Source organism: Anomalospiza imberbis, chromosome 4 (assembly GCF_031753505.1).
Source record: "Anomalospiza imberbis isolate Cuckoo-Finch-1a 21T00152 chromosome 4, ASM3175350v1, whole genome shotgun sequence".
Taxonomy (NCBI): Eukaryota; Metazoa; Chordata; class Aves; order Passeriformes; family Viduidae; genus Anomalospiza; species Anomalospiza imberbis.
Genome location: NC_089684.1, coordinates 9,677,873 through 9,749,961, shown reverse-complemented (window position 1 = coordinate 9,749,961; position 72,089 = coordinate 9,677,873). Strand labels below are relative to the sequence as shown.

Genomic DNA, 72,089 nt, shown 5'->3' with positions numbered 1-72,089 from the left:
AATTAAATTAGATTGAAACCCACAAACCTGAATAAAGTCCAGAAGCTTTTCATTGTACCTAGTCTCATGTGGATAGTACAGTACTGTAATGTAGATTATAATACATAACACCTGTATGTAAGAGCTCCTTGTATCAGAGTTTCACTTCTCCATGAAACAGTTTTTCAAAATATACTTCCTCTTGTATTAAAAAACTTCCTCCATAAAAATCTGCAATTTTAAAAAATTTCAGTATAGACTAAAAAAATGTGATTTTACTTCTTGAAAGTTCTATTTTAATGACAAATAAAAATTGTAGGGATTAATTTTTGCCTTCACTGCTTCAACAGAAATAGTGTGTTCTGAGTGATAACCACTCCTCCTTTTAAAATAAACCACACACTTTAGCCTTGGCAGACACTCAGCCCTAGAAGACTTATCTGCTTGTAAAGTTTTCCTTTGCATACGTGGTCACTCTGTTTAAACACATTTTAAAAGTATGGAGCAAACTACAGAATGGAAAAAAGTGTGAAGGCTTTGATATATATTCTATTTTTACTCCATGAATATGCAGCTAACTCTCTCTTTTCAGATGAATGATTCATTTTGCTGGACTTGGTATGTCTTACAGTCACAAGAATTGCCCATCTCAAACTTTGACTTCCTGCAAATGGAGGCTTTTCTGAATATTTTTAATGCACAAATTGGCTGGGAACAGGACTGCTAGGATCCTGACATGGAACTTGGAGACAAGCATTAACTTTTACACTCAGGCACAGCCTTCCTCTGTAACCTTGACCAGTTCACTTAGGCTCAGATTTTCAACATCTTTAAAGCACTTTAAGAGATACTTTTACAATTCTCTTCTGCCTCAGTTGCCCACATATAAAATAGCCTGCTCCACAGTGGCACCTCTATTCCCTGTCTTGTCCTTGGTTGTGGAGGGTATTTAGGAAGAGCGAAGCACTTACCTGGCTTTTGTCTCTGCAAATCCCTCTGAAAGACTGAAACTTCTTGGAGGTTCAGCCTGTCCTCCCACAAGAGGATCTACCTCAGCTAAGTCGAGGAGGCCCCGTACTGGGTTTAGACTTTGAGTCACTGCCACGTTTCAAGCAGTAAAATAGAACAGGAAACCAATGTGAGTGGTCATTCTTCAAACTGAGTGTGGCTTATTCACACTGAAACTTCTAATTGCAGAGTGAGCAATTGCAACGATTCTACCCTAAAAAATGAACACAGCTGATGGAAGAGACAGTACACTTCAGGGAGTATTCCAGGGCTATCTGCCAATCCTGCACCCATGCTTGCTTGGCAGCTGCAGGACAGGAGCTAAGCTGATGTCCCTAGGAACAGTAGCATCTCCAGCAATTCCTGAGAGAAAGCAGAGCCAGTAAGAGCCATCAGTGGATTGCAGTTCCAGGTTTCTTGCTTAAATACAATTGATCTATCTACCTAGATATATGTGTATTTACATAAACATTTGAATCAGGAATTCAGTTGTCAAAATTCCCGGTTCACAGGGAAAATTTTCAGCATTCTCTTGCATTGTTTCTTCAAGTGCTTCAAAGTTCATCACTCCAATATTATTTAGTAAGAAAATACATTTAATATGAGATTTTTCCATATTGCTCCTTTTTTTTTTTATTCAGTCTAGTGACATTTCTTTTCTCCTGAATGTCCTGCTTATGCTAATGCAATAACCATCTTTGAAGCACACTCCAAGTGATTTGTTTGTATCATATTTCAGTTATTTTTCTGAGTAAACTCTGGGGTTCTTTGTTTGGTTGCTTGACTGTTTTTTGGGGAGAGTTTCTGATTTTTTTTTTTAATGGGAAATGTAGGTTCCAAATGATAGGGTATTTTTTCTCAATTAACACAAGAAAAAGCCTTTTTTCAAGCCTTTAAACTCATCTGTTGTGCTTCAATATAGTGAAAGTAAAAATACCTTAGTTTTAGGAGTGGTGGCAGCCAACTGAAAAATTTCCCTGGTTAAAGACAGGAATCAATGGAAATGTGAAGTTATTGTTACAGCTCAGTCATGTGTTATGTTTCCCAAGTGCTCTGTGCTGCCAGATGATACTGTGCTTTACAGGGTTAGGCACTTGTGCCAGGTAACTGGTATCCTGCTCCCGCAGAGCAGTCGCACTCCAGACAAATGTAAACTTTCCAGGTGGAGCATTGGAATGGCTCTGTTTAAGCCACAGAAGCCTAAGAAAAATTTCTGTAAGGACATAACCTAGAAAAGCTCGACAGCTCAATGATGGGGTGAGAAGGTCACAGGGAAACGCTGGTCACTTGGACGCCTGAGATTGTAAATATCTCTCTGAAACATTATGATGTTTTGTGCATCTGCAGCGAGTGAGCAAAAAGGAGAATGAGGCATGTGGGAAAAGACTGAAAAGTCTGAGATACTGAGAAGTAAGTGCTTCTAGTTGCTCTCCAACAGGCTCAGTGATTGATGATGGGTTTTTGTGACTCTCTGGGTTGCAATGGGTACAGATACTGAGCACCACAGCCCTCTGGGGAGAGCTCAGACAAGTTTAGGAGTTGTGCCTCTCTGCACAGCAACATAACTGGGTCCTCTGCAGGTCCTCACCAGACACTCCTTCTATAGTAATCATACCATGTTGTGTGCTGCAAATATTTTCTTAATAGCTTAGGATATTCTAGCAAATGGGAAAGACTATTTTACTTAACAAAAATAGTCATGATGATGGAATTTTGATTCTCTTCTCCATTTTGGAAGTTTAAATTAATACTACAGCAACTCCTAAGATGCTTGTGCTACCAAATGGCAGTGTGCAGTTTATCTCCTAGGTAGCTCTGGGGAGCACAGTCTCTCTGCAGTTCATTTGAGTTCTGCCTGGGGTAGCCCCTGCTCAAAAGATATATCAAGAGGAAGATGAAGATCTGCTGCCTCACCATCTTGAGATCTGCTCATTGTCCTCACTAGGAGCCAGGAAATGGACAAAAAATGTTATTAGACTTCAGGCCTCCACCATCACACCTTCTCTCAGTATTGATGTAAAGGGACATGAAGTCTCCATCCAGCAAAGTGCATAATCTAAGTGAGTAGGCAGTGAGTAGCCCCTTTCCTCCTTAGTGAGGCAAAGCATGTGTTTAAATCCTATTAAAGCCCGTTGGACTTAAACACATACTTAAAGTTTGGTGAAGTTGAAAGGCAGAAGTGGAAAATGAAACTGAAGAAATGCAGCTCTGCCTGCTGGTCTAACAAAAGGCTGACTGTACGCTCGCTGCGTGCGGATTCATTCTAGCTGCAGTATTTTACTTACACAAATGTCCTGACACAGCCAGCTAATATCTGTAAGAGGATTGCCATGTTTTTCAAGTAGATTAGGATTTAGTTAGATCCTAATTGCCTTCATTATCCAGATTATTTGCCAAAGTTAGATGCTAGGCATAAGAATGTGGTTTTGCTTCTACAAATTTTGGGCCCCCTACAAGTATTTGACAGAGAGAGAGAAATGTCGGTCTATTCTGAAGGTAGTTTGCATTTGGAATATATATTTTCTGGAAACTCATCTCCAGGTAAATAAACTTTGCTAAAAAAAGCTCTCAAGCACTAAGTTTTAGAAGGAAAGTGAAGCGAAATCCCATACTCAGTGAAGTAATCTGTTATGGATTTTTTAAAATTATATTTTCTGAGGTAAAATAATACCTCTCACCAAAAGCATCCAAAACCAACATCACCACTGAATTTTCACTAGCTGATGATTCTGAAAGCAGCTCTGGGAACAGCAAGTCAAGCTGCTGAGGTGGGGGGAAAAAAGCACCATTGCTATCAGGCCCCCTGGGTTCTGCACTGCTTTGCTCTCTGATGACACACAGTTCATTTCCTGACCTCTGGAGAGATGACAGGAATAAAAAAAGAAAGGAAGAAAGCAACTCTTAATGCTAAGGAACGAACATGGAGTTCAACTTGAAATATAGGGAAGAGAGTCTTTCAAAAGTTGTAGCTGTATTTAGCATCAGAGTTCATGAGATCCACATGTCCCATCTTCTTTTTCTACAAATCCCAGAGGGGGAAAAAACCCATTTATTCTGATAGCCTGGAAGGAAAAAAAAATGTCTGTTCATCAATTTCCCCTTTTTTTAAGAGATAACCACTGACTCTACCCGTATGTTATCTTTATCCTGAGGCAGCAAATTTATCATAATTTATTCTGGTATATTCTAAATTTACCATGTTGATTACCACTGTATAAACAATGTCTGGCATTTGCCTCAGCCAAAGAATTGAGGCTGGCGCTGATTTGGAGTCGAGATCTGTGGAAGAGCTTCAATTTACTGAAGTGGCTGTAATATCAGTACAAACACCAGAGATAGATAGCTAAGGATATGGTTTTAAAAGGAAAAGAAGTAAGGATTCTTCTCCTGTGTGATGCTAATGAGCCACTTACTGAAATGAATCTGTTTGGAGAGGGAAGTCTGAATGACACAAGGTTAAAAAACATTAGAAAGTGGTCTGCAGGAACAGCTGACTGGACTCCTTCATGGAAAAGCTGCACTTAATTCTTCTTAGGTATCAGTGGGTAAGGGTTAAGAAAATCTTTATGTAATTACTGCATACAAATATGAGTAACATGAAAGGATTCTCAGAAGGTTGGACTGAAACCAGTCCTAATCTTTGGGGACTAAAAAAAGAATTTAAAGGAGGACCAAAAATAAAGGGAGAGACTGTCTTAACTAGAGATAAGTTTCTATTTGCAGTAAAAAAAGAATTATTTGATCAACAGGCCAAGCTGCATATTTACTGAAAAATACCTGTGACCCCCCCATGCAAGCAAGAAGATGAAGCAAATATTATGTCTCTTTCCTCATAGAATTACAATGTATTTCCTTCAAAACTCTTAAATCATAATTCCAATTCCCATGGTAAATTCTGATACTAAAATCAATTTATGAACAAAACTTTTAAATAACATGATGAGCTCTTTCATAAAATAGCATATTCAGGATTTAATTTCTATTCACATCCTTGAAATCATGTTTGTCTGTTGTCCCATGCATCATGGTTATTCTAGAAGACCACTTTGGCATTAAGATCTTGGATGAACTGCACCTGACTTTAATGAGGCTGAAAAAGCCTTATTTACCTCCCTGGCCAAGTCTTTCTTATGGTCTTCTTTTCTTCATGTGAGAAATACTTGGTTAAATGATATCTCTTCTTGTCTTACAAAAAAACTCCAAACCACCCCCCCCCCCCAAAAAAAAAAAAGCCCAAAAACAAAACACCCAAAACTCAACAACAATAAACAACCAAAAATACCCACCCAAAACCAAACAAACAAACAAACAAACAAAAACTGAAAACCTCACATGAACTTGTGATTTTGGAGTTCTGTCTTGTGTGTTGGCTGATTAAAATGAAAAATTAGTTCCTGTTTTGTGTGGAGTGTGCACTGTCATGACCTGTGTAAACATGAGAGCTTTTAGGCAAGAAGTGTGTGTATGAGCTTAGCAAATGCTTCTTTGGAGGCATCTTAGAAAGTCTGTCTCTAATATTCTGTGGTTTTGTTTGGAATTCTTTATCTTTGCTTAATAGTGTTAAGAAAATTCAGATTTAAACTATGTTTCTGATTTTCTGAGTTAAGCTAGAAAGATAATTTTGAATTGTTTTCCTCCAACTTGGCCCTTTCTACTTTTTCTGCTGTAGTCTGCTCTTTTTCACTTAAAGAGTTTGCTTAAATTTAGTATCAAAATAGGATTCATTGCTAAGGAACAGCAAAGAGAATGGCTGAGGTTATTTACAGCAACAATAATAAATTTACTTTCCTCTGTTTTCAAAGACAGTGCATCTCAAGGGGTAAGCAGATGATAAATGTGGCTTCTACACAAGGGATGTGGTGTCAGAAAATTCCGTTTCCCCTTAGACCACAATTGCCCTGAGCTCACGTGTAACTTCAATTACTTCCTAAACTCATGACATTGGTCGCTTTGTGGATGAAACTGGATGGAACAAAATCTTACAGGACTAAATATTAGAATGCATTTTTCATGTCTCAGCACTCAGTTGTGTCATTTCAGCCTCCATTTGGCATCTTAGATCTATGCTATGCACACAGAAGCAACAGAGGTGTATCTTCTCAATAAGAGCAACCGGAAAATATGGGGATCATATATAAATAAAAATAAAATTCATCACAATTTTGAAGTCTCTTTTGTGCCAGTTACCATATGCATGGCAAACTCAAAGGCTGACACAAGTAAGTGCACAAGCATGCACAGACCTTTGAGCATGCCACCAGACCTGTAACATTACATGCTCATAGGTAGGCACTCTGTTTCAACATTTTGCTTTTTTGGGATCTATAAAGTGTGGTGGCTTTCCACACTGAATCCAAAGAAAGTTGCTATTTTTGATCTTTGCTCTTTGCAGGATTGTATTCTGATATGGACCATTCTTCAAGACACAGCAGTAGTATAGAATCTGATTTTTGGGGATTTTTTCCTTACCTGTCAACCAGGAAATGAGATTATTATAAGAGCAGCTGAAATTGTACTTTTTTTTTTTTTTTTTTTTTTTTTTTACTCTGAATTATCTGATGGTGTGCTAAAAGAAAGCCCCAAAACCCTATGTTGCAGGTCAATTCAGCCTCTGACCTCTATGCTTATGCAAGGTAGGAAAGAAAACAAGGACTCCACATCAGCACTGGGTGACTCCTTGGCCCCCTATAGCACAGATTTAAACATCTTCATTTGCAGCAGGACAGAAGCCATTTGGGACAGCCAAAGGCAGCTGTGGGATTTGTTTGTTAATCAGTCTGTGTGACCTTCTAGGGCAGTTTTACCAAACTCTGTGCACAAGCAATGTGACTGTGATCTTTAATCTGTGTGTTTGAAGCATGAATAAAAAACGAGGATACATCTCTGCAAAGATAGTTGCTTTATCCAGTCAAATCAAAATGAAATAATTTTTGCTTTAAAGTGACAACACCCAGCACCCAGCAAGTATTGCAATGTTTGATATTCCACCATATACTGTGATTCTTTTGCCCTTTTTTATTCTTGAATCTTCAGCTTGGTTTTCTGTAAAGTCAGCAGATGCTGTGAAGACTCCTTCTGTCATTCCTTTTCTTTGTTCTGTTCGGAATGGTTTCTCCATACTTATAATCCTAAGTGCATTTTTATAGGAATTGATTTTAATGGAACAGTTTGAAATGTTAAATTTCTCTTAATGCCATCACAATCTCCTGGGACTTGAAGACAGAGACATTTGTTCCTGCTTGATACCTTTTGGCTACTACTCTCCCTAAATACTGTATTAACCAAGAGAAAATACAATACTACCTTCTAAATGGCTTGAAGGGCTTTTTGGCTGGAAGACAGAGATTGTGTCTTTGCTAATGTAGTCTTAAGAGTGTGGTATTGTGAAATAGAGTATTCTGTTGATAGTACAGAACAAACACACTTTGCCAGGAAAAGAAAGCTGTGCTAGTCCATTCTGTGGTACAGGAGTTTCTTCTGTGGTTTTAGCAGTTAAGCCATGTTTTTCATAGATCAGTTTGGAAAGCAATTTGAGATCATTCAGAATATTATGGTTTAAAAAAATGGGTAAAATAATTGCATGTATTTACATTCCATTCATGTACTGCCATGTGTCTAGTAATGCTGTTAAGAAAAAGCTCAACTTCTTTCACAAAATATAATATAGCCTAAAAATAAACATAACATTGTCTTATAGTTTAGCAATTATTATTAAAAAGTGCTAGCCCTCCACAAAAGAATGCAGTTTCTTTCTCCTCTCAGACTGCATCCCAGGACACAGGTTAACAAACAGAGAAGAGGAGTGCAGTATCCAATTTAAGCCATAGAATAGAAACAGTCTCACTGCTCAGGATAAGGCTGTATAATAGCACGTTAAGGGACACAGAGACCGGGTAGGAGCCTTTGCTTGCCTCAGGCCCTCGTGGTGCTGGGTGAGATGCAAGTGGTGACCATGCTGTGGGGCAGAGCATGGCTGTTGGCAGCACTGCTCGTGCTCCTCTTTGTGCAGTGCTCTGGGAGTCTGGGTGAGCTCCTCTGGCCCAGCTTTCAATGCAGACTCACCTCCGAGGGATGGCACTGCCCCTTCCCAGGAGTGCACTGGCCAACCTCTCAGCTGTGTGACAATGGCTTAGGAAAGAGAGCGATCATCCTTGCAGAGTGATTGTGGGTTTATTTCGGTATTGTGTTGGGATTTTTTTTCTAGGGTGGATGGGAAGATTTAGAGGCTGAATAGAGAAGCTCTTTGAGAATAACTGAAGCCATAGCTCAATGAAAAGTATTTAGGAATGTCTGCCAGACTATATGTTGAAAGAACTACACTGCAGAACATGATATTACACGGAGAACTCCTGAACACGTTTTTTAACTTTGGAGCAACATGGATGTTCAAAGAATGCCTTGCTTTCTTCACACAGTGTACAAGCCACCATGCTCTGATGCATTGTAGTGAAAATGGTGGAGGTGCTACTACCAGCATTTTGGGGAAGAAATTGTTACCAGAGTCAAGGAACATTGTCTTAGTCTCTGTTTGTAACTAGAATTATGAGATCAAGAGCTGAGGGAAATGTCACGGCTGTCTCCTAGGAGACTGCTTTACAACATTCCAAAAAGGCATGGAGTTGATTTGGGCAACCAAACACCAATCTTGGTACTCTAGTATGAATGGAACAGGGAGAAACCTGAAGATGCCATAAATAGAATTGGCAGTCAAACAGCCTACATTTCCTGTGAAAATTGCTCTTTATGTGAATGTTGGTTTCCCCACACCTGTTTTGCATTGCTAACATTTTTTTGGAAGTTTTTCTTTAAATTTGGTTGCTGAAGTCTAATCAGCTGAACTTCTCAACTGACTCAGCAGGGTGGGCACAGGATCTTGAAGGTAAGAGTTTGTTTTCCCAGAATAATATCTCTGTGTCTGTTTAGTTTTATCCATATATTGGAAACTGTTTCCACTATGATGAGTCTAAACATAAAAGAAAAGAGAAAACATTATCTGAGACTGTTTATATTTTCAGCATTTAATTTAAACAAGGTATTATGATGTCCTTGAAACTAAAGGAAATTTTTGCTGCTTTGACACTGCAAAATGTGATGCTGTAAACTAACTGGATCTTTTCCAGCTCTACCTTATGTGCCTGGGTTGGCCTAGAACCAGATTTTAACGTTACTATTGGGAGTACATTTTCAAAGTAATAAACAATTAAACAGTAGCAATGTGGTGGTGAGTAAATTTCTTTACTGTTAAACTTCAGTTGGCTCAGGTTTCTGTTTCCAGTGATTTTACAAGCAAACACTAAATTCCTTCTTTATTCTTTCCTTGGATGACTTACAACAAAAACAGAGCAGGAAAAGTGTAGTATCAGAATTTTATAAAATAAAGTAAATTTTATTAATTATTTAATTCTGTGATTCTCTGACAATTACCCAAAACCAGACTTTTTCAATCAATGGTCTCTCTACTACTAATTTTATCATACTTTCTGTTGATGGAATTATAGGACCAAGGCTACGTACTATACAAGGTCTCACTGAACTGTAATTTATATTAGTTTGATTGCTATGGAATGCAAGAGTCATGGAGCAAATAACATAATAGTGAATGAGAAGAAAGCTTTGAGGGATTTTTTTAAAGGGCTATTCAGCACTGACTTTCACACTCTTGTAGATGTGGAATTGGAAAAAGTATGTGAAAACCTGTCCCCATCCTATAATTTCTTGGAGACTTACTTTCAAGTGTGTTACATACATTCAAGGCAGATTTTCTCTGTCCTGGAACACAAATGGAATGCTCTGTGCTTTCCAACACATTAAAAGGTCTATAGGAGTGTTCTGTGTGGGTGCTCCATGGTGTCAGTGCTCAAAAAATAATATCTGAACACCAGTCGTGTAGTGTGCTAAATTTAATTATAACTTAATTCCCAGTCAGAATAATGGATGGACTGGTTAGTGGAGAGAACTCATCCTTTAAGAAAAATTCTCAAAGGACAAACATACGGGCAATGAGACAGAAAAGCAAAAGAGCCGGAAAACCAAATTTCATTCATTTCCTTTCATTCAAACTCAAAAGTCTCATCCTGTATTTGGATGCACTGTTTAGTGTCAGTGGAAATGTTAGATAGTAACGGAGGGGATGCTGGAAATCCTGAGAAGCAGTGCCTTTTCTTTGCTTGCTAATTTCTCTGATCTCCACCGGTTTCAGCAGCATGGGCCTCCTGACACGTGCAGTGTGCCAGTGGTGCTCCCAAACCTGTGGTGCATGGATTCTGCCCCGAGGTGCAGAATACTGTGCTTCTACCTCACTAGAGGTCACAGACATAGCTGCTTGGAGGTGTGCTGCCCTAGTTGCAGTGCTCATGTGACTATTACCCAAGGTATGTTATTTCCTGCTCTAGCCCTTTCTTACACTTGATCCAGTGCCATGAAGTTTTAGCATGCTTCATTCTTGCACAGATGGAATAAAGCAATGCATGTCCTTGTAAGCTGAGATCAAGACTGTCCCACAGGTAAAAATGGTGTAAAATAATCCATGAATCCCTTTCCCTCCCCAGTTCTAAGTGGGCTTTTTTTTTTTTTTTTTTTTTTTTTTTTTTTTTTTTGGTGCTGCTTTCCCAGACATTTTCTCAAAGCATTCAACTGTAGTGTCACATTTTAAATCCTCGTGCGGTTGATGTTCTTTCCACTGACTTTAAAGAGCTTTGGATCAGGCCCTAAGTAAATAATGAGAATTTCTTCCACCTTAATTTATGTTTAATTTCCAAACTAAGCAGTTATGTCTTTCATCTTTATTCTTTATATTTTCTCATGACTCTGCTTGTTATTTTAAGGAAGCAGTAATATATACAGCATCTATATACACAGACTGCAATATATGTATACTGCCTGAAGTACAGTGGATTGTCTTGATGAAGGGAGGAATATATAACTGTAAGAAACCCTTTAGAGTTCATCCAGAATACATAGTTACTTATTACATTGTAGCCTGGATTCAGTCAAAGGTGTATTCAATAGTAATTTAAGATTTTTCTTTTTCACCAGAGCAAACTATGATAACTGTTTTGGAGAAGATGCATATTCCAGGAGGATAAGAAGCACTCTTAGTATCGAGCTTGCTGCTTAAGACTGCAAAAATCAGGAAATGTTATTAGATGTTCAATAACAAAGAATAAAGCTAATTCCATTCCAACCAATGGAAAGTGGTTCCCAGTTGTACATTTTCTAGTGTTCAGTCCCCAAACTAAGTGCTTTCAATTCCATTCCTGTGCACGTGTGCATTTATGTGAGGGCTTTTCAGTACAAAATCATATCACACTAGAGATATTGGCTTCTCCCTTCCACTTTCCAAATTAACTGTTGTCTATGAATGATATCATCACTGGCATGCTGGCTTTAAGCTGGTTTTGCTATGACATGAAATGCTTTGCATCATACTGTACACTTTGTCACACATCAGCTTTCATTTTCATTTCTGAGTAGAAGGATAAATATTGCCTTTGCAAAGAGTGGCAGCAGAGGAAAGAGAGACATGGGAGATCGCTGTGGTTGTCATGCTTCAGCAAAGCATCCTGTGAGCTGGTCTGCATGTACCCCACCACCCCATAAGGACGGAAATTAACTCTTTCATTGGAAGTAACCATAGCTGAGACAATGTTACTTTCACCTTACCTCAGTTATGTTATCTTTGAACTCCACAACTGATAGAAAGGCATCTTCAGAGGGGAATTTGTATTCCAGGTGCCTCTCCTCACTGCTAGTGGAGAGGGTAACAGATATCTCAGTGCCTGTGGTTAATTGGTGTTTTGGCAAGGTGGGATTTGTTGAAATTTTATGATGCTGTGAGGAGCAACAAACATTCAGGAAAAAAATTGTGTCTAGACATTTTCTATGTAAATGTGCCCAAGACACATTTACAGGACACACAAGAATTTTTGGGTGTTTTCACTTCTGTAGATGAGGGAAACAGCAAAGCATACAAACGCTAGTATTCTCATTCAGATATTTATTTTATTTTCATAGTTCCTTATTTTAACTAATGTTAAAGACCTGTGGCCAGTTTTCCAGGGGTATTGAACCTTTAATACTACTGCTGAAACTGTTCATATCTGACATTGAGAACATATGCACATAGTCAAACTTTTCACACTACTGTGTATGTGAAGATTGTCTTACAAGTTTATGACTTCTCCTGATGAATTTTTTGTTTCTCTGTGAGGATAAAAATACCGAGTCATTTCTTGGTTCTTAATAATAAGGTAGCATGAAAATAAATCTGCAAAGTACTCTGTTAAGCCAGGTGTGAGGGAGGAAGGTGGAAGTGGGTGGAATTTGTATTTAAAGCAAGGCTGGATAACATGCCTCTGTGTAATGGTTAAAGATACAATAAATGCAGAAGACATAAAAATTGCAGTATCATGATTTCACCAAATAACACAGGAATCCTCTTGAAAATCTAATGCAGGATCACAGAATTAAAGCTGGATAAAAGTGCACTTGCATGAAGAGGCAACTGATATGGGTAGATCACATGAATTTAGGCAATGTTATTGTGGCATTTCTAAACATGAGACACCAGCCTTTATATTTTCTAAGTATCCTCTGGAGCACAAAAGTTATAAAATGTTTCCTCAATTTGCTCAAAATGTTGTGAAGAGTTAGCTTTGCTCTTACCCATAATAGTTTGAAAGTTTAGACTCAGGAAAATAAGGGTGATTTCAAGTAGAAGCTGATACACATGGTAAGAACCCCACCATTCCTTGGCATCCTTTGGTTATAATTAAACATTTTCCAGTTCTGTCACAGATTCTCTTCATCTAAATACATACAATATTTATTGATGTTGAAATGCATTATATTATTATTAACACTCACAGAACATATGTATAGACCCTTGAAATATTTAACTATCCCTGTATTGTACTATGCCAAGAATTCAGAATATGCTGTTTGGCTGTTTTAAATTCCCTTTTTGCACAGACAAGGTGCTGAATCTGAGATTTGATACTAACTCAACTCCAACCACACCCTAGTTCCTTTTGAAAGAGGGATTCTCCCAGTCCTTCCTCCTTCTGTGACCTAGGGAGAGAAAACCTATTACAGAAATTTATTAAGTTCTTTATTTTTATTCTTGTAGTGCCTTTAAGTCCCAGTATTGGCCTCGAGGTAAAGATGTTTCTTTGTCTAGAGACACTGATAGAAAGAGTATATTGTGTGAAACTACAGCACTTAGGCCAATAGATATAGTATGAACTTGGAAATTATGCAGTTTCTTTAAGGTTGCATGTTTGAGTGTGATGCCTAAGTTGTTCACAGTTGGAAATGTAGCAATTTATTTTGTTGCTTTAGAAATACCATATCTGCATAGAGAAAATATTGAATTACTCTGAAATGTGCATAGAGTGCTTTCCTGAGTGTGGTTTTGGCACGTGATATAGGAAGCAAGTATAACACTACTGTTCTCCTGATCCTGTGTCCTGATGAAGTAAATATAAAACTTTTCTAGGTACAAAGTGCCTCAGGAGTTTACAAAATCAAGCTTCAGAAAATCAAACATATGCACTTACAAATAGAGTTTAAAGAATTGTGGATAGTAGTATCTGTGTAAATACAGACTTTTTCACATCTTTCAGTTTCATTTCCATGCACAGTGTACACAATCAAGCATAGTTGATAACTTGATAGTTGCACACATAGTGGCCTGTTAAATTTGCAGGTATCATTTAACTTTCTCATAAACATGAAGTTTTTTGTGAAAGTAACTAATGAAAGGGAGATTACATTTCAGAATCTTAGCTGGTGAAGAGATAAGAAAAAAGCTGCAAGATAAATATGTCAATATCATTCCTGAAGCAGAGTAAAAAATCTCAACTCTAGCAATGTCAACAAAAACATGTTTCTCTTCAGATTTAATTTCCATGAGAAACTATGTTAAATTAAAACCTTCCAGCGCAGTGTCCTTCCATTTTTTGCATTTTTACTACCTAGAGATCAAACAGTTTGACACAGCAAAAATTCAAGTGAGTTAAGAAGAAATGCTGATTGGTTTGTTGGCTGGTGGCCGGGGGAATGTTATGACCAAGTAATTATGTGTTCTGGACAGATGTATTAACCAGGCTTCGGGCTGGAGCCACTGCATATTATTTTAGTCATAAGACTAGGGGAACTGAATCATTTTCAAAGAGCTGGCTGGCTGACACTGCCTTAGTGATGCCTGTTCCAATGATTCTTTGGCAACAACTTCCAACACTGCACTTATGACACAGTAAACAAAAACTACATTAAAGGTTTGTTTTTTAATCATAGAGAAGTTGAACGTTTCCACTGAGCTATTTTGCTATTTATCAAGAAGCACTGGAAGTTATTGTACAGCTTCCATCATTGTTTCCCTTACTAAAGAAGGGGAGCTGTTTAGCAAAACTGTTTTAGATCTGGTGATAATAAAGATACTACAGAATTCAAGGTTTTTATCAATTCATTGAGTTCTTATCTCTACACTTGCTGTGTCATGTTTGTTTATTCACTCACTTTTTGAGGTAAGAATATTTTTTTTAATTGGACTGAAAAGTAAAATGTAGGGGGCTTTCAATGTCAGCCTCAAGTTAAGAGATGGTGAGATTTCTTCTGTTCTGGTAAGTAACAACATTGTTTTGTAAGATTCTGAAATATTATATTGGGAGGTGAAGAAAGAATTTGGAAGGGAAAATAAATCTGTATTAAATGCAGTCTTTGTTAAAAAAATGTAATTTTTACATACAAAATAGCATAATGTGTGCATACATTAATATTTAGAATCTACTAAAACTGATACTTGAGGTATTTCAGTAAGATTTGTCACCTGATAAGTATTAAGAGGCCTTTAAGTTTTGAAGAAAAGTTGCTTTATTAATTTTACAGCTACTTGATTTTTGCAACTACTTTGTAAATGCATGTTGCCAAGGTGTAGTTAATTTGCAAATGCACATTGTACAAGGGTTATTTTTTGGGGGTGGAGGTGTTCTGTGTTTTTCGTAGTTCCAATCTAACTTCATCACTGGTTCTTTCCCAAGGACACAACATAGAACAAGAGCAGCCCTTCATAATGAAGCAGGAAAGAGTCTGTTGTTTTGATTTCCCTCTGCAGTGATGGATTATGAATGTAAACTGTTATGTAAGGTCATTTTGAACATTGCCCTGGAGGCAGTATGTCAAGGGAAGCATAGCAAACAAGTCAAAGATTCTCTTTCTTGGAATCGCAATGGATTTAAATGAGAAAAGCTCTTTGCTGGCCTCTGATTCTAAGGGCACACTCTGTGACTGGAAAAATATAGATCTGCACCTAGAGCCCTGGCAGCTGGCTATAGGAGCTTTGAGAGGAAGCTTTATTTTTAGGTCTCTTACTTGCTCGTTTGACTGTGGTAAATGGCAGACTCTGTGCTCCAGGTTCACCTTCTGTAAAGCACAGGTGATAAAGTGTTGGGGCCGATGACAGCTACTGTAGTGCTGAATGTCTGAGGCTTGTGGGTTTTTTGGTTTGGAGGATGCTATGAATAAATGAATAGTAAAAAACTCAAGGAAAAGAGTGTGTTATGGTAAAATGTAAAAGTCAGTCAAAACTCTCCTTTCGGAATTGTGCAGGGGTAAATTATCCTTGTCCCTGGTGATTCATGGTGTCTTTTGATGTGCATGTTGGAGTCCTTTATAATTTGTACACCCCAGTCAATTATGAAGGACCAATTTGGCCTGCAAATTTGTCTTCCACCCAACTCCTGTTGGCAAAAGAGGGGTTTGTCTGTAAACTTCCTTTCCATATACCTCAGCTGCCAAAACTCCAGGGTCAGTTTGCTAAGACAGTGAACAAGGGAAAAGTGAGATCCTGTTAAGGCATTTGCTCTCTTTTTTCACCAGGGTAGCACAGTGTTTCAGAAAAGCATAATTTTTTTTTTCTTAAAGAGGAAAAGAAAGGGAAAGATACAGTAATTTGGCACCTGTACAAACATATTTTATTGTTTCATCATTTTTAAATATTTTTAATAAACTGTAAATTGCTGCTAGTGAAACACTGAGTATTGTCAATTTCTATATATATTTATAGCTTGATAGAAACTTAGTGAACAGAAGACAAAGAGATGCTTCTCTAACACAGACCCACTCAAGGGAAATTCAAGGGATGCTTTCTGTTTCATTGTCAGATCAGTAATGAACGTGGTCCCTGCTCTGATTTGGATCTTTCAAGAATCTTTTTTGTCCCAGGCAGCTTTGAAAGTAAGTAGATCTTTTTTTCCTTTTCAGAACCATGATATGGAATCAGAAAAGCAAATACTTAATTTTCTACATAAGTCTTCACACTCTACATGTTTGTGTGTATCCATGTATGTGCATCTGCCTGGGTGTGTGCATAAATGATTCAGATGATAACCTGAAAGCCATTCAGTGGAAGACTAACAGACAAAAATTAAAGCCTAAAGTGGTGTCTATAAATTTGTTCCAAACTCCCAAGGTATCTGAGCCTGTCCAAGGGAAAGTCTAAAAATGTCTTCAAGGCCTGCTTTCTTCTACAGGCCAAACCCAAAGCACCCTAATCTGATAGGAGACCCTCCTTTTGCATTTGAGTGGTTTGGAATGGGCCCAATGGATCCAACAAGATGATGTAATGAGAAGCTAAGGGATTGCATATGCATAAATAAAACCCTGCCGTCAAAATTATGTTAATTTAAATCCCCAGAATGTATATGAGTGCTCAACAGTTATTTATTAATTCCTTTTCCACCAGGATGAGCTTAAATTGTGAGCTAAGTCCCTGGCAGATTTATGCAAGTTTCTTCTTTTCCTTAGTTGGAAAAATTTGTTGTGGGAATTTTTTGTTGGTGGTGGTGTTTTTGTGGATTCTTTTTGTGTGTTTGACTTTTTTGTTTGGTTAATTTTGGTTTTGTTTTTTTAAGAGTGAAAATAAACCAAATCCTTCTGGTTTAACAATGATTTATTTTCTTGTAGTTACATTGGAGATGTTAACACTAAAATGTACAGCCCAGACCCTGGAGTCTCATGAGGCAAATATGTTAATGGCTTATAGATTAAAATAGCTATTATCTCATTTACTCTGGGAACTAGCTATGAAAGCTAAAAAATTAACAGTATAATGAATAAATATACTCTAAACAAGACAAAAAGTTGTTTTCTAAAGATGAAAAGTGGAAGATCACGAGACTTCAGGCTGGCACTTTTTAATAAATTGTGCTGACAATTGTGTCAGGCTGCTATAATCCTTAGACTACACTATACATACTTCTACAAATTTCTGTAAATGGAAATAAACAGTGGTCCTCAGGGGGACTGGCTTAGCTTACAAAAAGCAAGGAATTCACTGACAGTACAAGTGAAGATCATCTTTTTTTCCTTCAGTTAATTTCTTCAAAGTGTGTGTATACTACTAAATCTATGAAAAAAAAAAGAAATGTTGTCTCCATTGGATATATGGGTATGTACAGAGAAATGGGGTGGATAAATGCCTTCAAGCATTAGGAGCAGAAATCAATTACTTTTGTGATTTTGAATGGCAAATGATCAACTGGTATAATCCTAGGAGATGAGAACCAATAGTGATCATTGACCAAGTGGCATGTCACTGCTTCTTTGGCATTTGAAAGCCAATAGAAGACAGGAACTGCTACCTTCAAAAAAGCTAAATCCTGCTCATCTGCAGGTTGGTGACGTCTTTCCTTCTTCAGTCACAACAGCTCTTGCATCCTGGTTAGCACATCATTTTAGTTTAAAAAATTTAGTAGTGCAACATTCACTGGTGCCCTTAAAAGCCAAAGCATTTTCATTTTGTGCACAGCATGGAGCTGATGCCAAGTGCCACCTCTGCTTTCCCCACTGTGTTCCCCAGCTGTAAACCCAGCTTAGCCTGATGCTGGGCTGCTACTTTGCTTTTCAGTGATTAGATTAAGTGTGGGGTTTAGAGGCTGATTTGCTTGGCCCTGTTATTCTGCAAGTTAGATTTTTTTTTTTTTTTTTTTTTGTGTACTGGCTAGGCTCCTGTTACAGCTATGTTATGATACAAAGGAAAGCAGAGTATGAATGAAGATACTTTGTTTTTGTTTTGAAACAAAGAAAAAAATACAAATTCTGGTGATTACTGGGTTAGCAATGAGGATGTTTACAGGATAATTTGAGTGGGGACTAAAACAAAAGGAACATTTTCATCCTTTCTGATTAATAGGTGTTTGTACAACACCATGAAGATGAGAGGCATGTAAAGTGTTATTAATTAATATTCTTTCAAGATATTTATAAAATATTTATAATATTTATATATTTATGACAACAAAAATGTTTCAATATCAAAGTGAATTATCCCAGAAAAAATGCCAAGCTTTTGATCTGCTTATACATCACATCACTGCAAACCTTTTCCTTTCAACCCAGAGTCACATTCAAAAGCAGAAAGATATACAGCTGACGTTTCGAACTGAACGACACTACGATAAACTAGGGTTTCTCCAGAAGATAAAATACATCATAAATCGGTGCAACACTTACCTCATTTTAAATATTACTGTCTCCTTTTATCAGGTAACACTATATAACCTCCCTTTACCTCCTTTCTTCCCATATTTTATTTGGTATATTAATTCTGAACAATGATCACAAGCAGAATTTTTTTTAATTAAAATCAAATATATGGCCTTAGAGGCTTAGGTTATCTGATAAAAATATTTTAATTAAAAAGATACCAATTCTTTTGGCTCCCTGATGAATTGATAATAATTGAAATGTACAGTGTTAATTTTAATCTGCAGCCAATTGTTTAAAAAATAATACTTACCCTTTTTCAAAGTCAAAAATAAATAAGTAAAAAGAAATTCCTTAAGGGGAAGAGGAACCTCGCCCGATGGGCTTTTTATTGCAGATTGTCAAAAAATCACCAAATATTGGACAGAGATTATTACTTTTACTTTTAAAATTATTTTATTTTTCTATGGATAAAGAAATGCTTGTCTGACTAAAGTAACTGAGTTGTTTCTACTTTCATGGCACTCTACCTCTAGAGGAACTTTATTATCTCTTACAAATGTACTTTCTGTACAAAATGCTGACTCTGTGATCTCTCTCAATGATCACTGGGAAATGTATTTCACTAAAGCAAGGTTTCACACCTGGGCCTTGCCCCAAGGAGTGTGCACGAAACAAGGAGAGATTTCAAATGGAGAAAATTGTTTTTAATGTTGGGAACATGGCTGTTGTGCAGCAGCCCTGCAATGTCCCGTTAGAGAAATGTGGTTTAAGGAGAGGATAGCAAATAGCATTCTCACGCTACAAGAATCAAGATCATACAAAAAGCAAGAAAGGAAATGTCCACTTCTTACACTTTTATTTATTTATGCTGTAAACCACTATCAGAACAACTTATCTTCCCAGGTATTTTTAAGAAATTCTGGATTAAACTTCTACAGGAAAATCAATGTTAGTACAAGCTTCTTAAGATGCATCAGAAGTTTAGGAATGGCTAGTTATTATTTTAAAGGGATGCCAAGTGTAACATGAATTTGAAAGCTGATACCAAAGCAAAAGTATAGATCTTGAGTGACAGCTACCATATAAGAGCTTCTATAGAAGAAAAGTTGAAAATGCCAGGTACAGTGCATAAGTCACTAAGAAGTTTTATTTTTTCCTTTAGAGATTGTAGGACTTAATTAGATATTAATTCCAGGTGGGATGTTGCCTGGAATTCTTTCATTTATAATGATTGATTTTTAAGATCTAATCCGTTTTTATAAATCATTGGATGAACAGGGTTTCATTCAGAAGAGTGATTTAATTCTATTGTGACTGTTCTGACCTTAAGTATTATGCAAACTTGGGATAGTAAGTAAAATACTTTTCTAAATAAATAAATAACATAATTTATATTTTCACAGAAATTTGAAGTTTATTTTCTGAGTTTGACAGTGGTTATTCAAAATCAACTGACTACAATCAAAATTCACTACATTCAAATAAATGATCATGTTTTGGTTTGTGGTCTTTAATGTATCAACTTAGGTTGATCAACACGTTAAAATAAAACAAAAATAATAAAATGTTTGGAAGCAGAGCCAATCTCTGTGTGCCATTGAATAACATATAAGAATAAAAACTGTTACTGTGCTACCCACAGAAAAAAATAGCATAAAGTATGCACGGCAGCAGACCAACTACACTGAAATCATGTATGCAAATGTGAGGATATGGAGGGCTACCCCCTGCCTTCAATGTGCCCTCTGCCTAACCAAACACTTTAGCTAGGCAGTTCAATAAGTATTGTAGTTTTCAAATGTGCAGGGCACTTTCTACTGACATTACTGAGAGCTGTTGGCCAGACTTCAATAAGGGGCTAAATAAGATCCTGAGAGTTCAACTACAGGCATAAAGCTCTAATGATTTTGTTCAGCAGCCTTAACTTTTAAAATTTCTTAATCTATTCACGGTTATTCTTTCCAAATATTCCTGTTTCCAAAGATTATTCTTGTGAATTCTGTAAATAATGCCTAAAAATTTTCTTGTGTATCAGTTTTCACTTTGCACGTTTTGCTGTGATCCTGGAGTAGAGAAAGGAGGAAGATTTATTTGTGCATACTATTTCTTATTTTATATGGTATTTCAGTGAAATTTTCATGAGTTTTAATAGTATTTGTAATTTTTTAATATTTCCTGAACGTGTAAATGTGTTTAAGGTATGAGAGAGGAAGGAACTTCAGCTGGTAAATCAATGAAATCAGAAAACAGAATTGTAGAAACAGGTAGGTAACTGATTTTAATTCCTTGACATTAAACTAAAAATACTGGCGTCTGAAATGGTGTCGCTGTTTTATCATCATTTAATGTTATAACTTGACACTTTTGCTTTTCTTATATCTATCTAATTACAATTATGTAACCATAATAACAGAATTAAGGAGGCATTCAGTATAGATATCTTAAATCGAGGCTAATCCTTGGTGAGCTGTAAACTTTCTTTAAGATGAAATGCATTTGTTATGGACTCCACAAAAAAGTATATTCATTTGGTATTTTTTAGTCCCTTTCAGCTCTGTAGCAGGAAAAAATAAATTAGGATCAGCATAGAAATCTTACGTTCACCAGGTCAGTGGCATGGTTTAGAAACAGGTTAGTGGCAACCAGATATACAGTGGCTTTTACTTGCCTTTCATGTCATGTCTGTAGTGTTTACTCCATAAGACAACTTCAACAGACAATATCAAGAAGTTTGGGCTGTTTAAATGTAATGTCAAGTCAGTCTGTGCTTTTCTTGAGTATAGCTTAAAACAACGTATTCCTGCTCTGTCTGGATTTTTTTTTCCGTTTTGAAGAATCAATCTTTTATTATCTCCCTTCACAGAAGGGCAACATTTGTTTCTTTATTTTTGTATATGAATTTACTACAACAGATAACAGGATATTGCAGTCTTTGTGATGATTTAGAAGCAAGAGGGGTCCTTTCTTTTTCCTTTTTTTTACGTGCTGTTTCTTTACCTCCTTTGCTTTTGGTTTTGCTCATGTTGGATTGACCTGCACATGTGCTGTAGACAGTCTTCTGGCTTGCATGCATACACACACATATGGTGCCTATGCCAAGAGGATCCACCACAAGATCTGCATGCACTCCTGCAATTAAAACTGCTCTCATTTAAAAATAGGGCTTATTGACATGTGTCACTACAGACAAACAAAAGAAAAGAAAAAAACAACCTCAAATTCAGCATTTCCTGAGAGAGGAATGCTCAAAAGCGACGCTAGGGTCTGGGGGAGAGGTCTGGTTTTGTGACTGCTTTTCACTTCCCGTTTCTCTACAGGAGGAATCTTGGTACTGTGTGGGGTAGTCTTTCAGCTTTGAAAAACACACACACCCTGCAGAGACCACACCCTGAATACGTGCTCATTGCATATTTTGGTGATAATCAATACGTGTGGCTAAGATAATTTTTGGTTTTCTGATAAAGAAATAGAAGTAATCATATAGATCGCAGAAAACCAGAATTTTTAAAAAAATACATATTCACCAGTTAAAATGGCAGTTGAATAGTCTGCTAAAGGAGAACATTGAACAGTTTAATCTTTAAAAAATTCAGAGGAAAATTGTATAAATTATTTTGAGATGACATTTATAATTTTGATTATATGTAGAGAAAAATTTTGTTCAGAAATTAGTTGTACTAATAAAATAGATTTTGTCTTAAGAAGGAATAAAGAAAAACCCTTTAATTACCACAAAATTTGACACCAAGTTTTGCATTTTATAAACTGCTATAAAATTATGTAAAATTTTTTACATAATTTTACTTTGTCATCAGAAAAAAAAAATAATCCCCTTCTAGCTGTGCTTCACTGCTAAAGGTATGAAAATCTGTTCAAAAGTTAAATTTACTGTTAAAGGTATTACAGAAGTAAAATGTTAAAACCCTGCATTGGTATGTTGGAAGCATTTAATTTTGATAGGCATGATGTATAGCTAGGGAAGTAAATGTACTCAAATTATGCTGTCTTTGAAAGACTAGGTAATTTAAAAGTAGATTATCCAATGAGACCGAAGTAGTAGTTGTCAAATTTTCAGGAAGTAATTAAACAAGCAGAAGGTCTCTCTTTTTTACTGGCTGTTTCTGGGTTGCATAGAGATTATGAAGAGAGACAAGAAAAATGACAGAGCAGGCTAAACAGCACATCAAACTCCCCTTGAAGAAAGCTTTTTTTCCCCCCTTAGTGGCCTTCTGAATAAGCTAGGTAATGTTTTATGGTATTTTTGTTGCAGGTATCTGGTAAAATGTGCCCTTTGGAAAAGCAAGAGACACCACTGGCAACTTCTTTTTTTTAATACCTCTTAATGAAATTTAGGTTACTCCAAAAGGCTTCTTGCCTATACATGGTTTTATTTTGTTTGGTTTTGTTGTTTTGTTTAAGATTTTTGTTTAGATCTCAGTTCTTCTGGTCGACTGCCGTCTGGTACTCTGCCTTCTCTTTCCAAAAGTAAGGCCACAATTACTTGTCCAGCGGCTGTTGGTGCTGCCCAAGCTTTCACACAGCTCCACACTCACAGAGTACCTCAGTCCTTCTCTGGCATACACAGCCTCACTTTTGCTCTGCTTTTTCCAGTTTGTATGCTGCAACATGAAGTAGCTGCCCCTGGGTTTGTCAGCAACATAACATCAGGCAATGAGCTGGGATCTGAGTTTGGCTAAGGAAAGTCGGTGCCTGCCCCTCAGAGTAGAAAGCAAGTGTCCAGAGTGGGGATGAAGTTAGATGATAAAACACAACCCTCTGGCCAGTGTGAACATGGAGGGCAGGGCTGTGTCTTTTTATTTTGCAAATTCCTATGTGACCATTTTACGAATCAGCTCTCCGGTATCTAGGTAGTATGTACTGTATCAAATCAAGAGGTTTTCTGACTTCAGGAAGATGAGAAAAATGAGTGTCTAGCCATTAAAATGGCTTTCATGATAATTCTCACATCCCTTTTCCCCTGTATATTCAGTAGTGCAGATGCAAGAAGAGAAATCAAATGGTATCAACTTAGAAGGTGAAGCACCAGATCAGATTACTTTGAGAAATCAGCAGTAAAACCCACTCCTGACTTTTCAGGAAGCCTCCTGCGGTGTCCTGTGCCAGATTTGTCATTGCGCCACACAGAGCAGTAAGGGACCACCCAGGGCCATTGATGGGGACCCAAGGACAACCTGATTAGCCTCCCAGAAAAATAGGAGGGAAATGTAAGGATTTTGGATAGCCAGACTGACACTACAATTACCTACAAGTAGCCACTTCTCCCTCTATTTCTTCTTAGGCATAAAGTTTCTGCCGTGAGTGTTCTGTTGACCTTGCCCTTTTCAGTTACCCAAAGAGCTAATTCTCACCCAGAGCAGCCAGTGCTTCAGCCACTCTCTCACGTAGTGCCTGGACTAGTGTGGAAACTTTCCATATTGATAATAGAGCTGCAAAAGGCCTTCTTCACTTCTTCACCTTTTTTTTTTCCTTGCCCTTTCATATGACAGACTAATGCAAGATTTCTCTGTAAGACATGAGGATTTATATGTGTTTACCTTACCTATTCACTGCTTTAAACTGTGGGATGTAGACTACTGATTAATGTTGCTAACTACTGAAAAACTGCTGCTGTGCTCTCTGAGTAGGAATGGAAGTCACCAATGGGGTCTCTTGTAGGCTATAGCTGTCTGTGCATCAAATTGTCTGAAAACATTTCCGTAACGAAACCTTATAAATGAACTAAAAATTAAATCTACGCTTTAATTTTAAAAGTGGGAATATTAGAAATTGAGTAAGAAGAATATTTTCAACAGTGACCTTAAATATTTTTGGTTCCACATCTCATGAGAGTGGGGACATCTTTTTTAAAACTAAATTACCTTTTTAAATTATTATCTCATCAGTTTTGTATTTCTACATGAAAGCTGCATTTTCAAAAGACAATTTCTGGTAGCTGGAAAATTAAGATGATAGGAAATTATGACAGTAGATGAAAGTGACAGTTATTTTTCTGAAGACTTTCTACAGTCACAGTTGTAATGGCCTAGAGTAAGCTGAGAACCCTTTCCTTTTCTGCAGTTGTACCATCTGATCAGCAGTGTATGCGTGGCTCTAGATAGCACTGATGACATTAAACAGGCCCTTTTCAACCCAGATATGCACCTGCACATCAAGAATATTCCACACGAGTTCTGAAAGACACTTCTGACTGCATGCACAATGTGCAAGGGAGGTATCAGAAAAATAACTGATATTTGTTAGAAATATGCATGTGTACATTTAATCTCAGGATCTGTTAACAGACTGGGTTTTTTTCTGTAGTGAAACAGATGAATGGAACAGGTTATACTATCTTTGGAGTTACCAGCCTGATATTTTTATGGAAGTCATGCTGGAAGCAGTATCCATGCAAAGGCTGACTTGTGAAGAGGCTGAATTTTCGCAAACAAGTTTGGGACTTGTGGGGAAAGGCTTCCCTTGATACCAGGGAGAGGGGTACCTGAAAGGTCATGTTTGGGAAAGGAAATGTTTGAGAGTTGCTCTGCATGTTGTAGTAACACTGGAAGCTGCAAGCTGCAGGTTACCAGTATATTTTCATGTGGAGAACACGAAGAGATATAAAATTGGAGCTGTTAATCACAGTTGTTATTACTGTGGGTGAACGGAGGATTAGCAAAAGGAATAAGTTTGATTTGCATGTGTTTACACGAAAGCATGTGCCCAGAGCATCCTTTGGTATTATGAAGTTAAAGAGCTAAATTCTTCAAACAAGTGCACTGTGAATAAATTCACAGATCCAAGGAAAGGGTTTGATCACATTCATTATCCTCTAAATTTGGGGAATTATCGGGCATTGATTTTCCATGCAGGGAGAAAACTTGTGGTTGTACATAAGACACTAAAAAGACTTGAGGTTTTTTTTCAGTCAATTATCATATTAGATTGGAATGACAAAGGCCCCGTTTCATCCTTTGGCTTCTATGCAGAGAAACGTGTGCAAATATACTTGCCAAGGCAACTCATTTACAAAGAAAAACTCCATAAAGTGCTATTTCTTTTCGCCAGGTTTGTTTGTACTTTTCCAGTTTCGTTGCCCGTTCGCCCTGGTGCTGCAGGAGCGTCCCGCTCCCGCTCCTCCCCAGCGGCACAGCGAAGCCTGGCTCCCTTCCCGCAGCGGGACAGCTCTCCGCGCCGCTCAGCCCTTCGCCCCAGTTACTGCGCTTCTCCTAACACTTTGTTCCTCTGTCTGTCTGTCTGTCTTTCTTTGGATGGGGCAGACGGCCGGGCGAAGGGAAATCTCCCGCGGGCAGGACCAAGGGGAGCCCCTGAGCTCCCCCCGCTTTCCCCGTGCTCTGGCTTTCCTCTCCCTGAAGCCCTGTGTACACAAAGGGCTCGCTGCTGCCTTTCAATTAGGTAACCGAGATTTATTTACTTTTACTCTTTCTCCCATTCCTACATGTATTTGGTGTCTGTAGCTCCTGTCAGCTTTGGGATTGGGTGTTCTTTTGATTTCCCCCCCTCCTCCCTATTAAGTTGTTTTTTTTTTTTTTTTTTTTTTTTTTTTTTTTTTTTTTTTTTCCCCGAGGCAGATTTAAATCAAATGTCCGTGTAAGGGAGGATTCCATCGAGCCTGACTCCTACACCCAGCAGACAGACGCGACTCGGCCACCCTGCCGCTCCGGCCAAGCGCCTGGCCCTCGCCTCGGCAGCGCAGGGGCTCCCGCGGCTCTGGGGGTGCCCCAGAGCCCCAGCTGCCTGGGAGGGGCTGGCGGAGCTCAGCCTCAGTACATACCCTTAGGAGGAAAAGCCACCAACAAAAAAACCCCAACAACAGCAAACACACCAAACCCACCAGGGCTGGAGAAGGAGGGTTTCCCCGTGTTTAAGGAGCTGAGGCGGGGTTGGGTGACCCGAAGTGTCGGGGACAGCACTTGGCACCGGCGGGTCCTGCGGGGCTTTCCCGGAGCGCCTTATATGGCGGGGGCGGGGGGCCCGGCCGAGCCCCAGCCCGGGAGCGTGTGCGGGGCCGCCGCGGGGTACGCGCGCTTTGTGTCGTTCTAGGGGACGCACGGAGCGGACGAGACGGGCATCTCCGAGCCGACCCCATTCCGCCAGAAGGGAGGACCATAGAAACCTTCACGGCCACGACAGGTAAATGAGAATTGGTTTCTGCTGGGGCTGTGTTGTTGTTGTTTGGAATTTTTTGTTTGGACTGGTAGTTTGTTGTGGGAGTTTTTCTGCGTGCGTTTGTGATTAAAAAAAATATGTATATTAAAATTCTCTCTCTTTTTCCCTCCTCGTCGTTTTCTGAACGGCACGGACCTGCCATGGGGAGGCAGCCATTGGCATCCCGGGGAGCGCCGCCGCCCTGTCCCCGCGGGGCCGGGCCGCGCCGGCGGGGGAACAGCGCGGGGACGCGGACTGCGCGGCGCTGCTCGCCTCCGCCTCCTGTCCTCCTTGTGCCCCGCTCTGCCTGGCCACGCCGTCCCTCTGCTGCCGGCCACCGCGGGCACTCCGCGTCCCCTCCGAAGCTCCGTGCGTGACTTCATGAAGAAATGAAGGGGAGGAAAGTCGAGGTATTGAGGTGGAGAAAAAGAAAAACCGCGAGTTCGGTCACCTGCTCTGCGTCCTGACCGGAGGAGAGCCCGGGGCCTGCGGGAGCTTTTATTGCCCATAAAAAGTACCGGGGGAGAGGCCGGTAATGCGATCAGGAAGGGAGGCATTAGGCAGAACAGCGCTCAGGCACCGGGCGCCTGCAAGCGCGCTCTCTAAAGACGCTTCGAGGCGAGTCGCAGTAAAGGTTTTATTGGTAACTGAGAAGAGCCAGCAGGTTTGGCATTAATGACCGCTTCGGCGGGTAGGAATTACACTGCCGGGCTGGCGGCGAGACCTAGCGGGCAAAGGGCGCTACGCGGTAGGAACAAGTATTTAGTAAAGGAGTTAGTGCCAAATGAATGCCGGGTTTCAGCCTTCGATCTCCCGGATAAATTTTTTAGTAACTATGAAAGCAGGCCAATAACATTTATAGAGGAAAGAAAAATATTTGAAGTTACAAACTTCTCTAATAGCTGAAAATTAACTTCTGACAACAAGCGGGATTTCTCCTCCTCGTTGATTCAAAGAAACGTCTATACTTAAATTTCACCTTAAAAGATCGACTATTTTAAAAATAACAGCACCCCTCAGGGCAATTTTCCAGACGTAGAAGAACCTTTAAAAGCAAACCGCAGCGTTGCCTGTGGGCAGACGTGTTTAAAGCCGGTGAGAGCAGAGCGTCTTATGAGCATATTTAAGTTAGGATTTTCGGGTATGCAGGGAGCACAGGAATGTTATTCTCTCCTGCATATCCTGAAGTCCTTCCTACAAGATTTTTTTTTTTTAATATATGCTTGTTGTCAAGTAATTAGTAAAAGGGATTACCCACTCCTGTGCTGTGCCTTCAGGTACCAGAGGCATTAGGGCTGTAAACTTCGCATTTTCTGCATATCTCCGGCTCGCCTTCCTCCTCCATTAGCAGCGGTCCTTTCAGGAGGCTTAAATTTTAGTTTAGTTCCTTGTAAGCTGTAAAGGGATGTGTTATGTCACCCTCTCTGCCCATCTGAAGTTAATAGACTGGTTGCAGTGACTTTACCTCTCCGGGCAAAGGCAGAGGGGAGTTTCGTGGCGAGGCAGCGCTGCCGGCAGCCCTGTCCTGCCTCCCGGCCACCCACCCCCGCGGCAGGGCTGGCAAGCACCGAGGCACAGCTGGCAAAATCACATGGCGTGACCATCAGAGCAACTTGCACTGTCCTTGGGAAGATCTCCTTTTGTCTTTGAAAATATCTCACGCGAATTTCCCCAGGTGGACAACTGCATTTTAATATGCTCTGGAATTTTAAGGTTACTTTGGGGGAGGAGAGGGGGGAAGAGGAAGAGAAGAAAGCAAAGGCACTTGTAACTAATTAACCTTTGCATTTTTGCCTTTTCTCGGACACGGATTTAATATCTAAATTTTATCCGTGCAAACGAAAACAGTAAATACTGAGGTACGGATTTATAAAGATACCTAAATGAACACAAAGCATGACTATGTACATATGGATATAAGCAGTTTTGTTAGAGCACTTTCACTGAAAAAGAAGAGAAGCTGACAGAACTATTATCCCTTTATCAGATTAAGAGCTGTCTATTGTTTTTAAATGTTTAAATACTTACATCAGGAATATGGCTGTGTTCCAAATGATGAAATAGAGGAATTTTGCTTGTAACAGGAAAAAAAAAACAAACAAAAGCCAACAACAACAACAAAACAAAGAAATAAACTGCTTCATCCCCAAGAGATTTTTTCACCTTCCCACCTCCAAAATAACAAAACCCCAAAGCGTCCGAGAATTTTTTGGTTTTATTTTGATTTCATTATTCAGTGCTAGAGCGTAACAATTACAGGTTGGGAAACCTATTTGAAAACAGTAGGGCCACGTTACGACAAAGGTCTGGCCAGCATTAATCTGGTGTTTGGAAAACACTTGTGAGTTGCAAGGGCTCCCCCCTTTCTTTCCGTTCCTTTAAAAGTCATCCCTTTCAAAAGGGAATCACAGCCCCTATCGCTGTTTCTCCAGGTACATTCCCTTCTCTCTCTCTCTCTCTTTCCCTTGCATGAAGGAGTAAATTGAAAAATCATTTAATTATTTTCATTCTAATCGCCTTAATCCCCTTTATACTAGGAGCAAATGATGATAATGGGATCCACATGGAAAAGACCCCCGGATGGGGGGGTAGGGCCGGGATCCTCCCGGCCCTGGGCCTGGCAGGTGGAGACGGGCGGGGCTCTAACACAAATAAAGCATTGCACGAAAGCTTCTCAATCCGCGGGCGATTTACTTTTCATCATTTTATTTTTGCTCCAGGTGACGCGGCTGTGGAGTGACCCGGTTGTCACTCTGGGGGAACAGGGGACCCTCCTAAAACAGGAGAAGAAAAAACAAAACCCGTCTCACTCCCCCCCTTCGTCATCCCCCCGCCTTCTCGGAGCCTAAGCAAGGACAAGCTGATTAATTTTCCCGGGTCGCCCTGGCAATCCCCCAGGGCCGCTCCGCTTTGCCGCCATCCGCGGCCGGCGACCGGGCAAATCCCTCCGGCTGCGGGGGCTCGGCTGCAGCCCGAGGGCGGGAGAAGGGAGAAGGGAGAAGGGAGAAGGGCAGCTCGCCGGCAGCACTAGTTGTAGGCACCACCGTAACAGTACTATCTGCGGCTGCAGGAATAGAGCCCACAGTGAGATTGCCGGGCTCTGGGTTTTCTTCGGGCGTTTGCACATCTCTACGAATACGGGGCCTGCCGGTTTTCATAAACAACTTTCAGGACACAGTCAATCAATCATGCTGGCAAGCGAGCAGACCAGGAGCCTAGGATATATACAAGGCATAAATATATACATATAAACCCTGTCAATTTTGGAGTAGTTACAATTTTTTTTTCTATAAGCCTAAGGGAAACCGTATCTAGAAAGATTCTGACAAGTCAGGAAATCACAGTGGAAAAGTAGAAGGTATTGTTAGCAAGTTATGTTACATTGTGTGTTTTAATACCAGCAAGAGAAATTTTGGAAAAGAGAAAGAAAAAAGTGTCCAAGCAAGTGAAGATTTATAAAAACCATAAAATATTATGCTTAAAGTCAGAGAGACAATTTCAAGAATACGTGGCTGAAAACATGAAACCTGGCCACTTTAAAATATAATGCAATAGATATATCTGTAAAAGACATGAGTTTACCAGATTTTCTAGTAAGCAAAGTATTCTTTATCTTGCAGTCATTTCTAATCTTAATTGGAAACATATTTTGTATCTAGGGATAGGTCCTTGCAAATGCACTGTGTTGTTTTGTTCTGTTTTTTTTTTTTTTTTTTTTTTTTTAACTGATCTTTTGATAATAAGAGCTCTGCACAGCATGGAGTTTGTGCTCTCTTTCTGACACTGACTCTTTTTCTTGCAAAAGGGCATGCGTGAACAAGGAAACCACAAAATGAAGGGTGCAACAGATTTGAACATCCCAGTATTGCAGGAAGAATAGCTGCATATCAAGGTAGGAGAAAGATAATCAAGGTTCCAGACTTACAAGAAAAGGACATATTCCGTGCTGGTGTAAATTAGGAGTTCCACTGAAACAGATTACTGGTTGGTACTGCAGAAACTGAATGTTGTTCTCATGCTGCTGTGATCGAAAACAGTGGCTCCTTCTTCTGCATAGTGAGCATTGAGGAAAGCCTGGGCAATGACGCTCAGAGAGCAAAAGCTGTGCTCTAGGAGAAAGCATCAAGAGGAGCTTTTCCCAGCTGGTAAAACCTGCCAAACAAGCTTGTAAAATTGAGGACCAGTGTATTGGTTTTGCTCAGGAAAGACCTTGTGACTACACTGCCTCCATGCAGCTATTGTCAGGAATAATTTTATTTTTTTGAAATTACTGCATTTGTTGTGTAAGTTTTCATATCAAGAATAAACTTGATATTTGGTCATTTCACTCTGTGGTTATCTGTCAAAACAAATCCGACAAGGAGCCTAAGACAAAAACTACTCATGTCAGGAGAGTGGATTTTGGTGATGACCTTCCAAACTGACTGTGTTTTAGAGACATAAACAGTAAGAAAATTGTGTCAGTGCCTTCTCAGAAAGTTAATGTGTTCAAAGATGTGTAGGTCAGCAGAATAGGGATTGGGTTTACATCTAAGACCTTCCCCTTTTAAGGACTTGTGTTTAAAATGGATTGGATCATTTACTTGTTTAAAGGCAGCTTCATTTTTATATAACAATTTATGCTTATCACCGTATAAGTGAATGCTTCATCAGTCACAGCTTTATTCTTGAGGATCCAATGTATTATTTTTCATAGCAATATATTATGGAGTCCTTTCACTGAAACTTGCTTGATTTGTGCTATGTAAGACTGACGCGAGTGATAAATGTATTAACTGACAATTTCCAGTTAAAATAGCACATGAAATAAATAACAATTAAAATAGTATCTGAAGACTCTGTAAATCAATAATTTTGATGTTATTTTAATATTATGGAAAACTGTGAGAGCTCACATACATTTTTTTTACCCTCAAAGATTCAGTTTGTTTTGTTGGGGCTTTTTTTGTATCCTGGGCTAAATGATTTTTAAGACTAATATAAATAATCTTTTCTGGAAATGAAGAAAGTGAAAAGGGAAGAAAGGGGGATAGAAATATACCATACATATCGAAAGTATCAACAATCCCACCCTGTCCACCCTATAATCTGGCTTCCTTCTGCCTTTGAGTATTCCTTCTAAACTCTGTAATATGGCAAGCGACAAGTGTCTTTGCAGAAGGCTTTACAATGCTGCTGATTCACCAAAGGCTGTTTGTGAGAAGTGCCTGCCACAGCAGACAGGTTACCTCATCAGCCTACTAACACACAAATTCTCCTGTGCTCCATTATGTGGTACACCTGTATACTGAGGCCTGGCTACAAAGGGGTGAAGCCAAATGGGTGGTTTAATCACTGCTAGAGAAAATTATAATCTTATATATATAGTTACATACTAAAACTGAGACATCTTTTCCTTTACACCAATATACTGCTGCACCTGTACTGGTGGCACTCTGCTATTCATTTTACAGATCTCCTTTGCATCATGGTCATTGAATTTTACTATTTCTCTTTGCTCTGAGGTTAAATGCTTTTTGGCACTACTTGTATGATGTAACAGCATTGCTAGCACTACTTGCAGTAAGCATAAAGCCTCCAAAGTCTCCGTTTGGTTCCTCTTCTTTACTGAGAATACATTATCGAAGAAGATGTGAGAATAGTGCTTTGTTTCAGTTGATAACACAGGGACATCTATTACCTTAAACAGTGTGTTGACCATGGCTCTGTTAGGAGGTGAGTCATTAAAGATACTTCTAAACCTTTACTTCTTCCAATGCAATGACATCCTGAATCTCCTCCCTTGAGTTACCAATTTGCTTTTGACAGAGGTAGGGCAACAGCTTTACTAGGGTGTAACTTGTTGAGTGTGTGGCAAGGAAAATAGAGATAAGCTTCTCCAAGTATTATCTCATATTCTGGGTAAAATTCTTAGTTCAAATTTGTGGTGAACAACTTCTAAAACAGACTAAAGATCATTAATTAGCATTAAATTAATCTGCAGATGATTTTGGAATGGATTGAAGTTATTGACATAACACAACACTTTGCAACATGGGCTTCCTTTTCTGTTGCTTTTGTATAATAGAACTGTCTGTACTTAGAAAATATTGATACTCACTGAGAGTACTTCTTAAACTGCTAATTCTCTTGTTTCTGTTATTTAACCACTGTGAAGTATTGGTGGTACCAATGTCGAGAATGGGATGTGCCTTGGCTTGTCTGGCCCCTGCTGCTGGACCAAATAGCGGCAACTGTGGTGTTACACCCCAGGGTCACTTTTGGCGAGCTGGATGTCACAGCTGGGCACATGGGGACAAGTTCAGGCATGCTGGAGCTCAGGTGACGGCGGAATGGGGCTTCCTTTCGCAGAGGTCCCGCTCCCCAGGTTTCCCGCTGCCAGAGAAGCCTTTAAGGCGACGGTGAAGGAAAGGAGTCGGTTCTGATGGAGGGTTTAATCCAGAGCTTTTATTCTGGCCCGCAGGCCTCTGAATGTAGCAACAGCTCCAAGCAGAACTCCCTGCAGGCCTCTGAATCCAGTCACAGCTCCATCAGCACTCCGGACCGCGTGGTTCCCCTCTCTTTTACCTGGGGGAGGGGAGAGGGAGCCCACCGACCAGATACTGTAGAGGAGGTCTCAGGGGACAGAGGACACCTGGATGGCCCAGTGTCGCCCCGGGGGTGGAGGGCATCTTTTGAATCTGCCCAACCACTCGATGCCTTTTCTGGAAACCCAGAAGTGACAGACAGTGCTCTGCAGGGATCAGGGTGGGGAAAGGAGGAGTCATTGACCCACCTGGAAGGACAACTTCAGGGGAGAAACCTGGGTTTCGGGGGTAAACCATGAAGGCACACCACAACAGTGAAGAAATTTTATATTTTAAAAGTAACAAGATTACATGCTATTTACTAATTTGGGGGAAGAGGTGTAGTTTGCAAAGAAAGACTGCACTGTTTCCCTGTGGACAGCTGCGGAAGGGTGCAGATGTGTTGGGCAGGGCAGAAAAACTGTTACGTTACTGCAGGAAAGAGGGAAGATGAGGTATGAATACGTCTGGGACCTGGTATCTCCTTACAGAGACCACCAATTTCATATCTTCAAAACTTCTGTCTTGATCTACATTAAAATCAACAAAATTTTAGCTTTAATAAAGTCTTATCACAGAAAATTTCCTTTGCTTTTTTGTTTTACTAATTTGAGTCTTTAGACTCAGGCTATATATCTTGATTTATGACTGACAATTTAACTTAATATTATTAAATATCACCAATTTAAAAGAATTTTCAATACATTTCAGAGTCTTTATGATTTTAAATAAAACCTATCTTACACAGGAAGCCAGAATAATGTCTATATTCCATTTAGCTCTTCAAATTAGCCCTTTAAGTGCTGTGATTTTTAGTATATGTTATGCAGCACTACTCACATTGTGAAGACTTAATACCAAGAAAGGGAGATAATATTTTACTTTTAAAAAGTTGAATCAGAATTTAACAAAAGCTGATTACTAATCAGCTTCTCTACTACTTCTGTATTTTATTCCATATCTAAACCTTATTTATATGGAAAAAAAGATTTAAGCATTTCTTACTATATTTTTGCAGTGACAGATGAATGTTGAGAATTTTTTTCTGCTATTCCATGGGAAAAAAAAAACCCAAAAAGTCAACTTCTGCTAATACAAATCAGAAATGGTGCTGTCAGACTTCAGACAGTGTGGAAGAGTAATAAATACTTTTATTGATATAAATTCCTAAGTGGAATATAGAAACAAGAAGTTACATTTAATGTGAAAAAATACAGGATCTTGATTGTTACTAAAAGCATGCCGAGAGATGCACTTCTTTAGAACTTGTAAAGAAGTTCTGTGATTTCCTTGTTTGTTTTGTCATGCAGGTGATTAATGCTGCAGAAGGCAAGTAAACTCAAGAAGTTCTCTAGTTATAAAAATATATTTCAGTTCTGTTCTGTTACATGAAATTATGACAATTAGCCTGAATTCTGGATCTGAAGACAGGGAAACTGCAGTTGTGAAAATATTTTTTTTTACATATGAAAAGCAGCTAAGATAAAATTAATGCAAAGAATATATGTGCCATTATGCCCCTCAAAGGAGTATGTCCTGCCTGGTGCAGCAAGAGCAGTACAAACTCTTTTTCACCACCTACATCTCTGTGAAGCCTGCAGGATTTTTTGCCTGCTGAGTTAATGGATAGAACTGGTGTCTAAAGGGGTTCAAAGGAGTGAAGGAAAGGAGTGAAGGACTGAATAAGGTCAGTTTTTTGATACAGCATTATGTGACTGTAGGACTTGCACAGCACAGGCAGGCATGTTTTCTCAGAACGGGAAGGCTGTTTTTGAAATGGAAATAATCTGAGTATCTTGTGCGTAAAAAACCACAATGCTCAAACTGTAGACCAGCAGAACAAACTTCCACAAGCAAAGCAAAGAAGACAAATTGTAAATAACTTTCAATATCAATCTTACATTTCAAAATAATTACTCATTTGCTTATATTATGGTCATATATGAGAAGTATTGCAAACTTGTCAGATTTTGGCTCTTGGCATACACACTGATGCATCTGTCTCAAGTCCAACAGAACATTCCTTGCCACTCAGCAAGCTACTGGCATGCACAGTGCTCAAAGGATGAGTTCCTCCTAACAGAATACAGTATAGAGATTGAATAGATGGTCATTCTCCAGAACAACTTAGCTAAATAAGCTTTGATACATATTTTTACCTTTTAAAGTCTTTCTCTTCTGCATGGATTACAGGATTTTTCACAAGGTTAAAAAATGGCTATGCTTGCCCTAAAAATTTAAGTTTACACTGGTACCCACTGTCAAAAACAGACTATTGAAATAACAAATGAGGTTCACTTCTTTAGAATGTGTAAATGTCCCAGCTTAGAGTTAAAACTTTCAACAGCTGAAAGACAATACCATCGACACGTACCTGGCACTAGTTACTCGGGTTTATTTTTTCCTGGAAAGCAGTTTTGGGCGACAGAGTGGCGTCCGGGTTTCCCAGGTTGTTGTGCTGACAAACTGCAGCGGTGGTAAAGGCAGGGAGTCTGACAAAATCTCATTAATCATTTTAAATTAAATCCAACATTCCACTCCAACACTGCCAAGAAGAAAGCTAACTTTTACAAATGAATACTCTCCCTGAAACTGGTATCCTGACCATATTGCTCTCACAAAAACATGCTTGATTTCTGTTAGGTACACATACACTATTCTTAAGCTTAAAAAATGCATTTTTTTGATTGCTGGGAATCTGAAAAGTGCTTTTTGCTTGTTTTCTCTATTAGGGTCTGTGAGTGAACCCCACAACTGAAAATTAAGAGCCTTTTTTTTCTTTCAATGAATTTAACTTTTTTTCTTTTCTAATATTTTAAGTACAGAAAGTTTGTGTTTAATGCAAGTAAATTTCACATGGGAAATAGAAGTATTCCATTTAAATATCTTCTCTAAGCATATTTATATGAATAAGAAAGGAAAACTGCAAATTTACTAACATTAATATTAGTGAAAACACTGAGGTGATGAAGGAGCAATGTGATCTCCTTTAGGTTTTTTACAGACACACTTCTGTAACTACTCCTAGCTATCTATGATTTAATTACACATGGCAAGTCTGAACTTTAAACATCTCATAAATAATATTAGATTATCACATAAAATTTTATCTTACTAAAATCACTATTACATGCAGATTATAAAAGTTTGTATTGCTCTTTCAAGGCAAAATGAAACCATAATATGCTGATGTGAGACACAGGAATGTGTTCTTTGCCCAATTTAATGGGCACAGTACTTTTGAGCTTAGAGTGGGAGATTTTAAAATGGCAGAGAATGAGTCATCGACCTTAATGTTTATTAGTTTTAATACATCCAAGAAATATTTTAAAAGAAAAAAAAAATCCTAATTCAATAGAGGGCAAGTAAATCTGACTTTCCCAAATACTTATTCTAATTTTGACATTTTAACATGATCAAGGAGGTATATCTCAATTTTGTTTAAGTGCTTAAAATAATACTTGTTTTTTTTAAAAACAGAGCTATAAATAGTATCAGATTGCACAATGACATCCTTACACAAAGAACAAAAGTATTACCACTTCCAAAAAGAGCAATTCCCGTTGATAAACTTGCTTATGTTAAGAACATTAATAAACTGCAGAATACTGAAGAAGAAATAGTAACATTTATTTGTCTACCTAGTCCGTTTATTTTCTTAAAGCTGTATTTTGAAACTGTTTACATTTGTTCTTTTTCCAATGCTGCGGGGGGGAGGGTGGAAGGGAAAGGTTAAAGAGAACAAATTGAATTTTTTTTCCTGAATGCAAATTTCTCACTTGCTTCAAAATCGACAAACATGTCTCATACTTGTATTTGTTCAGGCTTCTGTATGTTGCAGCATTGATTTATTTTAAAAAGTCAAAGCTGTATAAATGTGTTGTTTAAAGTTTGAATGGAAAGTATTCTAGACAGAAACAGAGTTTGAGAAAACAGATAACATCAGGTGCTAAGCCATTTCAATATCTAATATATGCCATATTCCTTCAATAAATGCAATCAGACCCTCAGACTTTATAAAAGCAAACAGGAGCTGCATTTGTGTGACACTTTACATGGACACACAGGTACACTCATTTTTCCACCATAAACAGAAAAGTTTTCCTTCTGTCACATCTGTGTATACTGAAGTTACCAAACTTTCAGGAATGGCCATTGAGAACAATTCCAGTGTCTTTTAGGACACAACAGTGAGTGTTTGCAGAGGGATGGGCTGCAGGGTCACTTCTTCCCTCAGTGCTGTGTACAGTGCATACAGTTAAGAGTTAAGGCAACACCACACAGCCAAAGTTCAAAGGACATGCAGTGGTGGAATCACAATAGCTTGGGAATCACTTCACAGTTATAAGCATCATGCTCATGTAATTTGGCTTGAGATCCTCTGCCTAAATCTTCTGAAGTGCTTGATCAAGTAGCTATTTCCACATCACATCATGTAGTGATACATGGATCAATGAAGTATCATTATTTTAAAATGTGCGTGGAGACACCAAGTGCATTGAAAAAAATACTGCATAAAACTTTGTTTTTTAAAGAGTTTTGGGAGACAACCAAGACAATTTCTGTCACTTTTTAAGAGTACTATTACACTTGATTGACTTTTTTTCTCATTTTAAGACAGAAAATTGTTTAACTTCATGTAAAGTCTAGATTGCTAAAATGCAAAAAAATTACTTCTCAGCCACTTTAGAGCTAGACTCAAACTGGAAAAAGGATAGAAGAAAAGTCTGTATTAATTAGTTGCTTCGTGATTGCCTCTGAGAGAATTCACACTTGGCATGTTGTGTTTTCTGTTCCACTCTGAGTTAGTAACATAATGTAGAGCATGAGTTGGGTGCTAATCCTCTAACACTGTTCCAAATCCTGTTGTGAAGATCAGATGCTGTTATCTGCATGTCATTAGGGTTTTGCTTTCTTTTACCCTGGCCTTGTCTTACGGAAACTTGAATTGTATCATCCTGTTTCTAATTTATCTTCTTGGCTGCTACACTGGCCTAGGAGTTTTCTAGACCTTACTAATAGATGTACTCATCTATTCCAGAAAAAACATGTTCTGTCTGCCTGAAGGTTTTGTACTGTATCAAGGTAACTGGGAATTAGGAGAAATGCAGACTAACAATTCATACTCTCTTATTAGTGGCAAAATCAAAACCAGTAACACTAATGTCAACCTAAGCACATGTCAGAAGAGAATTAAACTTTGGTCTGCATTTATGGTTTGAGAAGAAAATATTTTCTACCAAGAAAAGTTGTAGTTTCAAAATTCACTGAATTCTTCTTTTAAAATGTGTAACCTTTGAGGAGTGTTTCTTAGAAAACTATATTCTGCTGTCTCCACTTCAGATCACTTAAAAGAGCCCAGAGACACTTGTCTTTTATAACTGGTTTTACAAATTACTTTAAAAGCTTTCAATTTTTTTTCTGTAATACAGGAGCAGACACCTGTGCCTTAAACAAAGCTCCCCACTGTACCATACACTCTTAATTTGTGTTTGAGATTAACTGACCACTGCAGAACGCATCCTTGGACTTTCTGCAACACATGAAACAACACTGGGTGAGGAGTAGTTATCCTGAGTAAGGCAGGTGATACTGTAAACCTGGCTGCAACACGGCCGCAATACTGCTGGCTCCTGGCTTTGGCTGTGTATGCTACATAAATGCAATGACATTTACACTTGATCAAAGGTAATGTAATAAAAAAGTACTTTTTTTGCAAGCATTTCCTGTTGTGGAGCAGAGCTATAAACACTTGAAATAGCAGTAATAGCTACAACTTTTTCTTCCTGTCATTTACATAGCCCTTGTATGGACTGTCTTTCTCACATCTAAAACAAAAGTAACACTCCCCAGGTGCTAGACAGAAAGCAGCAGCATAGGCAAAGGGCATGGCTGTGAGGGGTCATTCCTGAATTAAATTCTTGGCTCTGCAATAGGCTTTCTACGTAAAAACTCAGATTAGTTCTGTTTTACAGATTAAGAATACCTTCCCACATCACCTCATGGTATGGTAGGGAAAAAGAATATACTTGTTACCATGATGTATCCAGATGCTACTGATAGCTGAATATTATGTAAACAAACATAATCAGGAACAGCTCTTACTTCAACTACATGTTATGTCAACTGCTCAGTGAGTTGTCTGAACAAAAACTAGGCAAATCCTGAGTCAATTCCTGCACATGCACAGCAGTTCCACTGTTAATATTCTCTACACTTCAGAAAAAGTCAAGACACAACCTGACCAAGTAATTTTTGAAGTATTTCCATACATTTAGAGCTGTTTAAAATCTAGCTACATGACTGACTTAGTAATTCAGCATCTGACACTGAAACGGCTCTCCAATCCTGCACAGTCACTGCTCTAATCTTGCACTGTCAGTTTTTAACAGCTTTAGCAACAAGTCATCTGGTATACATTTGCCAAGGCATTTCCATCATTGACACTTCTAGACTGAGGGAATCAGTTGAAAGCAGCAACACGTTACTCACTCCTACCACTTTCCCTCTTCAGATTTTTTCTTGATTACTGCGCTGAACAAGTGATTGTAGTTGCCCTGTTTCCCAAAAACCAGTATCTGCAAAATAGGTTACGTATGTAAATAACATAAACCTCTCTGTACACTGCACAATTTCCCCTGGCTAACCCTGTATGGCATCAGGGTTCACCTAAAATAGAGCCTGTAATCTTTAAAATTGATTGAATAGCAGATTGGCAACATGCTAATTCAAGTTAATAAATACAGTATAAAACACCAGCTTAGATATTTTACAAGTGTTCTATCATCTCCTAGAATAAACTTTATTGTAGTATTCAGATCAATGTTCCTCTAACTTAAGTATCTGAGGTAGTCAGCATTGTAAAAAAATGCAAACGCAAGTCAAACACTAATTTAAGAGATAAAAGGAGAAATTTTAGTTAAAATACTTTACAATAAAATAATTATGATTATAAATCTCTTTAGTTAAATATATACACATTACATAGTATTCTAAAAAGAATGAACTTATTAAAGTTTCAAGCAGATCTAATGCACAAATTCACCACTTTTTCAGCTTAGACTGTAATGTCAGTTTAACATTCATAAATGGCTGTGTCAGACTAATGGCATTGTTCTGTGCAAAAATAAAAAAAATTATGAAAAAAAAATCCTTCTGTTCCCACAGTAAATAGATAGAAAAGGTAGTTTACACATACACACACTTACACACACAAACTTTGATTGCATACAGAGGTTAGAATGACCAGCACTAAAATAACCCCCATCTCTACAAAATAATTAATATCTTGAATTGATGTAGTTTTTGAAAATTACAAATTTTAAGTGCTAGCAAATTGTGCTTTTAGGCAGCCACGTGGCCAATAAGGTAGATGTTGTCATAAAGGTGCCCTACAAAATCTTCACTAATATTCTGTGCAGCTCGTCGCGTATTTCGGATGAATTCCCTCTTTGACATTTTGTTCTTCACATGAGGGCTTGTTAGATCAATCGAAAGTAGAATCAAAGAGTAACACAGTACATAAACTGCATCTAGACAAGAGAAAAAAAAAAACATTTAAAAAAGAAACTGTGATCATTGAAAGTATTTTCCCTGTCTAAGAACCTTATGGTCTTTATCATCTAGGCTCATAATTTTATAAATATACACATACACATATACATAGAACTACTCAGAAGAGTATCCATAGAAATAAAATTTAATATAGCAACTTTCAAAGTAATAATGTCAGCACACTGCCAAATGAGAATTTACAAATCTCTTAATATTTCTACATAATCCAAAAGCCACTAAGGGCTTTATATATTTTCATTTAAACAGATTCTTGAAGTTTGTGTAAACTAAAGCCAACATCCTGCAAAAGATTATCTTTTAACTATGTAAGCAGTTCCACTGCTGAAAACTGCCTCCTCCAACCAATTAGAAATGCTTGCTAACTTGAATGTGGCCCGATATACCCTTTCATTTCTGTGAAACTATCCACAAGGTAAAATGTTAAGTGAGTAAGACTCTGCAAGAGGAACTCCAGAAAAGAAAAAAGCTCAAAGTACATATAAAAATGAAGAAAGATAACATGGAAATAAACCCAACTAATCAGCTAAAAAAATAATCTGTATTTTTTTTTTTTTCCAACCCAAGTGGGATGACGACTCTATATTGAACCATTTTGTACTTTCAGATATACATGTTCAGGCACTGATTTTAAAGGTATCAGAAACAGCACAATCATCCAGAAGTATAAAGACCAATCCATTGCTCATTTTTGCTTACCAGGGCTAAGGCCAAGCTCTCTCATCAAATCAGGATTGCAAGCACAGAATCTGTGAGAGAACTTTGTTATGAGAGTTTCAAGGTACTCCCCTCGCTCCTCAGGAGCGTGAATGTGTCTGAAGAACTCTCTCAGTGCATTTGGCAAGAACTGATTTCTGAAGTTGTGCAGCGTCACAAGATCATCCAAAACATCTCTCCTGCCAGAACAAAAAGTCATTAGAAAAGTTTCTTTTAACTGTTTAAATATTAAAATGTGTAGATGTTAAAAACAAAAATTAAAGCTTTAGAATAGTATGAGCTTTTGTTTTTGCTAAAAGGCAAAATTATCACTAACAGCACAAAGATAATATAAACACATGTTCTTTGCCTATTTGTAGCCAAATACTATAAAAACATACATGAATCAGAACTCAAAGTTTGCATGCATATTCAATCAAGGTCTACACAGAGATTGATTCCTTTAATCTGTGACAAAACCACTAAAAAGGCAGTAAAGGGAATAGATTGATGCATGCCACACATTTTGATGTCTAAGTAGAAGCCGTTACAGGATTGTCTTAAAACCTGGCTTCAGCTAGGCAAAATTTGCTCATGGGAGCCCATCAGAATGTGATGTTCTCAAGTGTTTTGCACTGAACATAGACACACATAAAAGATTCACACCACACCTATAATACCAGATGTGCAAAAATCAGTAGCAGAAAATTTGGAAGCAAATTTGAAGTGAACGTAAGAATATTTTCCTATGTTTATCCTGATTTTTACCTTGCTTGTGAGTTTCAACATTTAAAAAAGTAGTTTTTATTTTTAGTGTCTAATCATACTCTGTTTATGAAGGGAAGATAAATGGCAGTAGGAGTCGCTAACATTACCTTGCAATCTCATCCATTAAATGGTTTTGTATTTTTATTATTGTCTAAATGATTTATAAATCTGAAGTTTTACTGCACAGGACTGCCAGTGGTGATAACATTACAGACTTCTTTTATTCCTTTAGTAGTACAGGCTGAAGAGGATGAGAAGCAGGAGAGGATTCCTGTAGAAGTCCTGTTTGCCCTCTGTTCTTCCTATTCAGGTGCAGTTACTCTTCTCCATGATATTGCCCTACCCCAACCTGATGGCATGAGAAAGTACTGTGGAGACAGAACAGCATGCCACACCAGGGAGAGTTCCCTTCTGCAGCTCCTGATGTCTCCAAGAGGATGCTCCCTTCCATTTCAGGAGGTGTGTGCAATTTCCAGTCAAGAAATATCAGACAACCAAGTAATGGTTAGATGATTCAACATTAGTTACAAAGCTATCATCTCTTAGTAAAGTGATTATTGCTTTTTTTGAATAAGACTCACAAGAAAGGGAAAAAAACCCGTCAAGTCAAAAAAAGCAGCAAAATATCTATGTAAGATTTTATGAGGATGTGAGATTTATCACTTATAGGTGATATTTTTGAGGATTCTTATGAAGTGTTACAGTCACATAAATACTTGAACTGAGTAACTGCTCAGATTTAGAAGAACCATTACATAGCTGCATTTTCTTATGTTTTTACATCCTTGGAGTGGCATCTCTACATTCAAAATATTGTTAAATGGGGATGAACATTGAAAATTAATAGAAAATATCTTAAGATAAATTGAAATTACCTTTCATCAAGGTAGATTCTCAGCTTCTTCCAATTCAGTGTTCTTGTGCAAAAGATAAACTTAGCTATTTCTTTCGGTGAATCATCTAGTATGCCTTTGGACATAAAATAGTTGACTCCCTAAGATAAAATACATGTACATATAAGTATGTTTAATCTTCACAATGTATTTAGGAACAAGTATTGTACTTCACAATGTATGAATGTAATCCTACGAATTAACTGGTTTGTTTTTCAGAATGATACCTCCTCCTCTAAATCACATTTCAACATGCAGAATACACTCTAACATTTTAAATCAAATGCAAAGAAACAGTTTAGTGTTATGGTTCAGATTTTACATACAATCATAGTAGAAAATTTTAAATTATGAACCTCATAATGAGCATGATGGTTCTTTAATAATTTTTTTACAGTGTGTATCAGTATTTTGGTTTTCATACTTTTGCAATAGTATTTAAAATGTTGCAGGGACCATATCTGGTAATTTAATAACGCTTGCAAATAAGAAAATCTTAGCCATAATGTGTTTAGTCTTCAAAATCTTTCATTAATACAGTAATGTTCTCACATGTATACAATGTATCACATTCAAATAGATGCATTAAATGCATTTGTTTAAATGTGTAATAATGCAAATAAACACAAGCACGTTGATTTCAAAGCATAGGTAAGTATCAGCATATATAAATATGCATACACATAAATAAGAACATTATGCCTAACATAAAAATAATTTAAAAATACAGAATTGCATAATATTTATACTCATATTATGATTTTCAGAATTTTACAATTTGACCAAACACACATTTCTTATAGAATAAACATGGTAAATTTAAAGTATCGCAGTGATATTCTGGATTCTTTCTGGACATTGAAATACCCCGAAGCATAAACCTATTTTCCTTACAATCTCAGAAATCAAAACCCAACTAAAGGATTTAAAAAATGTTCACAATTTTCAACAGCTAAAATCTAAACTTGAGAATAACTAACCAAGTTCTTCCAATTCAATTCGGCAGGGGCTGGGAGTAGTTCTCAGCGTCTGTTACCAAAAAGTGTTGCAATACTTATGTACAACAGATCTTGACTACAGCATAAGGCTGAAATATAAGATGAACAGGACAGTGCATTTCTGCACAGAATAATGTACCAAGGCCACAACCTAAACCACCTTTAAAATACTTCTGAAATATTCTTTCATAAATCTTCTGATATTAAACTTTACAGTATTTTGTAAGTCTACCCTTTTAGTTTACAATACAGCCACAAAGATGTAGGGGCAACCTGTTATTCAGTGTATAAACTAAACTTCCCAGTGCTCTTGAATTTTGTGTTAATCAAGATACATTTAGCAGTTAATCAAGATACATTTATTTTGTTAAAATAATGGTTTATAAAAAATAAATAAAAATATAAAGGTTTTTAGATAGGTAAACCAAAAAATCTAGCAGTGTTATGTCCCAATTTTAAGAAAAATCTATATTTAGGATGACAATGTAACATGTATTGCTCCATCATCTTGCATTTCAGTCCAAATTAGATCATATTTAAGTTTGTCCATAATATGGATGGACAACATGTTACGTACTTTCTTGAACCAGAGCTAAATAAAAAATTAAAAATGGGAGATAACAAGGATTTTGGCAATTTATGTAAGATGAGCAGCAGAATATCTGCTTTACATATATCCTGAGTTAATGAGATTTATATGTTTGCTACAGTAAGAAGTATTTGCTTACGGTAATACAAACTGAAACCTGGCAAGTAAGTCTTGAATAGCATTTGTGCTCCAATTAACAAACACTTCTGCAACACATCCAGAAAATACCTAGTGTGACACAGAAGAGGCATGATGAAAATAACACCTTCTTTAAGGTAGAGGGTTTGTTTCTCTGTGACAGTAAATGCTGCAGTTTCTTTCCCATGCGCTAGCTCAAAACACAATGTAGGATCTCTATCTGACAGGCTACAAAGTCTTTGCATTATTATTTTCTATCTCTAATTCCTTTCTTCCCTACCACACACAATGCTTGACAATATTTTTCCCCTCTGAATGCATTTTTCTCATCTCATTCACAAGTAAACAGGGTGTAAATAAAATACACTTCACCACATGCCATTGCTTCTAGTTGCTTTTTATTTAATCATAAGCTATCAAAACTATCAAAAATACTTTTCAACAGTAGAAGCCTGATTTCTCTTTTAAGTTCTTAAATTTTGTCTCACAGCAAATGACATTTATTTACAAGATTTACAGCATGTCATTGAATCTGTTTTTCATAACACCGCAAATACTACCTTGAAAACCTCTCAGAACCCTTGCTTCAAATAGATCACTTTTGGTAGCTAAGATGGTTGCTTGTGGCATATATACTAGCTGAAGTAAGCAGCCCTACACACTATTAAAACCTGTGGTAAGATTACTTATCAGTCAGCTGGTGATTCTCTTAGGAAACATTTGACTGCAGTCAGGTAGGCTGTTCTGTGCCATGATCTATCAGCTCTGAAGAGGCCTTTTCAACACTTGGGAAACATTGCAGAATGAGCACATACAGTATCTTTAAAATTCTGATTCAGAGCAATGTAATGTTCTTAGCATCAGAGAATTAGGAAAGATGCCTTAAACCTTGCCTCTGTGGCGAGCATGTTATCTCTGAATTTCAGACAGCTCTGGATAAAATATTAATGTATGGAAGTGTTGATTTAAATTACACATGCAAACAACAATTTTAAATATAGACTAATAGTAAGAACAAAAGCCGTTTGCTGTATTTCAGTATGTTATTTTTTACAGTTGGTTTTTTTTCTCTGGCACACAATGCTTATTTTGCCAGCCTATTCTATTACAGCACTGACACTCCTTGCTTGTTTTCTACCTGTTTCCAGTAGTCTTTAGATTTGTTTATAACCATAAAGGATTTCTAAAGTGGAAAACCTTTCTTTTTCGGTGTTGATTGCATTTCTGCATTGACTATCTTCTTTGCTAAGAGTACTTTCAGAGCACTTCAGTACAGCAGTCAATATTGAAACTTTTGTAGTTGCCTTTGACACCTCTGTTTAAATATGCATACAAAACAAACCAGATATATCCTAAGTTAACGACACAGAAATTTTGGAATCAGTATCTAATATAGCAGGGTTTCAAATTCTGTTGGTGATTCTATGTAAAACTAACATTATTAGTAAATAAAAATTAGACACATATGGTATCATTGTTCCCATTTTTCTATGGAAATACACTATCTTAATATATCTAATGGTGCATCTTCTGGAACAAAGCACAGTATTTATGAGATATTGTATAATACATATTTTCATGATTGTTTTACTAAGTTATGAATCAAGTCATTTGGTGACAAATGTGGACACAATACGTAACATACATTTCAAACAGTGTCTCTTTCACTGTATGCCTTTAAAATACAGTCTCAGTGATTCAATCAGGATAGCAGAAGTTGCAAATAGAATGCAGAAATATTTTTCATGTTACACAGAATCCATACTAATAATTTACAAGATTAAACCACTCTGATTTTAATGTAGAAATATCAAAAGGCTTCAGCTCAATGTTCCTAACTTTTTTGATAAATCACACAAAAGAATTTCTTTCCTCTACAACATACACATAATATTCTTCAGACTGATAAATCAAGGCATCTCAAAACTGGCTTGCTTAGTAGATCACTATGAAATAGGGTAAGTTTCAGAATTTGCTTAGAAATGCAGCACAGTAAACAATCCATCATCTACAGACTATCTATAATTAAAAGTCAGGTAAGATAGCTTTACACAAGTGGCTAAAAATTTATAACCAGGAAAAGGTCAGAAAAACCTGGCCTCCCTGTCAAAAACTAAGGGCAACTTGGAGAATGAGGCAATCAGAAGAGTGGAAAGACAGGTATAGTATAAGCACTGTCTTACTGTAGTTTATTATTTTGTTACGCAAAGGAAATCCTGACCTCACTAAAGACAGACAGTTTTGGTAGAGTACAGATTCTACAAGGTCCATAAAAATAAATGCTATTAAATAGACCAGTTAGAACCATTAAGAATGAAAAAAAAAACAACAAGATCATACTTCCTGACCAGAAAATTCTTGTTTGTACCTTCAGTTTCAATTTTAGCTACATAGCATTGTTCCATATAATAAACTTGACAAAATATTTTGTACTGAGTTAGAAACTGGATACAAAACAACGGGAAATAACTTCTGGTTGCTTACAAATTCTGGTCATAAGCACACAAGATGAAATGAGCACTGCATGAGAAACATTTCACATATGCCATACATTCTTTAAAATAAAATACGGCAGAAACCAGGTAGGCAGATTAAACAACATGATATTTATATTCAAGTGCTAATACTAACACTAAACTATCCCCTCTCTCCAAAGAAACAACAACAACTAGGTTCCGAAATCTTGTCTACAATGGTAGTGTCATATTAAAAAAACCCAACAAAACCAACCAACCAAAAAAAAAAAACCAAACCAAAAAACAAAACAACAAAAAACCAAAACAAAAACCCCAACCCAAACATGCACTGGAGTTTTTTTTTTCAGATTACATGTCATGTGTTTAGGCACATCCTTTCAGCAGAATGTGAGCTCCTGCTATGAATTATGCAAGCTCATGCACACAATCAACACGTTAAATTACAGCAGATTTCACAACACCATGCACACAACAATGGCTAACCGGAGAATCCTACCACAAAGTGTGCAGATGCTCTTCCCTACCCCGTGAGCCACCGCTAGCTCTGGAGCTGTTGCTGTGGAGCCTGGTTACCCATTTTCATGACATGGGCGGTGTCCTTTGGAGAATCTTGCTCCTGTGGCTGTAAGTATTCCTATTTTTTTAGTAATTTGATCAGGTCTGTTATCAAATGTAAAGCAGAGTTTGGCAGGAAATTCGGAGACACAATTTGTAATAGTGGAATGTCATATCATACGTTCCAGTCACAGTGTCCTTATAATAGTAATTCTGCCAATATCACAATTGTAAACAGTAAAAGCAACAGTATTTGTGAATTCTTCTGAAACTCAGGCCCTGAATAATTCCTACCAGGCTACGGTGCTCCACAGGGAGAGAGGAACAGAGCCCTTAGGAGATAACCTACAAGGTTCTCGTCTCTCATTGAAGCAGTGTTTGTACTTCTATTGTAAAATATAACCATAATGAAGAAGCAAGAGTAGCATAATAAAGTTAATATCTAATTTAGGTATGCCATAAGTTAGTTCTAATTTGCAGATCTTAATAGCCTTTAAAAATAATGAATCTTCTATTAAGTACCTTTTCTGGAGGCTCCAAATGCTTTAAAAAAACCAAGATTACTCTAAATAAGGTTGAAACATAATGAATGGTACATTATAAACTGAGATAGTTGAGTGAAAAATTGTGTTAAAAAAATTGAAATCCAAAGAAAAATTTGGATGGACAATGCTGCTAGCAATACATTTGATATATTACTGAAAACATGTACGTTACCTATATATTGCATCTAGTTTGAAAACTTTCACATTTATTACCAAATTTGTAAATTCTGCAGAAAAACAATACTAATCACTCAAATAGCCAGGTGCTGATGTCTTGATGCTGTGTATCAGAGCTCAAGGCAGAGTTCTACCAGAGAAATTACAAAATACTCTATTTGTGACTGATAAAAGTAATGGTCTCTTAATCAAGCAGAATATGAGATAAAGCAAGAACTTAAACAAAATTACATTATTGCAATGATTCATAGAACTGCTTTATTTATTTTACCCCATGGTCACAAGTTCACACTTTCTGTATAATTTCAGCTGAGTGAAATTTGCTTCTAGAAGTGTTTCTTTTCATATCTCAGTCCTTTTTCTACTTGAGATTTATTCAATTATCACTTCCATGTATATGTGTAACTATATGCAGGAAGTTAACAGCATTTTTGTTCAGTACTGTGTACACTCTTTTCCTAGGAAACATGAAGCAGGAGTCTTGTTTTATACACAAAAGACTCTCTCTGTCACTTGGGCATTAACTGTCTATCTCCCAAAGCTGTCTACTCTCAAACTGTTTTCTTCTTTGAAAGGTGACAGACTGAAAGCAGAAACTGACTTTTACAGTTAGTTACATGAACTTATAAATGGAAACCTCTCAGTCTGACAAGTGATGTTTTTATTTTGAAGATAAATTTATGTTGTTCTCTAAGAAAAGATTATGCACAACAAACACCTACAGAAATGAAATCAAACTGATCTTCAGGATACTTCAGCAGTAGATCTTTTTCATATTTCAAGATTTGCTCCTTGATAGTGGAAATAGGTGAAAACCCCAACAGGAAAATGTGATTGTGATAGAAGTAATCAGACTTTATACCTCATCCTGCTTTGCCTAAAGTGAACCAAACATACTCTGAATTTTAAGATTTTTATTCCCGTAAGCTCACTGTTATGCTCTTACAATGCATCACTGTCTCTTCAGTTAGGCTATCTGCCTTGTTCCTAAGTTAATATGTGGTTATGAATTTCTGGCATCCACAGAAGTGTACAGAGCACTTAGCAGGCAAGTAATGTAAATGATGTACACAGGTACAATACTCAAAAAAAAAGACCACAATACCCCTGCAGCTCAATATTAACCATCTATACAGTAAAACAAACACTGATTAAAACTTTGTTTTTATATGGCTATAATTATAAAAAAACAATCACAATTATTGTAACTGTTTGTTACTGTCAGCAACAGTTCACTTACCTCATCAGGGTTGGCATTAAAGGTGAGACTGCCCTCATCTAGCTGCATATACAATTTTCTAAAAGAAAATCCTAGAGGCGGATTCTTATTGTATATAGAACAGTGACCCCAAGTGGATTTGCACAACCTATGAAAATAGAATTAATCTATTATAAAAATTCCTTTCCAAAGGTCATGGATTTTACAGAAGCAAAATGTAATCAACACTGCAAAACTAAATACTCAAACTACAGGAAAAGTTAAAAGTAGGTTGCTGTAACAGTTATTAAGTCTTTTTGCCATGTTTTCCTAAAATCTTCAATTATATGATTAATGTTTTCTTCTTATAGAGGTTTTGGTGCATTTGAGTGAAACATCAAAACATATCCCAGCAGGTGGCATCATAATGACAACCACACAGCAGAGACCTCTGGCACTCCTAGAACCTGAACACTGGAGAACAGTGACAAGTTGTTCTCCTGGGGTACTGTGGCAGATTAAAACATTCTGTTTCTTTTCATGTGCCTCAGTTGTGCAGTGAATTGGAAACTGTATCTGCACACAATTATGCCATTAATTCAGCACTTTCCCCATCTGTCCTTTGACACCCAAGTCTTCTTCCTCTTGTTCTAACTGGCCAGTCCTAATGACTAGATCCAGTCCCATCCCTCTCTATCTTCTATAACTTTTGAGCTTCTTCCCTTTTTATTCCACCCTGACTCCATATCAGTTCCATCAGTTTCTGTCCCTCATCTCAGTTTTTTTGATGATACCCATCTGCAATTCCCTTTCTACACAATCGAGATTCCTTATTGAACTGGTAGTTCTGCTTCAACACACCTGCCCTGTAACTAATTAGGAACAATGTTTAGGACCCAGCAGGTAGTCACTGGAGACATGGCAAAGATTCTGTTTTCAGTTCTGGAACCTGGGTCTCATTTGGACTGAGTTTGGAACTGCAACCACAGTTCTTGCCAAAGTTTAAACACGCCCTTATACATGTGGAATAGTGAAGATTTTTATAGAGATTATACAAATTGAGATTTTTATTTATTGCTAAATGGATGGATTTTCATTAGCAAATGAAATGTGGTATGAACGTGAGTATTATTTGGTAAGATTTCACGAAAAATGGTTGAACTGTTTCCCAGAATGACCTTCAAGGAAAAGATGTATTTCCACCCCACGTGTTAAGAATATATACTGCAGGTAATTAAGAAGCTCTACTATCTTCAAGCTTTGGTCTAGGGAATTTATTTGTATTTAGGTCGGGTTTGATACCAAGAACTGAGCACAGTACAATGCATATTGATAAACTTAGAAGAAACTTTCTGGTATCCTTCACTAGAATTCCTGTTTCCTGTCAATAGAACAGTTCCCAACAGCAGAACAGCTGTGACAAAGAAGTTATGTTGCATTATCCTTTTGCTAGGTTCAAAAGCATGATAGGAAGGGAAGCTGCTTAATTCAAATGCAGCAAGGCAAGGAAACAGATGAGGGGAGGAAGAGATGTAGAGCATAATTAAAGGTAAATAAACAACCTGAACAGCAACCCAATTGCTACAGTAGTAATACTGTCTGCTAAGGGAGAAGAAAATGTTGTGAAAGAAGTTATAAGTTCTGCTGACCATCTACTCCGAAGATGATTTCATGAGTCTTTCCTAGTGCTGTAAAACATAAAATACCGAATAATATGTTCATTCCATTTTGGTATTACACTGCTTTATCTTAAAAATGTTCCCTTATTTATTTCCCAGACATACAAATTCTGCATATGTTGTATATGTGTTTCAAGTGTTAGGCTGAAGAAATTTCACTTGAGAAAAAACGAGCTTTCCTCCCTCCATAACCATCTTCCAGAAAAGATACACCTAATTTGCTTCAAGTGCAGTAGAGGAGTTCTCACTTCTCTTCCTTTGGAAGTTTGGCTGAATAGGTTTGCTTACTTAAGCTAGACAACTATTCAAAGTTCAGAGAAGTAATGATACAAACACCTGAGATGTGCTCTGAGCTAATACAAAAGTGAAGACAAGTCTCTGTTTTTACCCCATGCTATCTCAAACACCAGGTGCTTAATAATACACATGTATACTTGTGCCAAGCACACTTGTGTATGTAGTAATCTCCAGTAATACCCCATACTAATTAGAAATCCAGAATAACACATTTTTAAACTATATATGTTTCCTCTATATAAATCTCATTTAACTTAGGAAACCTTTGCTAGGTTAGAAAGACAAAAGCACTTACTGAAGCAAATTTAAAATCTAATACTTTTTACTATGCCCAGGTGATACTTCTTTTTTTCGTGCTTACCCTTGCCAGAGGAGCTCATCATTAGCAAGATCCTGCCAGACACACGACGCTAGACAGAGATCAGTTGCATTCAGGTACGACAAGATGGTAAAGCTGAGCTCTGGTGGCAACATTTCCAGGTTAATGAATCCTTCTTGTTCTTTAGATTTTCTTGTCTTCAGCAGGTGGTAGATGTCAATGCCTCCTTGAGCTTGTTTGCGATGGCTTGTATTGGAAACATTGTTAGCAGGTATCCTCCTACCATGCTCTCTGGTAAGATAGCCTTGTCCACTGTACCCTTGCTGTTGCAATTGCTGGTTTCTAGCAATTCTCCAGAGTCCCTGACCCATCTGCGAGCCTGCTGGACATAAAATCCAAATTAGATGTTGACGGTTATTTGTAAACATTTGTAAGACAGACTCAGCACATAAATAAAATTTTGGGACCAATCTGAATAGGTAGAAATTGAGTTCTGGTAAAGTTATGTTGACCAGGTAATCAGTATTCATGGGGCAACTGAAAAAATACTGAAAACAAAACCCATTAAAAAAATGTAGATTTTTTTCAAAAGTTTCCATGCTTGAAGAGCTACAAAATTAACAATAAGCTTCTTCAAAGAGCACCAAATATTATCTATATCCCATGCAAGTTAAGAAAACTTAAGCTTCAGAACATTTGGAATCTTCAGGCTTCCTCCAAAATTTATTTAAAAAACCTTATTTAGAGTCAACAAAGTACTATAAAACATAAGGATAAACAAAAGTGTATTAGGTAGCACAGTGACTGACACTGAAACAAAGTTTTACAACTTCAGTGATAATGCAGTAAGGATTTTGTGTGCTCAGAAATAAGAGAGTAAGTATCTTTTCAAGCTTTCTTACCTAGTAGCATAACATAAAGCCTTAATAATAAGGTAGTCACATACTTATACAGAGGATATCACTGGAGAAATAGTATAAAAAGCCTTTTTGTAATGTAAAAAAAAAAAAATAATATATTTGCTATTTAAAGGACCAACTGAAGAAATTTCACAGAAAAAACAAAATGAGAGAATTTAAAGCAGTTAGGACCAGCTGCTGAAACTCCACAAGCTCTGTTATTTGTGTAGCTATTCGGCAGCTTATCTGCCATTTGTTAGAACACATATAATTTTCCCAATCATGTAATTACTTTCAGCTTTGTAATAATCCCGGATGAATACTTTCGAGCCCATCATAACAAAAGATTAATAAACCCATTGTTATAAAGCCTTTTAAATAATGGCATGAAAACCGGTATTTTTAATTTACTTTGAACCTATACTTTCTATCTTCAGATTCAGTATGCCATTCTATTGCATGTTTTCACATTTCTAATAATGTTATTTTATCTAGTAATTGAAACCTCTTGATAGCTTGGCTGGAGTAACTACCACAGTAAAAATAACAACGAGCTTGTTTATAAATCGCTGATCTTCTCTAGCTCTGTCTGCTATCTATCAAAGTCAGATTTAAATTCTAATTGTGTCTTCCTCATGTTACTTTGCTACTGCATAATAAATTCTTTTCTACTGTTGACAAGCATGATAGGATGCTAAAAGTAATCTAGATTAATGCTGCATTAGTACTGCATTCTACTTCATTAAATGAAAACCAACATGCACTCTAGATACAAACACTCTCCACTTTACAGCAATTGAGCTGCTGATTTGCAGCCACGATTATCCCAACATGAAAACGTTCCTTCCTTCGATGCCAGCCTATCGAAGCTGAAGCTTCGTTCACAGCAGCTGCATTGCAACCGAGACGCGCTGGTCTCCCCCCGTAACGTGAAAACCCTTCACTCCCGACTCGGGGCAACCAGGCTGGAGGGTGGAGGCGCAGCCCGTCCCGCAGGTCCTGAGCTGCCTCAGGGAGCCGAGGGCCGAAGCCGCCCAAGGCCGCACCGCGTCCCGAGGGCTCCGCAGCCGTGCCGCCCGCCGAGCCGCTCCTTCCCGCGGGAGCGGCACCGGGACCCGGCCCGGGCACGGCCGCCCCGCTCTCGGGGCACCGGCGATCGCGGCCCGGCGGGTGCCGCCCCCCGGCCCCATTGGGCCTCTCCCGGAGCCCCGGCTGCCCATTGGCCGTGCCGTCCGTCCGTCCGCGCCACGGAGGGGCACCCGCGGGCCCTACCTGCGCCGGCTCGGCTCCAACCGCCGCCGCGACGAGCCCGGTCCGCCTGCGTGCGAGGGCCGCGCCGGGCGGGAGAGAGGGGCTGCGCGGGCCTGGCGGCGGGGACGGGCGGACAGGCCCAGGGAAGGAGCCTCGGCAGGGAGGCCGAGCCCGCCGCCGCCGCCGCCCCGACTCCTGCCCGGGCAGCTCTGACGTCTGCTGTTGTTGCTGGAAGTGACGTCCGCGGGGAGGGACGCGCGGGGAGAGGAAGTGCCCGTCGGCTTCGGTGGCGGCAGATTCGGTCTGCGCCCGCCGCGTCCGGGAGCGGCCGCGGGGCTCGGCGCGCTGCCGGGGAACGGCGGGGCTCCCGCTGCGCTGCCGGGGAACGGCGGGGCTCCCGCTGCGCTGCCGGGGAACGGCGGGGCTCTCGGCGCGCTGCCAGGGAACGGCGGGGCTGCCGCTGCGCTGCCAGGGAACGGCGGGGCTCCGGCGCGCTGCCAGGGAACGGCGGGGCTCCCGCTGCGCTGCCGGGGAACGGCGGGGCTCCCGCTGCGCTGCCGGGGAACGGCGGGGCTCCCGCTGCGCTGCCGGGGAACGGCGGGGCTCCCGCTGCGCTGCCGGGGAACGGCGGGGCTCCCGCTGCGCCGCCGGGGAACGGCGGGGCTCCCGCTGCGCTGCCGGGGAACGGCGGGGCTGCCGCTGCGCGGGTGAGCGTCAGCATCGCTCTCGGGACGGGGGTCTGTCCCCGCCGGGCGGGCCGGATCCTAGCCTGGCGCTTTCAGTCTCCTCGGAGACGGCGAGCTCTGGGGAGGGCTCGGTCTCCGGCTGTTGGAGGGGCGAGGGAGGGCGGGCGGAGAGCCGGCCCCGGTCCCACGCTGGCGAGTTGGCCGCAGCGCGCTGGTTCCGGGACCGCAGCCCGCCTTGCCGTGTCCTGGCTGGGACACGCTTGTTTGCCGCTGCTGCCCAGGGCAGCCAGCCGAGGACGCGCAGTCCCGTGTGCCGCTCGCTGGTGTGCAAGTGGCCCCTGCGCGAAGGGTGCCGCAGCCGGCACGGCGGCCAAGTCCCGTATTTGTCCGTGACGTTTGTGCATCTCTGATAATGGTGCGATTTCCACCAGCTCCTCGCCCTGTGCGACAGGGCAGTCTAGATTCAGTTGGAAGAAATCAAAAGTCTTGTTGTTGGGCATTTCAAAGACTGCGTTTACAGTGTTAACGCACTTGGTAACCTGCAGGGGGTAGCTTTTTACGGGGTTTTTTGTTTGTTTTGGTATTTTTGTTTCGTTTTTGCATTGATCCTTTGAATAGCATACGCAGTTTTGAGAGTTGTTCTTTGACCCGCTTCCTCGAAGTGCTATATTATCGTAGCTTGAAACTTTATTATACTCGATTTTATTCTTGATAGCCAGAGCTCTGTAACTTCTGCGGATTTATACAGACAAAAGCTATGTATCCCATTTTGCTGGGTTCACCTTCCCAAGATTTGCTGCCAACTTGACTGTTATTTTTGTCATCTCTTAAGCTATTTTGTAGTGACAGTAGTTACCAGTTTTCACATCCAGAGGTTTGGTGTAAAAAGAAAGGATTGTTGATACTTTTGGGAAACAGCCTATATAGGATTAGACAAAATCCTGTGAAGAGTGTCTTCTGTGAGTATTTGCATTGCAGATTACAGCTTAAGTTTTATGTCAGATTCTTTGAGATTTGTCTTAATAGCTATTTAAATTTGCAAAAGCATAGAATGGATCACATTGTAACGTAATGCAGGAAGAATAGCTGCCTCAATTTCCAAATAATTGGTTAAATTCTTCCAAACTTTGAAAAGTAAGTATTGTGTGCTTTCTGTTTAGTGCAATTAATAACCCAGAACCTAATGATTAAATTAAATGAACCTGATGATTAAGTAGGAAGAAAATCCTTTTAACAAGGGCAGAACACATAGGAAGAGCTTAATCTTGAGGACTGCTGATTAAACACTATAGAAACACAAGAAGAAAAACACCCACAACAAACCCAGCCCACTGTAAATGGAAGCTTTAACAGTTTCTTGAGACCATCACTTCATTTATAAGCTGTGTGACCATGACTCTTCACTGCTTGGGTTGGTAGGCTTCAAAATACTTGTTTTCTTTTAAGAAAAGAAATTTAGTGAAGCTAGTGGCAGGTAATTATTTCCCAGGTTCTAGCAGAAAGTTGAATTTAAGTGATTATTGCATTTTGTAATTTTTGTGTACATACTTTTTTTGAACAGATGTACTTTTTAACATTTATTTCATAATCTGAAAGAAGAGTAGCATTTGGAATAATGGCAACAGGAGACCTAAATGGAAGTTTAAGAAAAATCGAACAAGGACTTCGCTTGTTAAATTATCCAAGAGATGTGGATTATACAGTGTAAGTGGCAGTGTGAAAACTTATGCTAATACATGATGACAGCAAGATGTGTAAACAAGATATGTATTAGTATTGCCCCCAGTGATAAGTAAGCAGAACATAAGTGGGAAGTTGGGGTGTGGTCTATGTGGAGTATAGAAGTATGCAGTTTTGCTCTTCTGAGCAATACTTAGAACAGTCCTGAGCTGTATTACTGTATTGCTCCTCTTCTGCTCTTCTTGTCTTTGTTTTGGTTAATCACCTTTTGGATTTCTTCAGAAGTGCTTGCAAAGCTTCCTTCAAGAAATTTCATCCCACAGAAAGATTAGAAACAAAAAGAAAGGTCTTAATGTTGAGCTGGAAATGCTGGTGGGCTTCAGACTTGACAATGTTTAAGTTATATGAAGATCACAGAAACAATTTTTTGAGCATTTTAAAGATAAGAGCAAAGACAGCTGAATGAGCGAACCCTGGACAAAGAAACCATAAGATGAAAGACATTTGGGTAGAACATGCTGTGAACTAGAACATTCCTTTCAAGCTAAATGTTGGAATTCATGTAATGAAAGGCTTTTTTAACCTTCTGATGTGTAAAATACTTTTTGTTTCTTTATAGGTTAGTAAAGGGTGATCCAGCTGCATTTTTACCTATCATCAGCTATTGTTTTACATCTTTTTCAACTTGCATAGCAGAGCTTTTGGTAAAATGTGATGTGGAACTGACAGCCAAGAGTGACTTACGTTTTATTGAAGCTGTTTATAAGGTACCTCTTAATGTTCTTTGCTGGAGAAACATGGGTTTGAGTACAGCTTCACAGAAATGAAACATTTACTATGAGCTTTACTAGAAAGTGTAAGTTTTTGGCAATGAACATGAATTTTAGTTCTGTTAAGATTTCAGATGAGTAGTAAGTCACTGTGTACCAGTTTTTAAATTTTAATGAAAATAAGGATTGGTGGTGGTAGTAGCCAAATCTCAGTTTTGAGACATTTGCATAAACAGTAATATTGTTAGATGTTAATTTTGAAGAACACAGAAATGTTTATTGGACAATAAGATTTATAGAAGTGATCTTGGCAAAAATCTTAACCACCAAAAAATCACAAGGAACTCAAAAAATTGTAATGTAAGCACAGTTGAGAAATACAGCTATTTTGAAACACTATGCCATTTTAATACATAAAGTTGAATATTAACCTTTTATAAATCGTAATCAAATTCTTAACTGATTGAAAATAACTTTGAAGTACCCTTAAAATATACAAAAGCATGTTCTTATGAAAAGTGGATTGATGAATTAAGAAACAGTGGCTTATTTGGACTAGTTTTCCATCTGAGAGACTGCTTTACAGGCTTCTGTGGGAGTCTTATTTAGCCCTCTGATGTATTTGCTGAGATAAATGTAACTTTTTATTGTAAGTTCAGTTTAAAAGCTCTTAGTTTTAAGTTTTTTTTAGTATTAATTTCTATAGTCAGTTATTTCTTGAATTTTAAGACTGTGAGTTGAGGTTTACCAGAGTGATGGGAATGAAAGAGGAGATATGTTTAAGGCCTAGTTAAAAGAAACAGCTATATATTTATTGAGATATATATATATATATATATATAAAAATAATCAAACGAGAAAAGGCTTAGCTGTCAAAGTGCAGAATGAAAGATAAGATTGTAGGAAAATAAGAATATGGGCATGCCATTTCTACAGCAAATTGTGAGGTGAATTTGAAAGTGAAGTAAACTCTTATTTTGTTGCAGTTTCTTCGAGATCAATTTCAGTATAAACCAATTTTAACAAAAGAGCAGTTTCTTCAGGTTGGCTTTGTGGAAAGAAAAATGCAAATTGTTTGTGACATTATCAACTGTGTGGTGAAGAAACATAAGGAGTTGAGTAATTCTAGTAAGGTACTGATCAAATGGTTACCTTTATTTTAAGTTTGTTTTGACATGTTTGATGCTGCAGATAAACTGGTCTTCAGCTTCTATTTGAAGATGCAGCATTACTCATGGACCAAATAATGGAAAGTTAGTATGAAGTTCCATTGTAAGATGCTTGAATGCTTTCATTCAAGACATGAACTGCCAGTAATTTGTAGTATAAAAAATTAGAATGGAGATAAATCTAATTGTTGTTTTTACAGTAAGTGATATATTTTCTTTTACACTTCTTGATACAGTGAACATGTGAATTAATAAACTTCTCAGATAAATTTAAAGGCAAAGTGAGATCATCTCATATGTTGAATTTCTGTAACAATTTAAAAATGATATTTGTATTTGTTTCTCAAATATGGTTACTTTCATCAACGATACTTGTAATGGCATTATTTTTTATCAGTATGTGTTGTATATGAGTCTCTGCTTTAATGAAAGGAATTTCCAGTGTTTATATTTTATTTTGTTTCCTTTGAGTTTTTAGCAAGTCTTCAGGACTTCTGCATACTTAATTAGTCACTTTTGAAGACATAACTACATTTTTTGTATTTGTTTTACTTTCGACTCTGGTGCAAGTTGTCTTTTCTATTTATAATCATCTATTGATGCATCCTAGCATAGGTATTAATGAGTTTAAATGTATAGCATTTACTTCTGGATCTGTGTTCTCTACAAATTTGGGTCATATTTAATTTTTTTTAGACATTGTTGTACTACAGAGGTTTAAGTGTGTTTGTGTGTGTGCACCATGAAATATTCCTGACTGTCAGTGATGGTGGTTAGAAAGTGGGGTGTGGAATCCTGAAAATTCTCCTGTGTTATTTTCTTCTGTTCACTTTGGAGGTTAAATCCCAGACAAGAAAAAAAATCAGACCTTTTAAATTTGAAGTATGGTCAAATTGTGGTAAAGGTCTTGCTGATCCAAGTCACAGTGCTCTGAATTCTAAACAGGTATGAAAATAATTTCTATGTTTTATGCCTAAAGGTTAACCTTGTCTGTAGCCAGTCAGGCTCTTGGTGAAATTTTTTGCTTTCATTCTGGTTTTAATATTCTGGTTTCATTCTGGTTTTAGTCAAAGCAGTTTTGAGGTGGACTGGTGTTTGTTTGTTTGTTTTTCCTGAAGTGTGAATTGCTGAAATAATAGCTGAAATACAGAGGATGTTGCCTCTCCTACTGAGTAGTTGATCTCAGTGTCTTGCTGGTAATGACCTAGTGCTGTTTGTGCTATAGTTGAATTATATCAAGTGTAAGGGAGAGCAGTGGAAGAAGATACAATGGGACAAAGAAGTTGTACAGTGTTTGAAGAGTGAAGTGTGCTTGGCCTAGCATATGTTTTCAACACAGCTTTGAAAACTGTTTGGTCTTTTGTCTGAATCTGTTCAGCAAGTTTTCTTAATGTAGCATTCCTTTTGGTTTAGGTTTTACAAAGGTAAAATGATTATGCATTGAGTAAAAATGATTATGCATTATGCCACTCTTGGCATGTGAAGGAGGCTGCTTTCCTAATATTTTCTGCTAAAAGGTCCCAAATAAAATTGTAAAAAACATTTAGGACTATGACTGCCTGTTAATAGCTGGTTGTTTCTACTTGTAAGGAAAATACTGCTTTTATCAAGGAATATTTCACAAAGTAGGTGTTTGGAATGGCTTCTCTGTCTCTTCTAGTTGTTTAATAGTAGCACTGAGTGGGATAGATGTGTGTTTCAAGAATTTCCTAGTAGAGGAGAGTTTCAGCTTAACTAAAACACCAAGGAATCTGTACACGTTAAGATGCTGCACAGAACTACTAATTGTGCATTCTTATTCATTAAGTATTTTGTTTTGTGATGCTATCATAAAATTTAATCCACCTAGAAAGAATTGCAAAATTTCTTTTCATTTTCTCAAAGGGAAGCCTTCAAAGGAAACTACTGTGTAGCTCATAGGGCTGTTTTGCTGACAGTTGTCAAGAAAAAAGGAAGAATTCTAATCTTATTAGTCAAACCTGTTTTGTTCTTAATGTTTTAGTCATGGTTTTGCTGTTGAAACTGTCTATGCATATGAATTTCGCTGTATGTAATAATGTATTTTCCAGTCCACACTTAGAAATCTAACAACCTTTAAATTAAGGGAGGACATTCATATCTTCATTACTGTTTATGGAAAGAGGAAGCAAGGTACATAGTATATATGGTAAAGTGTGTGCATATTTGTTTTACAATTCCTTCAAGTCTGTGTGATTTTTTAAAAATTAAACTGCCTGCTGTTGCTTTCTGTATTTTGTAACCAGTTGGGATAAGATAGTTAGATTTAAATAAATATTGAAATAATAGCTCTTATGTGTTAATACTTGGCTAATGAATTGAAATATTCTTGTAACAAATAACACCAGCACTTTGTTGGGTTTGTTTGTTTGTTTTTTGACATACTCAAAAGAAGCCTCTAGTCGAACGGCACTCGGGAAATGAAGTTAGTGGTGATCTTCATCCACTGCCCCTTCCAGCACAGGGAGGGACTGAGCAAGAATTGTGCCCAGATCATGGTACTGTGGAAGTTAAATGTGAACAAGTAAGAGCTTCTCTTTTAAGTTGCTGTATTTTTTTACAGGATTTTTCAGGATTTTTCTAAAGGGATAAAGGTGTTTACATTATAGTTCAGGAGCATGCAGCTGATACTTAATAAATACTTTGAAAAAGTTGGAAAAAGGAGAAGTCAGTTAAATTATACTGTCTCTTTCAAGATACAGTTCTGTCAGCAACTTCTTTTAACAGCTGTGTTCCCTGAGTAGGCATATTTTGGTAATTCTGGAAGAAGAATAATTTTCTAATGTAGCAGGATGTGGTTACTGAACTTGCAGATTGCATTTAATTAGTTTGATCAAATGATGAATTGTTTCTGTTTTGAAATTAGAGGACATGTTCTTTTCCATATTTTCAGGTCATAGAAGAAAAGTCACAAATTGAGTTTTTAAAGAATCAGCTTGCAGATTTCCAGGTAAAGCTTCATAAGCTAGATTGGATGGAAGATAAACTACAAGTTTTAGAAGAGAAACTGCAAGGAAAGGTGATCATAGATGAGAAGGACTGGAATAACTTATTGAATCGAGTTTTGCTTCTTGAAACAGAACTGTTGTTACAATCCAGAAAGGTGTGTTAACTTCTCTTTTAATTCTATAACAAAAATTGCCCAAACACAATCTTGTTGGTCTGTTTCTGCCCTTCCTGCCTCCTGATTTGTTTTTTTCACTGGTTTTAAAGGTACTATCTGAATGCAAGGGCTGTTTATGAAGTTGATGGTATTTTTTTCTTAACTGTTAAATTCTATTCTCTGAGACTCTATGAACCAAAGCTCTCCATCTGTTCTCAGTAATAATGATTCAGTGTCATTTTATTTACTACTAAAGTTATAGAAGAAAGTTTTTGAACATGGAGTCTTCATTCTCCACAACAGGTAGTGACAAAAATGGATGGCATCCACAGTGGAAAATACAGGGTTAATCAAAAAGTTATTTCTTATTTTAGTCCTATATGTAATTTATGGGTCCTTGAAATTTCTAGTGTAATCAATAGGGTTTTTTCTCCTATTCTCACTCTCTTCCCCCACTTCCTATATCTTCTCAGTGAAGTTCATTGTATTTTTGAATGTGTAAAGCACTACAGTTGTGATGTGGCTACATTTGGCATTGCAAATAAAGCCTCTTGTTGCGTTAAGACTGGGTTATTTTTCATGCTGTTGAAAGGTCCTTGTGTGCACATTATGTCTTTTGATATATGTACACATGTAAATATTTTGAGTTGCAGTGAACCATGGCATCACTTTGAAATTGATCATGTGATCCAAAAATTTTATTCTCATGCATCTTATGTATCCTTCAGATACTGTCAGATGCTTTCCAGAAGTTGAAAATCCTTGTGGAAAATAGTTGATCGGTGTTGCATTTTTCTTTGCAGTTGTAAAACTGTTGAATTTATTCATAACCAGGAGCTCTGTGCATGTTGCTGACCCCACAAATTTGAAAATATTGCTCATACTTGTATACAAGATGTGTTTTACTGTGTGCCTTGCAAGTGTGGTATTTATGCAAAGTCTTGAAATGGACAGGTGTTCAGACTGATCACTAGGTTATTTCTAAAAGCTGTAGCTCAATTAGTAAGGATGGATAGTCTCAGTCACCTAAAAAAAAAAGTTTTAGGTCAGTAGTAGCTCATGTGATTTTACCTTCTGAAATCAGATTCTCATGGATTAGTAGACATGTGTCCAAATAATACCACCAATGATAATGGTTTTATTTTCTGGCAGCAGTCTCAAGAGGCCTTCAGGTGAACAGCCATAGACAGTTTTTCTTCTGTTTCAAATGTATTCTTTTCAAGAAATTACTGTAGCACATGGGAAAGCTCATATTTCAGACTAGACTTGTTCTTTTGTTTTTGTAAATTTGGTTTATTACTACTTCAGTAACATGTTTATTGTAGTTGTTCATATGGTTGGAATAGTATTTGGAAAATACTCTAAAAAATATCCCTCAGAAATTTCCAGGGATAATTATATTTCTGTACCGCATGTTACTGAAAGAATTTACCAGCAGAAACAAGTTCAATCATAGTTTCTGTGTGGCATTGTATATACAGATATATAAGACTATATGTATTTATGTATACATAGTCTTCAAAGCTAACTGTTTGGCAATAGGCATTTGAAAACTGCTAAGAAATAATCCTTTGGGCCACGGAATTGCTGCTTTTTTGTTTAATGAAATTGCATCCAAGTCGTGCTTCACACAGAAACAATTCAGAATTACTCCTCTCTTACTCTTGCACTTTACAGGGAATTTTTGGCATCTAGCCATCATAGCAGGAACACTCTAAGATCTGTCTTTTGCTGTTGCCAAAGTAGCAGCAGCTGTGCATTTAAGCTCTGGGAAAGTCTGAAAGCTACCAAATCCATTTCAATGAAAGGAATTGAACAGGCATAGTCTGTGCAGATTCTATTTTTGTATTTTTTTAAGAGACAGACTTTATTACAGTTCTTTCCAGCATTTTCCCATACAATACCTACTATTTCTCCTTCATTCATTTATTTGGGTATAGTATTCCCCTGTTAGCTGATGTAGTTACTTCAGTATATAAAGTGACATATTTTAAAGGCTGAGCTATCAAATCATAATGATAACTCGTTGGTAAAAAAAAGTCTAAATGTTGTTTGAGTGTTGCATTTTTTTACTTTGAAATTAGAAAGTTGAACTCAAAAATAGTATTGTTTCCTTGCTTTCGAACAACCTTTTTAAAATTAGATCAAGTTAAACTGAGAATGTTTCTTAAAAGAGCTCTCTCTCATTTAGGAGCCTGGGAAACCAGCTTAAAATGGCCTTCTGCATTCTAAGTGTTTAGGTGGAATGAATTTCTGTTAACCTATAGGCTATTTTTTTTAGCACTGAGTACTGTACTTTTGAATATCAACCAGCAGGAGAAGAAGGCACGCTTACTTTAAGCTAATGGCAACCAATGTTGAGACAAAATGATTAGTGCAGGCTAAGAGCATTCTGATTGTCCATTCTACTCATAGCTATGTTATATGCACTGTATTTTGGCCTGGTTTCACCCTCTTCATGAACAGCAATATTGATATTAAAAAAAAAGACCCATTAAATAGACTATTTTTTGATGAAGTGCATTTATGGAAATCTTGAACTTTTAGTTCTTTGAAGATGTTTGTGCAGTGTCAACATATCTGGATGGTGTAGCAAGCAAATACATACATGCCTAGTACCTAAATATAGTTTTGTTCAGTTGGAACAGGGTGTGTGGCTAAAATGCAGTAAACTTGTATTTCAGAGAGACTTACCTAAAGAGTTCAGCAATATAAATCAAAAAAGAGCTTCTAGTAGCATTCCAGTTTCTCTTGGTGAGTATTAATGATTTTCCATTTAATTACTGTAAATATGCTAAACACTTCTTGCTGACCTTGACTAAAATAAACTATTTTTAATTAGGTAACTGCAGTTTAGTGACCTCTGAATTTAAAACCATACTGCAGATGAGAAGTTAACCTCCTCATTATTTTGTGTTTCTAACTTATTTTTTAGATGATATAGTTGCTATAGCATAGTAAGTACTAGTTAAAAATAGCTACAAAAAATATCAAAGATGCAAATTTAAATAAGGTTCTGTTCCTAAAGCTGTGAAAAATAGTACTGTCTTTTGGACTTTAAAGCAGTTATCATCATGTTTGAAAAATGTGCTGTTCTCAAGCACAAATGGGTTTTTTTTGCTGCTACCAATATCTTTTAGGTTGCTCTTTTCTTCTTTTTTAACCATGATTGATAATCTTTGTTGGTTTTCAACTACTAAATGTTTTCTATATGTCATCTCTGAAGCAGTTAGCAGCTATCCAACTGGCATTTTTGATAAACTTTCTTGTTTTGAAGAGAAAGTCAAAATCTTTTTCTTCCCTTTCCTACTTCTGTTTAATTTTGATAACATACAAGAAGTAAATGAAGCAGACTTGAGTGGGAAAGAAGTTAAAAGTGCTGCTGAGGCCATGAGTAATTCTTTTGTCTTCTTCAATGGTAGCTCTTTAGCCCTTAGCTCTTTTAGCTCCCTCTGTTCTCTTCCTTGACTTGGCCTGTTTCCCTTGTGGCAGCTGTTATTCCTACCACCAGTGCTTAGGAGGATATTCAATTTTCCACCTTCACATATTAGGCTTTTTTGTCCAGTGTTGGGCTTTTGAATTGTAATTAAAAAGGAGTCTCAGTAATCCAGTTTCCATGGAAATTAGGAAGGTGGTTCTTGGTTATATCAAAGCTTGTTTTTATTGTGGAGTCCCAGAAATGGGACCTTCATTTTACAGGACACAGAAAGCTTGCAACATGTTTACTTCCTGTGATAAGTTTAGTGGTGTGTTACTGACACTTGAGGACTTTCTAATAAGTAAGCAGGCTGATGGTTTTTGAAAGAGAATTTTCGTATTTTCAGACTTCACAAATTCTTCTGAATTTGTTATTCCTGCTTTTCTAAAATTCAGGAAATTTTAGGCATAAAAGTTATGGGGACAGTCTTAACTCTTATTTGAGAGTTTGGAGTCCCTTCTTTTTGGTTGCATTCTTCAGAAATCACAGCTGTACCAAATAAACAATTTTTAATTTTAGGTATTTAAAAACAGTTTAATATGAATTTTAGATACAAAATAGTGTGGCTAAGTATGTTCCAAAGGTGTGATGTGTACATGGTGACATTACTAAAAACTGGGTATGGGAACGTGTGTTTTTTTCAAGATACTAAGTTCTCTTCCCTGATAATAGTAATCTAAAATTGCAAAGAATATCACAGCCTTCCAAATGAAAAAAAAAAAGACAAAATTTCTGCTACTTATAAGACAGCTTACTTAGCACAAATTGAAGACATGTCTGAACAGGCAATTTACAATAAAAATAATGTAAACTATATGAAATTACTATTAAATGTTTGGGACTGTAATCAGATGTTCATAAGTTTTGGTTTTAGTCTAATCAGGAGAAAATAATTTTATTAGTAATCTTTGGGATTTGCTTTTTGCAAATTATATATAGTATACATAGTGTCATATTGCACTTGTTTTTAAAAAATGAGAAGCCTGTTTTGGACTCTCATAGTAGGTTTTCTTTTCCCTCTTTAAACAATGCATTCTCTTCTGTTATTGCCTACTGTAAATCAAGTTATTTGATAGCTGACCTTGTAAAAGAGAGCAAAAAGGCAAAGGTGACATAAAACTGAGCATTTCTCTATAGATACAGAGAGGAATGAGGAGATGCCAGGGAGTCATCTTCAGTCGTCTGGATGCAGTTCACTGTTATCCACAGACCAATCTCCCAGAGACATGACCATTAATTCTCATGATCTGACAGACATTTCAAAGGTAAGTAAAGCTGGTGAATGCTCAGTTGATTTCCTTTGAGGTCAAGAGAACAAGTAAGCATTGATTTTAGTTGTATATACTGATAGAAAAACAAGAAAACTATGCAAAACTACATCTAGGTCTGTCTCATAAAAATACTTTTCATATGTAAACAGTGCTTAAAGTCACATTTTCTCTGAATTTAAATTGAAAATCCATCTGAAGAATGTAAGCTTTGAAGAGTTCACTAACTATGTTGCTTTTAAATTGTAGGAGACAATCAGGCAAAGAATGGAAAAGATAAGTAAAATGTAAGTAATAGGAAAGGGCAGCAGGAATTTATTTCCCAGGAGGGAGTTGTACTGGACTAAGGCACACAGAGAATGTACATATGTGTTCCAAACCTCAAAGCTCTGTACATCAGGTGTGGCATTTCCTTATGGCTCTACTGGATAGTAAATCCACTTACAGTTTTGTATTTGTGGGATGAGTCGCTGTTTTGCTTTCTAAAAAGCAATAGAAAGCACTCTTAATAGTATTAACTAGAGATTAAAGAGTGTTTAGAATTGGTTGATAAAAAATAGGAATATTATTTATTTCCTGATTGAAAGTCCCTGGAGCTTGCAATTTTTCTTCCTGAAAAATACCCGTTATCTTCACTGTTTTTTATTTAAGGAAAAGTAAAACTAATTTCAGCCTAAGCATTATAATTACTGTATTAAGATGTATTTGATATTAATTCTGAGATCTATAATAAATTTTTCTGTTATATTTTTATTATGCTTGAAGAGAAATGTGCTGCTTTGCAATATTTCTCTAGCAAGAGATTTCTCTTAAGTGTGTGGCCTATAAAAAGCTCTGGCCTTTTCTGTGATTTTAATTTTATTGTGTGGGTTACTTCTTTTCTGTGTACTTGAGGTTTAGTGATATATGGTAGGCATTTAAAATAGAAACAAATTGCAGAGGAAAGGGTGGGATGAGAGAAAATGTATGGGGTCATACTGCTTACTAGCATTTTGGATAATTAGGAAGTTAAAAGCAAGTCAGTTATTTTGCACCTTATTTTATTAAGTGTATGTGAACAAAATTTATTTTCAGAATTGAAGAAACTTTCAACTTGTTCAAAACACCAAGCCCACCTCTGGGAATACCTGCAAGCACAGGTCTTCAGACCTGTTCTCTGCAGGCTTACGGATACCAGAAATAATCTGTATCTTTGTACAACATTAAATTTTTAATATATCAAATTTGTAATGATCACCAGTGCTTTTATTGCTTTGAATAAATATTTTACTCATGCATCTTTGTATTGATTTCCCTCCCCACGACCACAATTTTTGATTTTAAAGACTGTTCAAATAGCTTCTTCCCCTCTCCTTGCACTTTTGTAAATTGAAGTCATTACAGCAGTGTATTCTTGTGTTGACATTTGTTAGCAGTGTGCTAAGTAATATGTTTTTTAAAGTGTGGGCTTGAGGACTGTGGTTTACATCCTGTTGGAAACATTCCAGCTGGAACTTGCATATTACACCCAAGAGGCATTCTTACATACCATCTTACCATCTGTACTGTTGAATAAATCTTAATAAAAAACTTACATACAGTTTTAAATATGTACCTTTTTTGCTGTTTTTTTTTTTTTGTTTTAAATATAAGTTTTCATGCTGAGCTGGAGAGCACCAACACTTTATGGCTTCCATTAACACTGACAAAGTGAGGGTCAGTTTGATCCTAAACACAAAAATGTGCAAGTAGGTCCACAGACTTTGACTGCAAGAGATGTGTTGAGTGTTTTAGTGCTCTTACCCAACACGTTTTAAGACCAGCAGCACAGATGGAGACCAGTCAGTATACAAAGAAACACAACATTTTCATTATTTGAAGCCATATTAAGATTTCTGTTTAGAGACATAAGTAGATGTAAGACTTCCATAAACATATGATCAAACCAAAGATGTGTGAGGCTTGATTAGATTTATTTAATTGTTTATTGCTTTTTGTAAATTAGTAGCCTATCGTATCAAGGTTCCTTTGTGTTTTAATACTTCACTTTAAAAGATTTTTAGAGTTTAATATTACAGACCAGTTGGAATTTTTGGGGGGGGTCAGAGTTTGCACATGAAGGCAAAAGCAGATGTTTGACATGCTGTAAAAAGTAATTTCTATGCTTTAACAATAATTATGGTTTTTTTTCTATAACCATATGGAATATAAATGGACTTTATTTTACACAAAAATAGAAGAGTTTATAGCGATTTGTTATGTTATATAAACTAGTTCTGGGTTTTTTAGACTTCTGTGTTTGTATTTACTTTTTCAGTTGTTTAAAAATAAAATAACCTATAAAGATTGGATTGTAGGAATGTATTTTGCTCCTTAAAAATAGGCCTTGCAAATCACTGTTCATTATTCTAACAATGAAATGAAATTAGTTTTCCTTCTAAAAGTTAGAGTAATTAATATCTTAAAATAAGACTACAGCACCATCTTGTGGAAATCCTTATAAAGTTGTCAAAGAAGTAAAAATTAATATTTCTGTCTGCTTTAAGTCGCTATGATCAAATATTTTGAATTATCTCTCTTATTTTTCCTCTTTGCCTTGAAGTCAGAGATGCTTTTATGTTCAGTAAGATCTTTATTCTCTTTGACATTTGATAAAGTTTGTGGCAGGAACGAGAGGAATGACTTGTTTATTGATGTCATGGCAAAAATGAGAAGTCTTAGTATACTTGATTCATGTTACAGAGAATTATCATTGAATGCATCTGGGGAATGCAGCAAGTGTTAGAAGAAGTTCTTTCTCTGTGTATGCTATTCAATATCGACTCTATTTAGTGTTAAAAATTGAAAATCCCAAGTTGTTCAATTATTTACTTCTTCCAGCAACTTAAATAGTACTGAAAAGCTAAAATCAAGGATATGGACAAACTGAAGTTTGAGCAGTGCATTATTGTCTTGCAAAGGTCAATTTTTCTGGAGAAAGGGGGAAAGTAAGGTGATCAAAATACATTAGAAGCTACTAATTGTGGAAATTATTTAGTTACTTTGTATTACACATGCTTAAAATTCTTTAGTAATCACTAGTGAACAGGGCTTCAAACAGCTTTTTCTATCATCTACTTCTTTTGACAAGTTAAGCATCACTGCAAGTAGTTGCAGTTGTAATATATTCTGCATTAAAATTATTTATTTGCTAATTATTTGCCGTTATCTTTGCTAACACTTTTTGCCACATGTAGTTTCTGCTCAGTTTTTCTTTTTAAGATCTTTTTAAAATCTGTGTAGTGAAAATAACTTCTAATCCTCAGACAACAAATTATGCTTCCTCAGGAAAAGTATGATATCTGCAAAAATGATGCAGTGATAGTATTTTGGTTCTGTCATCTGTAGGCAGATTTCTGTGTGATAGAGGGCTGTGTTGTGGTCTTTGTAGGATACTGGGCATGATGCACTCTTGTCAACTATGCCAGATGAGCAGTCAATAGAAGGATAGTGGTTAAAACACTTTTAACTTGTGTGGCTCAAATGGGGAAAAGGAAGTTTTTTCAAAAGTGTGATATTCCTTCCCCGGAGCATCCTATGGCTTATTTAATGAGGAGTAGTAAAGTTAGTATCTCTGTTTTGGCAGTGTGACTTTATCTGATGGAAAAATGCTGTATCAGTCATTGCAAAACTCATTCTCTTTAGACAATCTAGAGCAGATGCTTAATTGGTGAAGCTTTTTATTCTCTAGGAACAAACTGTTCTAATTACAGGTTCACAACAATGAGCAGTAGTGTGGAACACTGATGTTCTAATGCAGCATTGTGTGTTGGTTTTCCTCTCCTTTCCCTATGCAGTTATTTTAAAGAAAACTTATGCTGTAGATCAAAATCACTCGATAGACTCAAAATCAACAGAAATATAATTTTTCCAATGTTAGGTTTATAATGATAAATTTTTAGCATAAGCAATGTCAGAGAATATTATGCCTCAGGGTATTTTAATCAAAGGTGAAATTTTATTTCTAAAACATACTGCAAGGTTTTCATAAACTTTCACACTTGCATGTCTGTTCTCTTACCTGGTGTTGCTGCACTGCATTGAGTGCATGTTGAAATATGAACTGGGATTAAGAGTTAGAGAGCCTTGAATACTTTCCATGAATGCTGAGAATAGTTTCACAAAGCTGAAGTTTTTGGCAGCTTAAGGGATTTCCTCCCAGTGCTGATCATTCCCATCTGTCTGTGTTATCAACTGTGTTTTGTAACTGATGTGACTTAAATATACCCTTCTGAAAATAAATAGTGAGGCGTATTGGTTGTATTTTTTTGGGTGGTCTTGTTTTTTGTATTTTTTTTTTTCTGATTCACATCAGCTCTGCGATCAGCTTATGACATTGCATCTAAATGTTTGTGCCTGAACTTTCAGCTGGAGCAGCCTGCTATGCTGTCAACAAGTAACTGTGCAAGAGGAGAGATAATGGATCAAGTTGGTGTTTTACTGCTGAAAGATATCTTTCTCTGAGTCTGCAGAGTGCTAGAAGTGAAGGAAGTTCCTGTGCAAAGTCCCAATGTACATATTCATGAAAGCTTGTTTAGTGTATTTTTGTATTGATTGAATGAAAGGGCAAAAATGTGTCTGAGAAAAACATGGAAAATAGGATTAAAGGAAATCTAAATCTGCAATTTGGAATTGGGTCAGTTTTCAGGAGCTGAAATAGCTCTGTTTATTACATGTGCGCTTTTTTTTGTTTGTTTTGTTTTGTTTTTGTTATTTTTTTCCCTTGGCCAGTTTTCTTGGATTTAGAGGGATATTTTTCATATGTTCAAAAATACCTGAAAAACTCAACCCATTCTTTGCTGTGAAAAATGACCATACAATATACAGGCAAATACGAACCCAATCCTTGGGGAACATTCTTTGTAATCTTTTGTATTGTGGAATTAATATGTATGAATATGTAACACATTTAAAATATTTCACATAGGCAATCACTGTATTATAAAAATAAGAAACATATTCTCCTTACAACCTTAGTTTAACTGTAGTGATAAACTAGGCAATATAGTTAATCGATTTTGAAGCATTTAATTGCTATCAATATAAGCAAGTTCCAATATGCAGGAAGACTCCTCATTTATTTCTAGCAGTGTGTGTTCATTTGCTCCATAGGTGATCAAGTAGAATGAAAGCACTACGCCTTTCCTGTCATACTGACTGATGGTCTGGTATTGCATAGTCTTTGTACCTGTATTGTTGCGTAAGACACTGATAGTAATTTCTTTGCCTGCTTGCTCCAACTGCAAAATTAAGAGATTCCCCTTGTTTTTCTCTTGAGTAAATGATGTGGTTTGGTTCATTGTTTATGCCTGCTTTAAGAATTACTTAGGAAAAAAGCCAATGGAAAAAAATGTAGTCTGTTTTTTTCTTGTAATTGAAACCATCCCATTGGAACCTATTGAAGGAACTAAGGATAAGTTCATGAACTTACTTGAGCTTATGTATTAGTGGTAACTTAGGGTCCAGCTTCTTGTAGTTATAAAAGTAGTTGACAGCTGTGATAATTTCAGTTAAAGTAGTAGTGCTTTTGTGTGAACTACAGAAAAATAGGTGCTGATGTGGTAGAAGATTACTAGCCTGAATACTTTATCAAGTTCCATTTTAAGCTGAGACAACAATTTAAGATCAGTGATTCAAATTTT

At 37.5% G+C, this 72,089-nt stretch overlaps 2 protein-coding genes and 1 long non-coding RNA gene across 5 annotated transcripts; 2 read left to right on the top strand and 1 right to left on the bottom strand.

Annotated features, from left to right (window-relative positions):
- Positions 1-27,055: 27,055 nt before the first annotated feature.
- LOC137472199 (uncharacterized) lies at positions 27,056-30,967 on the top strand. The gene is made up of 2 exons (XR_010998061.1): positions 27,056-27,388; positions 30,446-30,967. It is a non-coding gene; the product is annotated as an uncharacterized lncRNA (long non-coding RNA).
- Positions 30,968-39,984: 9,017 nt separating this feature from the next.
- Positions 39,985-56,613, bottom strand: FBXO8 (F-box protein 8). 3 transcript variants are annotated; one of them, XM_068187053.1, is made up of 7 exons: positions 56,492-56,613; positions 54,279-54,621; positions 52,150-52,489; positions 49,855-49,981; positions 43,118-43,236; positions 41,478-41,674; positions 39,985-40,738 (listed from the first exon to the last, which is right to left on the bottom strand). In XM_068187053.1, exons 3-7 carry the CDS (start codon positions 52,476-52,478, stop codon positions 40,551-40,553), a joined length of 960 nt encoding a protein of 319 aa, XP_068043154.1. In that variant the 5' UTR covers positions 52,479-52,489; positions 54,279-54,621; positions 56,492-56,613; the 3' UTR covers positions 39,985-40,550. The 3 variants fall into 3 exon arrangements, with proteins under 3 accessions (XP_068043154.1, XP_068043152.1, XP_068043153.1); XM_068187051.1 differs by lacking the exon at positions 56,492-56,613 and having other exon boundaries at positions 52,150-52,486; positions 54,279-54,462; XM_068187052.1 differs by lacking the exon at positions 56,492-56,613 and having other exon boundaries at positions 54,279-54,418.
- Positions 56,508-67,704, top strand: CEP44 (centrosomal protein 44). Its single transcript, XM_068187060.1, is given in 10 exon segments — positions 56,508-56,647; positions 57,243-57,390; positions 58,380-58,526; positions 59,400-59,518; positions 60,966-61,104; positions 61,474-61,683; positions 64,368-64,437; positions 66,299-66,426; positions 66,679-66,716; positions 67,504-67,704. Coding segments are annotated over 10 exon segments (1,197 nt in total). The 5' UTR covers positions 56,508-56,558; the 3' UTR covers positions 67,613-67,704.
- The last annotated feature ends 4,385 nt before the right edge of the window (positions 67,705-72,089 follow it).

Excerpts from the sequence above, each read along its gene's own strand:
- FBXO8 (XM_068187053.1), bottom strand. The coding sequence starts at position 52,478 with ATGGGTCAGGGACTCTGGAGAATTGCTAGAAACCAGCAATTGCAACAG. Across the intron at positions 43,237-49,854 it reads TTAATGCCAACCCTGATGAG|GGAGTCAACTATTTTATGTC; the intron begins GTAAGTGAACTG and ends ATTTTATCTTAG. Across the intron at positions 41,675-43,117 it reads AGAATCTACCTTGATGAAAG|GAGAGATGTTTTGGATGATC; the intron begins GTAATTTCAATT and ends TTGTTCTGGCAG.